The 72,089-nt window shown below is 43.2% G+C and overlaps 3 protein-coding genes across 4 annotated transcripts in view; 2 read left to right on the top strand and 1 right to left on the bottom strand.

The window, feature by feature from the left end:
- The first annotated feature begins 12,927 nt into the window (after positions 1-12,927).
- On the top strand, positions 12,928-47,752 carry LOC311137099 (phosphatidylinositol 3,4,5-trisphosphate 5-phosphatase 1-like). Its single transcript, XM_084171432.1, has 27 exons — positions 12,928-13,168; positions 14,248-14,311; positions 18,615-18,750; positions 24,082-24,247; positions 24,516-24,656; positions 30,905-30,995; positions 31,728-31,805; positions 32,172-32,249; positions 32,465-32,588; positions 32,794-32,897; positions 35,044-35,146; positions 35,375-35,571; positions 37,553-37,670; positions 38,387-38,483; positions 38,942-39,080; positions 39,688-39,796; positions 40,857-40,945; positions 41,864-41,945; positions 42,064-42,153; positions 42,337-42,447; positions 44,120-44,199; positions 44,324-44,411; positions 45,330-45,476; positions 45,567-45,633; positions 45,731-45,973; positions 46,405-46,868; positions 47,303-47,752. Exons 1-27 carry the CDS (start codon positions 13,026-13,028, stop codon positions 47,350-47,352), a joined length of 3,399 nt encoding a protein of 1,132 aa, XP_084027558.1. The 5' UTR covers positions 12,928-13,025; the 3' UTR covers positions 47,353-47,752.
- A 408-nt stretch (positions 47,753-48,160) lies between these two features.
- LOC311136772 (U6 snRNA-associated Sm-like protein LSm2) lies at positions 48,161-57,114 on the top strand. Its single transcript, XM_084171042.1, has 5 exons — positions 48,161-48,213; positions 48,642-48,709; positions 51,870-51,900; positions 51,990-52,049; positions 56,404-57,114. The coding sequence occupies exons 1-5, from the start codon at positions 48,211-48,213 to the stop codon at positions 56,527-56,529; spliced, it is 288 nt and encodes a 95-aa protein (XP_084027168.1). The 5' UTR covers positions 48,161-48,210; the 3' UTR covers positions 56,530-57,114.
- A 13,399-nt stretch (positions 57,115-70,513) lies between these two features.
- Positions 70,514-72,089, bottom strand: part of LOC311137150 (B-cell lymphoma 6 protein homolog) — a 12,692-nt gene continuing 11,116 nt past the window's right edge. For both annotated transcript variants that reach the window (XM_084171502.1, XM_084171503.1), the window contains exon 9: positions 70,514-71,991. In XM_084171502.1, the coding sequence (XP_084027628.1) occupies positions 71,848-71,991 (144 nt within the window). In that variant the 3' untranslated portion in view covers positions 70,514-71,847. The remainder of the gene's footprint in view (positions 71,992-72,089) is intronic.

Genomic DNA, 72,089 nt, shown 5'->3' with positions numbered 1-72,089 from the left:
TTCCAGCGAAGTTCCGCCACCAGATCACAGTCGGGGTCACCAATTGTTAGAAATTGCGTAATTCAAATCTGGTATTGGAATAAGAATCAAGAGATCTTCAATCCAAGCTTAATTTATTATATGCAAAATGTATGTATGATAAGTATGAAGGTTTGTATACGGGCTCACTGAAATACCACGCAGGGCAGACAGAGAACTAGAATTATTGTTTACAGATTCTTTCTCAAATACTCTGACAGAAAGCCTCTACCTCTTCTGTTGGCCAACCAGAGCAAAGGACTGAGTGTGGTCCAGACTCCATTCAGCCAATCCGTTGGCGCAGGGGTTGGTCCCAACTCCTCGGCATTTCATTTGTTGCCAGGCATAGTTGCTATGATAATAACCTGCGGAGTCAGCACCCAAAAGACACCATTCCACTGTACTCCATGTTCAAGGACAGTTTCACAGACATCAAAGAGAGAGTGTTCGTATCTGTAAGAAATACAAGTCTTATCTGTCCTACCCCTAACGTTCCTTACATGAATAACAGCCTGTTATGTGAAACAATCCATATCAGTACAGTGCTCCTCATTAATGCATTCCTTCCAAGCTATTCATCACATACAGATCCAATTATGAGAAAAATAAAACCCAACAGTAACAACATGCTTGTTGTAGACTACAAGCAAGCAAACGGGAACACCAGCTGTCTGATACTGACTGATGGAAGGCTGGCTGGCCCAGCTGTCTGATACTGACTGATGGAAGGCTGGCTGGCCCAGCTGTCTGGTACAGACTGATGGAAGGCTGGCTGGCCCAGCTGTCTGATACTGACTGATGGAAGGCTGGCTGGCCCAGCTGTCTGATACTGACTGATGGAAGGCTGGCTGGCCCAGCTGTCTGGTACAGACTGATGGAAGGCTGGCTGGCCCAGCTGTCTGATACTGACTGATGGAAGGCTGGCTGGCCCAGCTGTCTGATACTGACTGATGGAAGGCTGGCTGGCCCAGCTGTCTGGTACTGACTGATGGAAGGCTGGCTGGCCCAGCGGCCGCTTGAGAACATCATCATCATCATCATCTTCTTCTTCTTCTTCTTCTCTAGAATTTGGTTGGCGGATCACGTCCAACTTTTAGGTGCGTACACCGCCACCTACTGTACTGGTGTGTGAGGCCATTCGCGGCCTACCTACATAAAATTATTGTTAAGGTAATACAAAATTGGGGGAAAGGAAAATTGCCCTGACAACTATTATCCCGCTATAACAGAAACACCACCCCATTCCACTATTTAACTCTATCTAATCCTACTGCGGACCAACGGTCTGAGAACACAGAACACTACCACCCCATTCCACTATTTAACTCTATCTAATCCTACTGCGGACCAACGGTCTGAGAAGACAGAACACTACCACCCCATTCCACTATTTAACTCTATCTAATCCTACTGCGGACCAACGGTCTGAGAACACAGAACACTACCACCCCATTCCACTATTTAACTCTATCTAATCCTACTGCAGACCAACGGTCTGAGAAGACAGAACACTACCACCCCATTCCACTATTTAACTCTATCTAATCCTACTGCGGACCAACGGTCTGAGAAGACAGAACACTACCACCCCATTCCACTATTTAACTCTATCTAATCCTACTGCGGACCAACGGTCTGAGAAGACAGAACACTACCACCCCATTCCACTATTTAACTCTATCTAATCCTACTGCGGACCAACGGTCTGAGAAGACAGAACACTACCACCCCATTCCACTATTTAACTCTATCTAATCCTACTGCGGACCAACGGTCTGAGAAGACAGAACACTACCACCCCATTCCACTATTTAACTCTATCTAATCCTACTGCGGACCAACAGTCTGAGAAGACAGAACACTACCACCCCATTCCACTATTTAACTCTATCTAATCCTACTGCGGACCAACGGTCTGAGAAGACAGAACACTACCACCCCATTCCACTATTTAACTCTATCTAATCCTACTGCAGACCAACGGTCTGAGAAGACAGAACACTACCACCCCATTCCACTATTTAACTCTATCTAATCCTACTGCGGACCAACGGTCTGAGAAGACAGAACACTACCACCCCATTCCACTATTTAACTCTATCTAATCCTACTGCGGACCAACGGTCTGAGAAGACAGAACACTACCACCCCATTCCACTATTTAACTCTATCTAATCCTACTGCGGACCAACAGTCTGAGAAGACAGAACACTACCACCCCATTCCACTATTTAACTCTATCTAATCCTACTGCGGACCAACGGTCTGAGAAGACAGAACACTACCACCCCATTCCACTATTTAACTCTATCTAATCCTACTGCAGACCAACGGTCTGAGAAGACAGAACACTACCACCCCATTCCACTATTTAACTCTATCTAATCCTACTGCGGACCAACGGTCTGAGAAGACAGAACACTACCACCCCATTCCACTATTTAACTCTATCTAATCCTACTGCGGACCAACGGTCTGAGAAGACAGAACACTACCACCCCATTCCACTATTTAACTCTATCTAATCCTACTGCAGACCAACGGTCTGAGAAGACAGAACACTACCACTCAACACCCCCCTGCAACTGTTCTGCAGTAAATCCTCGCAATCCCAAGTACTTCTCTGCCGCTGCCACCACAACCTCTATTTTCTGTGACTTCTGATCCATTTCTGATGCCCTCCTGCACACTTCTCACATCTAGGAATTTCCCTTCTACATACTGCTGCAACATGGCCATAAACTTGACACCTAAAACACCTTAGTGTTTTAGGAACAAACGCTCTCACGGAATAACTTACACTTCCTTCCTAAATGTACCTTGTTGTTGTTGGGTAAAGACTCTACATCAAAACTCAACAGGACAGACAATGTCTTCTCCGTTTCCCTACGCTCTCCACCGGATCTGCGTTGCACCAAACGGCGGGTACGCTTGAGAACTCTCAGATAGAGCACGTTAGCCTGGGTTTGTTTACATGATGTCTTGCCTGGGTTTGTTTACATGATGTCTTGCCTGGGTTTGTTTACATGATGTCTTGCCTGGGTTTGTTTTGTCGCCCTGACAGTTTGATATTTTATAATCACAAATGACGTAAATGAGACTTACTGAGTCTGGCTTGAATGTTCCGGACCGGTCGGTAGCTAGCTAGCTAGCACTCACTTACGTGGCTGCTAGCACCGTCATGAAACGGGGAATGAGGGAAGCCCTACAATATTGCGTGTTTCTAAGTAGTGAGAACGCTCGGGAGCAGGCGATGTTGACAAGTCATCTTTAGACATGTTGTACTTTTCTTAAATTTAGTTTTGTAATTGACTAAAACAAGCAGACAACAAGAAAATTGAGTTTGAAAAAGGTTACGTTTTTGCTGTGAGCCAATGGGGTAACCAAGGTGACCATGGGTTGTTTTCCCCCAAGGCAGGCGCTGCCACAACGTTCTATTTAATACCGACTGGGACTATGGCACTTTTTAATGGAAGTACTGGCCATAGGCCAACAATGGGAATTCCAAACCACCTGTTGTATAATACAATCTTATTCTCACTAATTAGAAAGTGTATTCAATGTTTCTGTCACCCCAACAGAATATTAAAATAATTTGTAATAAACAAATGTATGTATGTACTGTATATATTTTTCACATGTAATAATTCCTTAACATTCCGTGGTAATCCTGAACCAAACATGGAGCCATTCATAAAAAATTATATTGCAACCTTTTATTCAATATTTAATGCAAACCTATGTTTTGGCATTGACGTTATCAGTATTTTGTTCCTTTGCATGCACAGATCACAGCAGCTCGGAGTAGGACGAGCTGATTAAAACAACACTTTAAATCAGACAAAACAGTGATCAACGCTAAACACACTGTTGTTATTGGGAGTGATTTCAATCTGAAGTGTCAAATACCTACATGTTCTGACTTGAGTTTGAAAGTCAGTTTGTTTGCAAGCTGTTGTTTCAATACATCGTAATTGCTCTGCAGGCACAGATAATTATATTGTAAGATATTGCAATACTGCAGTAAGGGATACTATGGGCGTAAAATATTTCCCCCCATTTTTCAAGTGTTAGATGAAGTAAAAGTACACAGACTGTGCTAACTGTTATCACCAGTTTTCCCTTTTCATATTTATTCACTAATACTGTATCTTTACTTTGGGTGTGACGAGTACTGAGGACACGAAGAGGCAGGACGCAGACGCAGGAATCAACAAGGTAAAGGTTTTACTTAACACTGAGCAAGAGAACAACAAAGAGCGAGGACACGACAAGACACTAACAATCACACACAACACAACACTGAACTGTCCAGGGCTATATAGGGGTGGTGATGAGATGATGAGGTGCAGGTGCGCTGGAGGTGATCAGGGTGCGTTGGGTTTCCATTCCGGTGTTGCCGAGGTGGTGGTGCGCTCAGACCGGTGGCTCAGTAGACCGGCGAATCAGAGCGCCGGAGGGGAGCAACGGGAGGAGACGTGACATTGGGATTGTAAATTAATAAATTGTTACAAATCCATTGTATTTTCATCTCCTATAGTAGTATATGTCCCCTATAGTAGTATATGTCCCCTATAGTGCTATATGTGTCCTATAGTGCTATATGTCCCCTATAGTAGTATATGTATCCTATAGTAGTATATGTCCCCTATAGTAGTATATGTCCCCTATAGTAGTATATGTCTCCTATAGTAGTATATGTCCCCTATAGTAGTATATGTCCCCTATAGTAGTATATGTCCCCTATAGTAGTATATTACATTTACATTTACATTTACGTCATTTAGCAGACGCTCTTATCCAGAGCGACTTACATTATTAATTTTTTTCATACCCCCTGTGGGAATCGAACCCACAACCCTGGCGTTGCAAACGCCATGCTCTATCAACTGAGCTACATCCCTGCCGGCCATTCCCTCCCCTACCCTGGACGACGCTGGGCCAATTGCGCGCCGCCCCATGGGTCTCCCGGTCACGGCCGGCTACGACAGAGCCTAGATTCGAAGCAGGATCTCTAGTGGCACAGCTAGCACTGCGATGCAGTGCCTTAGACCACTGCGTATATGTCTCCTATAGTAGTATATGTCCCCTATAGTAGTATATGTCCCCTATATTAGTATATGTCCCCTATAGTAGTATATGTCCCCATAGTAGTATATGTCCCCTATAGTAGTATATGTCCCCATAGTAGTATATGTCCCCTATAGTAGTATATGTCCCCTATAGTAGTATATGTCCCCATAGTAGTATATATCCCCTATAGTAGTATATGTCCCCCATAGTAGTATATGTCCCCTATAGTAGTATATGTCCCCTATAGTAGTATATGTCCCCTATAGTAGTATATGTCTCCTATAGTAGTATATGTCCCCTATAGTAGTATATGTCCCCTATATTAGTATATGTCCCCTATAGTAGTATATGTCCCCATAGTAGTATATGTCCCCTATAGTAGTATATGTCCCCATAGTAGTATATGTCCCCTATAGTAGTATATGTCCCCTATAGTAGTATATGTCCCCATAGTAGTATATATCCCCTATAGTAGTATATGTCCCCCATAGTAGTATATGTCCCCTATAGTAGTATATGTCCCCTATAGTAGTATATGCCCCCTATAGTGCTATATGTCTCCTATAGTGCTATATGTCCCCGTAGTAGTATATGTCCCCGCAGTAGTATATGTCCCCATAGTAGTATATGTCCCCTATAGTAGTATATGTCTCCTATAGTAGTATATGTCCCCATAGTAGTATATGTCCCCTATAGTAGTATATGTCCCCTATAGTAGTATATGTCCCCTATAGTAGTATATGTCCCCTATAGTAGTATATGTCCCCTATAGTAGTATATGTCCCCATAGTAGTATATATCCCCTATAGTAGTATATGTCCCCTATAGTAGTATATGTCCCCTATAGTAGTATATGTCTCCTATAGTAGTATATGCCCCCTATAGTGCTATATGTCTCCTATAGTGCTATATGTCCCCTATAGTAGTATATGTCTCCTATAGTAGTATATGTCCCCTATAGTAGTATGTGTCTCCTATAGTAGTATATGTCCCCTATAGTAGTATATGTCCCCTATCGCAATATATGTCCCCTATAGTGCTATATGTCCCCGTAGTAGTATATGTCCCCATAGTAGTATATGTCCCCTATAGTAGTATATGTCTCCTATAGTAGTATATGTCCCCATAGTAGTATATGTCCCCTATAGTAGTATATGTCCCCTATAGTAGTATATGTCTCCTATAGTAGTATATGTCCCCTATAGTAGTATATGTCCCCTATAGTAGTATATGTCCCCATAGTAGTATATATCCCCTATAGTAGTATATGTCCCCTATAGTAGTATATGTCTCCTATAGTAGTATATGCCCCCTATAGTGCTATATGTCTCCTATAGTAGTATATGTCCCCTATAGTAGTATATGTCTCATATAGTAGTATATGTCCCCTATAGTAGTATGTGTCTCCTATAGTAGTATATGTCCCCTATAGTAGTATATGTCCCCTATCGCAATATATGTCCCCTATAGTAGTATATGTCTCCTATAGTAGTATATGTCTCCTATAGTAGTATATGTCCCCTATAGTAGTATATGTCCCCTATCGCAATATATGTCCCCTATAGTAGTATATATCCCCTATAGTAGTATATGTCCCCTATAGTGCTATATGTCTCCTATAGTGCTATATGTCCCCTATAGTAGTATATGTCTCCTATAGTAGTATATGTCCCCTATAGTAGTATGTGTCTCCTATAGTAGTATATGTCCCCTATAGTAGTATATGTCCCCTATCGCAATATATGTCCCCTATAGTGCTATATGTCCCCGTAGTAGTATATGTCCCCATAGTAGTATATGTCCCCTATAGTAGTATATGTCTCCTATAGTAGTATATGTCCCCATAGTAGTATATGTCCCCTATAGTAGTATATGTCCCCTATAGTAGTATATGTCTCCTATAGTAGTATATGTCCCCTATAGTAGTATATGTCCCCTATAGTAGTATATGTCCCCATAGTAGTATATATCCCCTATAGTAGTATATGTCCCCTATAGTAGTATATGTCTCCTATAGTAGTATATGCCCCCTATAGTGCTATATGTCTCCTATAGTAGTATATGTCCCCTATAGTAGTATATGTCTCATATAGTAGTATATGTCCCCTATAGTAGTATGTGTCTCCTATAGTAGTATATGTCCCCTATAGTAGTATATGTCCCCTATCGCAATATATGTCCCCTATAGTAGTATATGTCTCCTATAGTAGTATATGTCTCCTATAGTAGTATATGTCCCCTATAGTAGTATATGTCCCCTATCGCAATATATGTCCCCTATAGTAGTATATGTCCCCTATAGTAGTATATGTCCCCTATAGTGCTATATGTCTCCTATAGTGCTAAATGTCCCCTATAGTAGTATATGTCCCCTATAGTAGTATGTGTCTCCTATAGTAGTATATGTCCCCTATAGTAGTATATGTCCCCTATCGCAATATATGTCCCCTATAGTAGTATATGTCTCCTATAGTAGTATATGTCTCCTATAGTAGTATATGTCCCCTATAGTAGTATATGTCCCCTATCGCAATATATGTCCCCTATAGTAGTATATGTCCCCTATAGTAGTATATGTCCCCTATAGTGCTATATGTCTCCTATAGTGATATATGTCCCCTATAGTAGTATATGTCCCCTGTAGTAGTATATGTCCCCATAGTAGTATATGTCCCCTATAGTAGTATATGTCCCCTATAGTAGTATATGTCTCCTATAGTAGTATATGTCCCCTATAGTGCTATATGTCTCCTATAGTGCTATATGTCCCCTATAGTAGTATATGTCTCCTATAGTAGTATATGTCCCCTATAGTAGTATATGTCTCATATAGTAGTATATGTCCCCTATAGTAGTATATGTCTCCTATAGTAGTATATGTCCCCTATAGTAGTATATGTCTCCTATAGTAGTATATGTCCCCTATAGTAGTATATGTCTCATATAGTAGCATATGTCCCCTATAGTAGTATATGTCCCCTATAGTAGTATATGTCTCCTATAGTAGTATATGTCTCCTATAGTAGTATATGTCCCCTATAGTAGTTTATGTCCCCTATCGCAATATATGTCCCCTATAGTAGTATATGTCCCCTATAGTAGTATATGTCCCCTATAGTAGTATATGTCTCCTATAGTAGTATATGTCCCCTATAGTAGTATATGTCTCCTATAGTAGTATATGTCCCCTATTTAGTATATGTCCCCTATAGTAGTATATGTCTCCTATAGTAGTATATGTCCCCTATAGTAGTATATGTCTCCTATAGTAGTATATGTCCCCTATAGTAGTATATGTCCCCTATAGTAGTATATGTCTCCTATAGTAGTATATGTCTCCTATAGTAGTATATGTCTCCTATAGTAGTATATGTCCCCTATTGTAGTATATGTCTCCTATAGTAGTATATGTCTCCTATAGTAGTATATGTCCCCTATCGCAATATATGTCCCCTATAGTAGTATACAGTGGGGGGGGAAAGTATTTAGTCAGCCACCAATTGTGCAAGTTCTCCCACTTAAAAAGATGAGAGAGGCCTGTAATATTCATCATAGGTACACGTCAACTATGACAGACAAATTGAGATTTTTTTCTCTCCAGAAAATCACATTGTAGGATTTTTAATGAATTTATTTGCAAATTATGGTGGAAAATAAGTATTTGGTCACCTACAAACAAGCAAGATTTCTGGCTCTCACAGACCTGTAACTTCTTCTTTAAGAGGCTCCTCTGTCCTCCACTCGTTACCTGTATTAATGGCACCTGTTTGAACTTGTTATCAGTATAAAAGACACCTGTCCACAACCTCAAACAGTCACACTCCAAACTCCACTATGGCCAAGACCAAAGAGCTGTCAAAGGACACCAGAAACAAAATTGTAGACCTGCACCAGGCTGGGAAGACTGAATCTGCAATAGGTAAGCAGCTTGGTTTGAAGAAATCAACTGTGGGAGCAATTATTAGGAAATGGAGGACATACAAGACCACTGATAATCTCCCTCGATCTGGGGCTCCACGCAAGATCTCACCCCGTGGGGTCAAAATGATCACAAGAACGGTGAGCAAAAATCCCAGAACCACACGGGGGGACCTAGTGAATGACCTGCAGAGAGCTGGGACCAAAGTAACAAAGCCTACCATCAGTAACACACTTCGCCGCCAGGGACTCAAATCCTGCAGTGCAAGACGTGTCCCCCTGCTTAAGCCAGTACATGTCCAGGCCCGTCTGAAGTTTGCTAGAGTGCATTTGGATGATCTAGAAGAGGATTGGGAGAATGTCATATGGTCAGATGAAACCAAAATATAACTTTTTGGTAAAAACTCAACTCGTCGTGTTTGGAGGACAAAGAATGCTGAGTTGCATCCAAAGAACACCATACCTACTGTGAAGCATGGGGGTGGAAACATCATGCTTTGGGGCTGTTTTTCTGCAAAGGGACCAGGACGACTGATCCGTGTAAAGGAAAGAATGAATGGGGCCATGTATCGTGACATTTTGAGTGAAAACCTCCTTCCATCAGCAAGGGCATTGAAGATGAAACGTGGCTGGGTCTTTCAGCATGACAATGATCCCAAACACACCGCCCGGGCAACGAAGGAGTGGCTTCGTAAGAAGCATTTCAAGGTCCTGGAGTGGCCTAGACAGTCTCCAGATCTCAACCCCATAGAAAATCTTTGGAGGGAGTTGAAAGTCCGTGTTGCCCAGCGACAGCCCCAAAACATCACTGCTCTAGAGGAGATCTGCATGGAGGAATGGGCCAAAATACCAGCAACAGTGTGTGAAAACCTTGTGAAGACTTACAGAAAACGTTTGACCTGTGTCATTGCCAACAAAGGGTATATAACAAAGTATTGAGAAACTTTTGTTATTGACCAAATACTTATTTTCCACCATAATTTGCAAATAAATTCATTAAAAATCCTACAATGTGATTTTCTGGAGAAAATAAATCTCATTTTGTCTGTCATAGTTGACGTGTACATATGATGAAAATTACAGGCCTCTCTCATCTTTTTAAGTGGGAGAACTTGCACAATTGGTGGCTGACTAAATACTTTTTCCCCCCACTGTATGTCCCCTATAGTAGTATATGTCCCCTATATTAGTATATGTCTCCTATAGTAGTATATGTCCCCTATAGTGCTATATGTCCCCTATAGTAGTGTATGTCCCCTATAGTAGTATATGTCCCCTATAGTAGTATATGTTCCCTATAGTAGTATATGTCCCCTATAGTAGTATATGTCTCCTATAGTAGTATATGTCCCCTTTAGTAGTATATGTCTCCTATAGTAGTATATGTCCCCTATAGTAGTATATGTCCCCTATAGTAGTATATGTCCCCTATAGTAGTATATGTCCCCTATAGTAGTATATGTCCCCTATAGTAGTATATGTATCCTATAGTAGTATATGTATCCTATAGTAGTATATGTCCCCTATAGTAGTATATGTCCCCTATAGTAGTATATGTCCCCTATAGTAGTATATGTCCCCTATAGTAGTATATGTCCCCTATAGTAGTATATGTCTCCTATAGTAGTATATGTCCCCTATAGTAGTATATGTCCCCTATAGTAGTATATGTCCCCTATAGTAGTATATGTCCCCTATAGTAGTATATGTCCCCTATAGTAGTATATGTCCCCTATAGTAGTATATGTCCCCTATAGTAGTATATGTCCCCTATAGTAGTATACGTCCCCTATAGTAGTATATGTCCCCTATAGTAGTATATGTGCCCTATAGTAGTATATGTCTTCTATAGTAGTATATGTCCCCTATAGTAGTATATGTCTCCTATAGTGCTATATGTCCCCTATAGTAGTATATGTCTCCTATAGTGCTATATGTCCCCTATAGTAGTATATGTCCCCTATAGTAGTATATGTCCCCTATAGTAGTATATGTCCCCTATAGTACTATATGTCCCCTATAGTAGTATATGTCCCCTATAGTAGTATATGTCCCCTATAGTAGTATATGTATCCTATAGTAGTATATGTCCCCTATAGTAGTATATGTCCCCTATAGTAGTATATGTCCCCTATAGTGCTATATGTCCCATATAGTAGTATATGTCCCCTATAGTAGTATATGTCCCCTATAGTAGTATATGTCCCCTATAGTAGTATATGTCCCCTATAGTAGTATATGTCCCCTATAGGAGTATATGTCCCCTATAGTAGTATATGTCCCCTATAGTAGTATATGTCCCTTATAGTAGTATATGTCCCCTATAGTAGTATATGTCCCCTATAGTAGTATATGTCCCCTATAGTAGTATATGTCCCCTATAGTAGTATACGTCCCCTATAGTAGTATATGTCCCCTATAGTAGTATATGTGCCCTATAGTAGTATATGTCTTCTATAGTAGTATATGTCCCCTATAGTAGTATATGTCTCCTATAGTGCTATATGTCCCCTATAGTAGTATATGTCTCCTATAGTGCTATATGTCCCCTATAGTAGTATATGTCCCCTATAGTAGTATATGTCCCCTATAGTAGTATATGTCCCCTATAGTAGTATATGTCCCCTATAGTAGTATATGTCCCCTATAGTAGTATATGTCCTCTATAGTAGTATATGTCCCCTATAGTAGTATATGTCCCCTATAGTAGTATATGTATCCTATAGTAGTATATGTCCCCTATAGTAGTATATGTCCCCTATAGTAGTATATGTCCCCTATAGTAGTATATGTCCCCTATAGTAGTATATGTCCCCTATAGTGCTATATGTCCCATATAGTAGTATATGTCCCCTATAGTAGTATATGTCCCCTATAGTAGTATATGTCCCCTATAGTAGTATATGTCTCCTATAGTAGTATATGTCCCCTATAGTAGTATATGTCCCCTATAGTAGTATATGTCCCCTATAGTAGTATATGTCCCCTATAGTAGTATACGTCCCCTATAGTAGTACATGTCCCCTATAGTAAATATACACCACCAGCTCCTTTCAGTAGAAATAAATAAAGGCATGCATCCATCCATGTGTATGTAGTAACCAGTAGGCTTTCTCTGCTGAATAAGTCTACTAACCGGGGGCTAGGCCTAGCACTTAGGCCTTTAGTCTGTTTCACAGCCACCTGCACTGTTTGAGTAGAGTACTAGAATCCTACTCAGAGGTTTTTATTGGGTTTCCTGAATCTATTCAAAGCAGCATCTCTTCTCTTCATTAGCCTAATGCTAACAGCGCTGATACAGTGTCAGATATGATGACAAAGGTCATAAACCCTACACACACATGAAACCCTCTCATGACTATTTCCCTTTTCAGACCAGGGTTATGTCCCAAATGGCGCCCTGTTAACTATGTAGTGCACTAACATTGACCAGGCCCCATAGGGCTTAGGGTGCCATTTGGGATGCATGCCAGCAGAGTCCGCCAGATAAAACATGTATCTTCTATCCTATCACAGGACACATCCGACAGTCAGTCCAACATGACAGTGGTGGAAAGATAGTTTTAGCCTTGGTTAATTATTCCCACTGTGTGACAGGGATCTGTGACCAGCAGTCGTGTGCGTGTGTGTGTGTGTGTGCGTGCATGCGTGCGTGCGTGCGTGCGTGCGTGTGCGTGTGTGTGTGCGTGTGTGTGTGTGTGTGGTGTTAGTGGTTCAGCTCTCTCTCTCTCTCTCTCTAACTTCTCAAATGAGGAAGTTCACAGCCGTGTTTGTAGCAGCTTCCTTTTTACAGCTTTCGCCCCACTAACAGGAAGAGAGAGAGAGATAGAGAGAAAGAAAGAGACAGAGAGAGAGAGCAAGAGAGAGAGAGAGCAACAGAGAAGACTGTGAGAAACATGTCTGTGGCTGAGTGTTTTCAGTAGAGAACAGAACTCTGTCTGTAGCTAGCTGAGTGTTTTCAGTAGAGAACAGAACTCTGTCTGTAGCTAGCTGAGTGTTTTCAGTAGAGAACCAGGATGTCTACGTCGTACCAGCCATGGCACCATGGCAATATCACCCGTTCTAAGGCTGAGGATCTGCTCTCCAAAGCAGCCAGGGATGGGAGCTTCCTCCTCCGGGACAGTGAGTCCATACAGGGTGCCTATGCCCTCTGTGTTCTGTAAGTAAAACGTCCATTCTGACTACTTTTTGAATATATATATATATATATCTGGGTAAAACTGACAGTTTAACAGTCCCAAATTCTGTTGGAAAGATCAAATTGAGGAAGGAGGATTATGTTGAGAACTCATCCCTAATACCTCTTTGTATGCAAGTAACATTTGAAAGTAGCTTAGACTACGCCAACTGACTACTCTCTTTTGCAGAGAGAGACAGATAAGGAAATAATTGACAGTTAAACGTGTACTGAGCTACAATGCTGTTGTACAGATCAAAATTGAGGAAGGAAGATCATGTTGAAGTCTTTGATCGAAGTAGCTCGGAGTAGGAAGAGCTGATTTAAAAACAAAGACTTTAAAATCAGACAAAACAATGATCAACGCTAAACACACTGTTGTTATTGGGGAGTGATTTTCAATCTGAAGTGTCAAATACCTACATGTATTTCGGATACATATTCTCCTGCAGCGCGGTATAGAACCTAACTCTGCCTACTGACAGCGTTTGGCATGTAAAGCAGAACAATGTGATGTTGACTTTCTGTTTCCTTACACCGTGACATAAATCATGGCAACAAGTACATCTTGGTGGAATTGAAAATGTCTTTGCTCAAGACTTTGATCAACCAGAGAAAACTGGCTAGAATAATGTCGTTGTTGTTGTTGCATGCAGTTTTAGACGTGACTAAATCTATAGCAGGAATTCTATATGATGTAGACCTATTTTGAAATTACACCTGCTTACCTGCAGCGGCCAACTCATCTGCACACACTGTCATGCTGCAAAGCTGGGTAGACTCCACTGTGCAACTCACACCACACATCTCTGTGTCACTGTCAGCTTTTATTAGAATAATCGCTAAACAAATACATGAATGGTCATGTGCTGTTTACCGTTGGACACAAAGTAATCTATCATTACTGCACCTGTCACACCCTGCTGTGAAATGTCAGTTACTTTAAACCAGAAACCCCAGACCCAACCTCCCCAGACCCAGACCGCTTCTCAAGACCCAGACCACCAGATCAAGACATCTCTGTAAACTGTATGATAATAACCCATCTCTCCTATTTCCAGGTACCAGAACTGTGTGTATACCTACAGGATCCTACCCAATGAGGAGAGGAAACTCTCTGTCCAGGTCAGTCAGACGGCTCAACAATATCTATTCTTACCAAAATGCACCCTGTTTTGAGTGTGGATCTCCCCTACACAGCATTTAATCTTATTATTTTGATCTTCACAACACAAGTCCTGGGCGTTATACCACCAATTTTGGCTGGTAAAGTCCACTTTCAGGTGTTGGGTGTTAAGGGGTATTTTAAGAGCCATTTCTCAATTTCTCATGCATCAGACAACTTCTGCTTTTGTTTTCAATGCCTTCAGAAATTAAGAAAGGCCATGTGTGGTGAGAGGAGTTTTGGCATGTAGCATTTTATTGTGGATATTGTGCAACATATTACGGTTATGCATTGCACCAAGTCTACTTGTATAGTTTGCATGGTGTTTGGACCTTCCAGGGGCTACAATGTGAGCTCTCTGTATAATTAGACACTTGCTATTAACTGTGACTTGCTTGCTGTGGCTGTGAATGTGTTACAATGCTCATGTCCTTTATTCAATAAAGGGGGGTGTACAGTCTATTCAATAAAGGGGGTGTACAGTCTATTCAATAAAGGGGGGAGTACAGTCTATTCAATAAAGGGGGTGTACAGTCTATTCAATAAAGGGGGAGTACAGTCTATTCAATAAAGGGGGTGTACAGTCTATTCAATAAAGGGGGTGTACAGTCTATTCAATAAAGGGGGTGTACAGTCTATTCAATAAAGGGGGTGTACAGTCTATTCAATAAAGGGGGAGTACAGTCTATTCAATAAAGGGGGAGTACAGTCTATTCAATAAAGGGGGAGTACAGTCTATTCAATAAAGGGGGAGTACAGTCTATTCAATAAAGGGGGAGTACAGTCTATTCAATAAAGGGGGTGTACAGTCTATTCAATAAAGGGGGTGTACAGTCTATTCAATAAAGGGGGGAGTACAGTCTATTCAATAAAGGGGGAGTAGTCTATTCAATAAAGGGGGAGTACAGTCTATTCAATAAAGGGGGAGTACAGTCTATTCAATAAAGGGGGGAGTACAGTCTATTCAATAAAGGGGGTGTACAGTCTATTCAATAAAGGGGGGAGTACAGTCTATTCAATAAAGGGGGTGTACAGTCTATTCAATAAAGGGGGGAGTACAGTCTATTCAATAAGGGGGGGGGGGTACAGTCTATTCAATAAAGGGGGAGTACAGTCTATTCAATAAAGGGGGAGTACAGTCTATTCAATAAAGGGGGAGTACAGTCTATTCAATAAAGGGGGAGTACAGTCTATTCAATAAAGGGGGTGTACAGTCTATTCAATAAAGGGGGAGTACAGTCTATTCAATAAAGGGGGTGTACAGTCTATTCAATAAAGGGGGTGTACAGTCTATTCAATAAAGGGGGTGTACAGTCTATTCAATAAAGGGGGTGTACAGTCTATTCAATAAAGGGGGGGGGTACAGTCTATTCAATAAAGGGGGTGTACAGTCTATTCAATAAAGGGGGTGTACAGTCTATTCAATAAAGGGGGTGTACAGTCTATTCAATAAAGGGGGTGTACAGTCTATTCAATAAAGGGGGTGTACAGTCTATTCAATAAAGGGGGAGTACAGTCTATTCAATAAAGGGGGGTGTACAGTCTATTCAATAAAGGGGGAGTACAGTCTATTCAATAAAGGGGGAGTACAGTCTATTCAATAAAGGGGGTGTACAGTCTATTCAATAAAGGGGGAGTACAGTCTATTCAATAAAGGGGGTGTACAGTCTATTCAATAAAGGGGGGAGTACAGTCTATTCAATAAAGGGGGTGTACAGTCTATTCAATAAAGGGGGTGTACAGTCTATTCAATAAAGGGGGTGTACAGTCTATTCAATAAAGGGGGGGGGGGGGGTACAGTCTATTCAATAAACAGTGTGTACAGTACAACAGGTTTCACTTCAGCTGTAGGCCCGCCCTCTCTGCTCTCTCTGCCACCCAGAGGCTGAGGTTGAAATTTAAATACATTTGGTTATTGTACATGCCCTTATGACTGTGGCAGTCAGAATATTCCAAACCTAGAGAAACATACTACAGTGCACAGTTGATGAATTAGATAGATTTTAATTGATCTATTGTAGCTGGAAAGCACGAAAGTCATCCCTGCTGATTAACAAGTTCTTGAGTTTTAGCTTTCCCTATACACAGAAATGAACGGTACTGCAGTTCCTACAGGCTACTCTGCTAATGCTGATCAAAAGTTGATTCCTCTTTCAGTTGCAGGAGGTGTTAAATGATCCCCTAGCGTGGGCGTATGAAAAGCCACAAGGTTAATCTCGTGGTGCTTAACAGAAAATAGCGGAAACTTCACACAGACAAAAAACATCCACAGTGGCAGTGAAAGGGGGGCAAAAAAAACAGGTGACTTGGTAGTTGATACGCCCTTGGATGTAGTCCTTTATAACAGTATGTAAGCTGTATGATTGTTGTAGAAGGAAAACCTGTAATTCATACAACATGACCTAAAGTCTCTGAAAACATGCCATAACATGCCATAATTTAATTTAAAATTTATAATAAAGCCCTCTCAGATCCTACTCTCGCATTGCTACACTGATCTATACCTGCACCAGAAAGATCTATGCCAGCACCAGAAAGATCTATACCAGCACCAGAAAGATCTATACCTGCACCAGAAAGATCTATGCCTGCACCAGAAAGATCTATACCAGCACCAGAAAGATCTATACCTGCACCAGAAAGATCTATGCCAGCACCAGAAAGATCTATACCTGCACCAGAAAGATCTATACCAGCACCAGAAAGATCTATGCCAGCACCAGAAAGATCTATACCAGCACCAGAAAGATCTATGCCAGCACCAGAAAGATCTATGCCAGCACCAGAAAGATCTATGCCAGCACCAGAAAGATCTACACCTGCACCAGAAAGATCTATGCCAGCACCAGAAAGATCTATACCTGCACCAGAAAGATCTATGCCAGCACCAGAAAGATCTATACCAGCACCAGAAAGATCTATACCTGCACCAGAAAGATCTATACCTGCACCAGAAAGATCTATACCAGCACCAGAAAGATCTATGCCAGCACCAGAAAGATCTATACCAGCACCAGAAAGATCTATGCCAGCACCAGAAAGATCTATGCCAGCACCAGAAAGATCTACACCTGCACCAGAAAGATCTATGCCAGCACCAGAAAGATCTATACCAGCACCAGAAAGATATATGCCAGCACCAGAAAGATCTACACCTGCACCAGAAAGATCTATACCTGCACCAGAAAGATCTATACCAGCACCAGAAAGATCTATACCAGCACCAGAAAGATCTATACCAGCACCAGAAAGATCTATGCCAGCACCAGAAAGATCTATGCCAGCACCAGAAAGATCTATGCCAGCACCAGAAAGATCTACACCTGCACCAGAAAGATCTATGCCAGCACCAGAAAGATCTATACCAGCACCAGAAAGATCTATGCCAGCACCATGAAGATCTATACCAGCACCAGAAAGATCTATACCTGCACCAGAAAGATCTATACCAGCACCAGAAAGATCTATACCTGCACCAGAAAGATCTGTGCCAGCACCATGAAGATCTATACCAGCACCATAAATCAAGCACCAAGTAGAGGCTACTAGCCTGTGTCTTGCTGTGGTGCTCTGTAGTGTACTAGACTCAGAAGTGTACTAGCCTGTGATGAGATCTTAGAGAATACAGTGTATCAGGAGCATGGCTTGATGGTGCATACTTTAAAACCCACCTGAGTGCCTGGACTTTGGATTCTTCAAACCATTTTACATTTACATTTACATTTTAGTCATTTAGCAGACGCTCTTATCCAGAGCGACCATTTAACACTCTTTTGTTTGATTTGCTTTTTCCTGTTTTTCTAATCTGTTCTAACCTGTGACTGATGTTCTGCTCTCTAGAGTTCTAACCTGTGACTGATGTTCTGCTCTCTAGAGTTCTAACCTGTGACTGATGTTCTGCACTCTAGAGTTCTAACCTGTGACTGATGTTCTGCTCTCTAGAGTTCTAACCTGTGACTGATGTTCTGCTCTCTAGAGTTCTAACCTGTGACTGATGTTCTGCTCTCTAGAGTTCTAACCTGTGACTGATGTTCTGCTCTCTAGAGTTCTAACCTGTGACTGATGTTCTGCTCTCTAGAGTTCTAACCTGTGACTGATGTTCTGCTCTCTAGAGTTCTAACCTGTGACTGATGTTCTGCTCTCTAGAGTTCTAACCTGTGACTGATGTTCTGCTCTCTAGAGTTCTAACCTGTGACTGATGTTGTTACTAGACTCAGTAGTTTGGGCTACTAACCAGTGTTTGTTGTTTCTCTGTGTCTCCAGGCCTCTGAGGGGGTCCCTATCCGGTTCTTCTGTGTGCTGGCTGACCTGGTGGAGACGTACTACAGTCCCAACATGGGTCTGGCTACACACCTGCAGTTCCCTGTTCAGAAGGAGGAGGAGCCAGAGGAGGAGCCAGGTCAGATAATAACCCACTGATTATCTCTCTGCGTTTCTAAGGGTACCCTATCAGACCTGGTCAAAAGTCTAGGGTGCCATTTGGGACCCTGCCATTCTCTCGTATTATGTTTTGCTACAGCTGAGCTAACCCAAGGTGGGTTGGTGGTACCAGATCTGAGCTAACCCAAGGTAGGTTGGTGGTACCAGATCTGACCTAACCCAAGGTAGGTTGGTGGTACCAGATCTGACCTAACCCAAGGTAGGTTGGTGGTACCAGATCTGACCTAACCCAAGGTAGGTTGGTGGTACCAGATCTGACCTAACCCAAGGTAGGTTGGTGGTACCAGATCTGACCTAACCCAAGGTAGGTTGGTGGTACCAGATCTGACCTAACCCAAGGTAGGTTGGTGGTACCAGATCTGACCTAACCCAAGGTAGGTTGGTGGTACCAGATCTGACCTAACCCAAGGTAGGTTGGTGGTACCAGATCTGACCTAACCCAAGGTAGGTTGGTGGTACCAGATCTGACCTAACCCAAGGTAGGTTGGTGGTACCAGATCTGACCTAACCCAAGGTAGGTTGGTGGTACCAGATCTGACCTAACCCAAGGTAGGTTGGTGGTACCAGATCTGACCTAACCCAAGGTAGGTTGGTGGTACCAGATCTGACCTAACCCAAGGTAGGTTGGTGGTACCAGATCTGACCTAACCCAAGGTAGGTTGGTGGTACCAGATCTGACCTAACCCAAGGTGGGTTGGTGGTACCAGATCTGACCTAACCCAAGGTAGGTTGGTGGTACCAGATCTGACCTAACCCAAGGTAGGTTGGTGGTACCAGATCTGACCTAACCCAAGGTAGGTTGGTGGTACCAGATCTGACCTAACCCAAGGTAGGTTGGTGGTACCAGATCTGACCTAACCCAAGGTAGGTTGGTGGTACCAGATCTGACCTAACCCAAGGTAGGTTGGTGGTACCAGATCTGACCTAACCCAAGGTAGGTTGGTGGTACCAGATCTGACCTAACCCAAGGTAGGTTGGTGGTACCAGATCTGAGCTAACCCAAGGTAGGTTGGTGGTACCAGATCTGACCTAACCCAAGGTAGGTTGGTGGTACCAGATCTGTTTATGTTGTATAGCCAATTTCTATGGTTGACCCAAGTAAGTTGGTGACCATAGGAAGTTGGCTATACAGCGCGAAGAGATCTGAGATCCGGAAATAACCCAGGGGATCTCTCTGGCCTATCCAAAAAGGTACAGTGTATTTTATCTGCCACAGGACCAGTGCTTGAAGTGCTCATATTAGGGCTGTCAAAAATAGCGCGTTAACGACGTTAATTAGTTGTTTGCTGTTAATTACGTCAATTTTTTTAACGCATTTCACGCATGCGCAGTGTGACAAATTATTCAGGTCAGGAAAGTGGTTGGGAGCTAGAGGCGAGATGGAGCAAGGTGAGCAAAGTGGGCCTATTGACGGATTCAAATATAAAAAGAATGATGATGGTACAGTTAACAAGTACAAGGTTATTTGCAAGATTTGTAAGAAGGAGTTTCAATTTCACCGGAGCTGTTCAAGCTTGAAGTAACATGTCAACGCCAAACATGCGTTTGCTGGGCCGTCAGATTCAGCAAGTGGTTTGCGCCAGACCACGCTGAATGTTTGCAGGCAATTAACAAAATCAACCTCAGATAATTTGACCAACACAATAGCAAAATGGATTGCAAAGGATTGTAGACCCATTAGCATTGTAGAAGACTCAGGTTTCCTTGATGTTTTGCAAGTGGCGTCTCAAGACTCATTCTATAAGCCACCGTCAAGAGCCACAGTTATGAAGAAAATCCACGAGCTCTATGAAAACGAAAAAGAAAAAAGGAAAGAGGTCTTGGCTCAAGTAAATCATATCTTTATTTATCTTTTGGTATGCATTTCTGAAAAAAAATGGTTAGGATTCAGGTGTAATTGCAAATAGTGATTAATCAAGATTAATCCACTGAAAATTCTGATTAATTTGATTAAAAATTTTAATCATTTGACAGCCCTAGCTCATATTTTTTATATCATTATTAGAGGTTTCAAGTTTCAAAGTATATACAGGCTCAGTGCCACTACCATAATTACAGTGTGCAGGGTTACTGGAGTAATTGAGGTACAGGGTTGGGTAGGTTACATTCTAAATGTGATCAGTTAGTTACTAGTTACCTGTCCACAATTGTAAATCAATCAGATACATTTGTATGACTTTCCCCTTAAGAGGCATTAGAAGAAGACTAAAAGGATCCATCAAACGCATTTGGTGTGTCATCATAGTGGTCTCTGATTGGTGGTCATCATTTGGTGTGTTACCATAGTGGTCTCTGATTGGTGGTCATCATTTGGTGTGTCATCATAGTGGTCTCTGATTGGTGGTCATCATTTGGTGTGTCATCATAGTGGTCTCTGATTGGTGGTCATCATTTGGTGTGTCATCATAGTGGTCTCTGATTGGTGGTCATCATTTGTTGTGTCATCATAGTGGTCTCTGATTGGTGGTCATCATTTGGTGTGTCATCATAGTGGTCTCTGATTGGTGGTCATCATTTGGTGTGTCATCATAGTGGTCTCTGATTGGTGGTCATCATTTGGTGTGTCATCATAGTGGTCTCTGATTGGTGGTCATCATTTGTTGTGTCATCATAGTGGTCTCTGATTGGTGGTCATCATTTGTTGTGTCATCATAGTGGTCTCTGATTGGTGGTCATCATTTGTTGTGTCATCATAGTGGTCTCTGACTGCTGTTCAGACTCGCTCAGGTGGAACAAACTTAAACTTGCGCCTTTTTTCGATGCTGAATTGAATGTCATTGAGAAAACATCCTCTCTAAATGTAAAAGTAATCCAATAAGTAATCATCTAGTTTTTATCTGTAATCTGATGACAATACGTTTGCTGATAATGTAACTGATTACAGTTAGTTGTTTTGTAATCAGATTACATGTAATCAAATACTCATTAACCCGGTTAAAGTAGATATACTACAAGACCAACAGTATGTGGACACCTGCTCGTCGAACATCTCATTCCAAAATCCTGGGCATTAATATGGAGTTGGTCCCCCCCTTTGCTGCTATAACAGCCTCCACACTTCTGGGAAGGCTTTCCACTAGATGTTGGAACATTGCTGCGGGGGACTTGCTTCCATTCAGCCACAAGAGCGTTAGTGAGGTCGGGCACTGATGTTGGGCGATTAGGTCTGGCTCGCAGTCGGCGTTCCAATTCATCCCAAAGGTGTTCGATGGGGTTGAGGTCAGGGCTCTGTGCAGGCCGGTCAAGTTCTTCCACACAGATCTCGACAAACCATTTCTATATGGACCTCGCTATGTGCACGAATGCCATCTAGAATGTCATTGTATGCTGTAGTGTTAAGATTTCCCTTCACTGGAACTAAGGAGCCCGAACCATGAAAAACAGCCCAAGACCATTATTCCTCCTCCACCAAACTTTACAGTTGGCTCTATGCATTGGGTCAGGTAGCGTTCTCCTGGCATCTGCCAAACCCAGATTCGTCCGTCGGACTGCCAGATGGTGAAGCGTGATTCATCACTCCAGAGAACACGCTTCCACTGCTCCAGAGTCCAATGGCGGCGAGCTTTACACCACTCCAGCCGACGCTTGGCATTGGGTATTGGGATCTTAGGCTTGTGTGTGGCTGCTCTGCCATGGAAACACATTTCATGAAGCTCCCGACGAACAGTTCTTGTGCTGACGTTGCTTCCAGAGGCAGTTTGGAACTCGGTAGTGAGTGTTGCAACTGAGGACAGACGATTTTTACGCGCTACACGCTTCAGCACTTGGCAGCCCCATTCTGTGAGTTTGTGTGGCCTACCACTTCGCAGCTGAGCCGTTGTTACTCCACTTCCACTTCACAGTAACAGCACTTACAGTTGACCGGGGCAGCTCTAGCAGGGCAGAAATTTGACGAACTGACTTGTTGGAAAGGTGGCATCCTATGACGTTGCCACGTTGAAAGTCACTGAGCTCTTCAGTAAGGCCATTCTACTGCTAATGTTTGTCTATGGAGATTGCATGGCGGTGTGCTTGATGTTATACACCTGTCAGCAACGGGTGTGGCTGAAATATCTGAATCCACTAATTTGATTCCATATGTGTTATTTCATAGTTTTGATGTCTTCACTATTATTCTACAATGTAAAAATTTTAAAAATAAAAACCCTTGAATGAGTAGGTGTGTCCAAACTTTTGACTGGTTGTGTATACACATGTAAACAGGAGTACTGGAGTCATTGACATAGATATATACATGTAAACAGGAGTACTGGAGTCATTGAGGTAGATATATACATGTAAACAGGAGTACTGGAGTCATTGAGGTAGATATATACATGTAAACAGGAGTACTGGAGTCATTGAGGTAGATATATACATGTAAACAGGAGTACTGGAGTCATTGACATAGATATATACATGTAAACAGGAGTACTGGAGTCATTGTGGTAGATATATACATGTAAACAGGAGTACTGGAGTCATTGAGGTAGATATATACATGTAAACAGGAGTACTGGAGTCATTGAGGTAGATATATACATGTAAACAGGAGTACTGGAGTCATTGAGGTAGATATATACATGTAAACAGGGGTACTGGAGTCATTGAGGTAGATATATACATGTAAACAGGAGTACTGGAGTCATTGAGGTAGATATATACATGTAAACAGGAGTACTGGAGTCATTGAGGTAGATATATACATGTAAACAGGGGTACTGGAGTCATTGAGGTAGATATATACATGTAAACAGGAGTACTGGAGTCATTGACATAGATATATACATGTAAACAGGAGTACTGGAGTCATTGTGGTAGATATATACATGTAAACAGGAGTACTGGAGTCATTGAGGTAGATATATACATGTAAACAGGAGTACTGGAGTCATTGAGGTAGGTATATACATGTAAACAGGGGTACTGGAGTCATTGAGGTAGATATATACATGTAAACAGGAGTACTGGAGTCATTGAGGTAGATATATACATGTAAACAGGGGTACTGGAGTCATTGAGGTAGATATATACATGTAAACAGGGGTACTGGAGTCATTGAGGTAGATATATACATGTAAACAGGGGTACTGGAGTCATTGAGGTAGATATATACATGTAAACAGGAGTACTGGAGTCATTGAGGTAGATATATACATGTAAACAGGAATAAAAGTGACTGAAGATGCTGGTACTAGTATTAGTAATGTGAGGAAAAATGTTACTGGCCAAATTCAAGTACTACACAGGGTATGATTCTGATGATTTAATTATGTCTAACAGTTTAACTGTTGTGGTTGTTCATCTCCAGATCCAGTTAAATACCCTCCTCAACTACCACCCAGGAACTTCTCAGGAGGGCTGTCAGCCAATGACAGTAAAGAGACCCATGGTGGGGAGTCCCAGGGTTCAGAGCTGGCCTGTGCTTCCCTGATAGACACATACCGACAGAGGCTGCAACATGTGGACATGTCTAAGTATGCCTCGGTCTGGGCCCACAAAGCGTCTCAGAGTGCCGATCTAGGATCAGGTCCCACCTGTCCATGTCATCTTATTCATTATGATAAGGCAAAACTGATCCCAGATCAACACTCTTTTGAGACACCGAGACACTTCTCATTCTACTATGAGCTGCAAAATGCTGCTCAAGTGTCTCCGGTAGTATTGTGTTTACCCAGCTGCCAATCTTTTAGTCAGGGACCAACAAACTAATCACACTGACTGATAATTCATTGTGTCTTCCAGCCTGCCGGAAGAGCACCAACAATCCATCCAGGAATACTTCCACACCTCACTGTGTCTCGATGCTGAGCAAGCCCAGAATGGGAATCTCAACCTCCCCCATCTGAAGAAGCTCACTATGGGAATCTGCAAACAATTAAACAGGTACCGGTAGACTTACAGACGATAGCTAGCTACAGGGGTGTCCCAAATTGTTGCCACCCTTGCTGTGGTGGCCGCTGATTGGCTGAATATACCCCCAGGTGGTTAGAGAAGCATGACAGAAATATGATGCCAAGTTTTTATTGCCACCCTTGATAAAGATTAGCAATGATGACTGTATAAAATAAATAATTCAAATACTGGGCTACATTGTATGCAAAAAGAAAAAAGGGGAAATTATAATATTTTATCCTAATATAATTGTACTAATACAATTGTACTAATATAATTGCTCAGAAAAATAGATTTTGTTTAACAAGTAAAAGAAAAATTCTCAAAATTATTGACAGCCCTAAATATTCTTATAAATAAAGTCATCAAAAGTGTAGTATTTGGTCACATATTTCTAGCACACGATGACTACTTTACCAATAACAGGGCAGGTTAGCATGTCTTGGGGGTATGGCGCAGTGGTCTAAGGCACTGCGGTGCTAACTGTGCCACTAGAGATCCTGGTTCAAATCCAGGCTCTGTCGCCGCCGGCCGCGACCGGGAGACTCATGGGCGGCGCACAATTGGCCCAGCGTCGTCCAGGGTAGGGGAGGGAATGGCCGGTAGGGATGTAGCTCAGTTGATAGAGCATGGTGTTTGCAACGCCAGGGTTGTGGGTTCGATTCCCACGGGGGGCCAGTATAAAAAAAAAAAATGTATTCACTAACTGTAAGTCGCTCTGGATAAGAGCGTCTGCTAAATGACTAAAAATGTAAATGTAAAAATGTAAATGTAAAGCTAACCTCTCACCATTACCAATAACAGGGAGGTTAGCATGTCTTGGGGGTATGGTCTAACCTCTCACCATTACCAATAACAGGAAGGTTAGCATGTCTTGGGGGTATGAGCTAACCTCTCACCATTACCAATAACCGGGCAGGTTAGCATGTCTTGGGGGTATGAGCTAACCTCTCACCATTACCAATAACAGGGCAGGTTAGCATGTCTTGGGGGTATGAGCTAACCTCTCACCATTACCAATAACAGGGGAGGTTAGCATGTCTTGGGGGTATGAGCTAACCTCTCACCATTACCAATAACAGGGGAGGTTAGCATGTCTTGGGGGTATGAGCTAACCTCTCACCATTACCAATAACAGGGCAGGTTAGCATGTCTTGGGGGTATGAGCTAACCTCTCACCATTACCAATAACAGGGCAGGTTAGCATGTCTTGGGGGTATGAGCTAACCTCTCACCATTACCAATAACAGGGCAGGTTAGCATGTCTTGGGGGTATGAGCTAACCTCTCACCATTACCAATAACAGGGCAGGTTAGCATGTCTTGGGGGTATGGTCTTTGACCCTCTAACTTTTTCACTCATCAATATTCATGATTCATTCAGAATTATCCGTAATCATGGTAGCATCCACATTCATATTTAGAAACATATTATATTCTTACTTACAATAAAAGTGACTCCAAAATGACACAATACATTATTTACCGTTAATTTCTATTGGGCACAATATAATCTGAAACACAAACAAAACTAACAGCAAATGCTTCCAACAAGTTTGTAGATTCACAAGCTTGATGTAGTCATTGAGTGCTAAGAATATGGGACCAAATAATAAACTTTTGACTACTTTATTTATACAGTGAGTATCTTTAGGTGTGTCAATAATTTTGACCCCTACTTTTTTTTAAAATAAGTATTACTTGTTAAGTTATTATGCCCCCTGTGATGTGTCAGTGTGTAGCGGTAGGACGGAGTCAGGCGCAGGACACAGAACTTAGTCAACAACGTACTTTACTTGTCACAAGTAAATAAACATATCTTCCACGCAGGGAAGAAAATACAGACTCACATGTCAATGACAACAAAACAACGAACAATCACGCACAACACCATGAGGCAATTGGACCTCAGAAACCTACCCACATCCTGGTTGACTCTCTCCACCTGCCCATTACTCTCGGGGTGAAACCCTGAGGTCAGGCTGATCGAGACCCCCAGACCTTCCATGAACGCCCTCCAGACCCTTGATGTGAACTGGGAACCCCGATCAGACACTATATCCTCAGGTACCCCGTAGTGCCGGAAGACGTGAGTAAACAGGGCCTCCGCAGTCTGTAGGGCCGTAGGGAGACCGGGCAAAGGAATGAGACGGCAGGACTTAGAAAACCGATCCACAACGACTAAGATCGTGGTATTCCCTTATGACGGGGGGAGGTCCGTAACGAAATCCACCGATAGGTGTGACCACGGCCGTTGTACAGACCAGGTTCCCAGATCTCACCCCGTGGGGTCAAAATGATCACAAGAACGGTGAGCAAAAATCCCAGAACCACACGGGGGGACCTAGTGAATGACCTGCAGAGAGCTGGGACCAAAGTAACAAAGCCAACCATCAGTAACACACTACGCCGCCAGGGACTCAAATCCTGCAGTGCCAGACGTGTCCCCCTGCTTAAGCCAGTACATGTCCAGGCCCGTCTGAAGTTTGCTAGAGTGCATTTGGATGATCCAGAAGAGGATTGGGAGAATGTCATATGGTCAGATGAAACCAAAATATAACTTTTTGGTAAAAACTCAACTCGTCGTGTTTGGAGGACAAAGAATGCTGAGTTGCATCCAAAGAACACCATACCTACTGTGAAGCATGGGGGTGGAAACATCATGCTTTGGTGCTGTTTTTCTGCAAAGGGACCAGGACGACTGATCCGTGTAAAGGAAAGAATGAATGGGGCCATGTATCGTGAGATTTTGAGTGAAAACCTCCTTCCATCAGCAAGGGCATTGAAGATGAAACGTGGCTGGGTCTTTCAGCATGACAATGATCCCAAACACACCGCCCGGGCAACGAAGGAGTGGCTTCGTAAGAAGCATTTCAAGGTCCTGGAGTGGCCTAGCCAGTCTCCAGATCTCAACCCCATAGAAAATCTTTGGAGGGAGTTGAAAGTCCGTGTTGCCCAGCGACAGCCCCAAAACATCACTGCTCTAGAGGAGATCTGCATGGAGGAATGGGCCAAAATACCAGCAACAGTGTGTGAAAACCTTGTGAAGACTTACAGAAAACGTTTGACCTGTGTCATTGCCAACAAAGGGTATATAACAAAGTATTGAGAAACTTTTGTTATTGACCAAATACTTATTTTCCACCATAATTTGCAAATAAATTCATTAAAAATCCTACAATGTGATTTTCTGGATTTTTTTTTCTCATTTTGTCTGTCATAGTTGACGTGTACCTATGATGGAAATTACAGGCCTCTCTCATCTTTTTAAGTGGGAGAACTTGCACAATTGGTGGCTGACTAAATAATTTTTTCCCCCACTGTATATGAGAATATCACTACACTCTGTCCGTGCATGTCCCTGAAAATCTCATCGACAAAGGATTGGAAGACTGAGGGAGCATTCATCAACCCGTACGGCATGACGAGGTACTCATAGTGCCCAGAGGTGGTACTAAATGCCGTCTTCCGCTCATCCCCTTCCCGGATACGCACCAGGATGTGCGCGCTCCTGAGATCCAATTTGGTGAAGAAGCGCACCCCGTGCCATGACTCCGTCATACTAGCAATGAGAGGTAGTGGATAACTGTACTTCACCGTTATCTGATTTAGACCTCGATAGTCAATGCACGGGCGTAAACCTCCATCCTTCTTCTTCACAAAAAAAAGAAACTTGAGGACGCAGGGGAAGTGGAAGGCCGAATGTATCCCTGTCCCAGAGATTCGGAGACATATGTTTCCATAGCCGCCGTCTCTTCCATAGCCCCCTGTCGATGGGGTTGTAATTAAGTCGCCTTCCTTATACTGAAGGCGAGAGCCAAATCGGCATATTCGGGAGGAAGGTGCATAGTGGAGACATGGTTTGGACTCTCCACAGTAGTTGCACCTACGGAAACACCTACACACCTCCCCGAGCACTGACGGGACCATCCTTTGAGAGCCCTCTGTTGCCACGAAATATTGGGGTTATGAGAGGCTAACCAGGGAATCCCCAACACTACTGGAAACGCAAGAGAATCGATCAGGAAGAGACGAATTCTCTCCTCATGACCCTCCTGCGTTTTCATCCAGAGTGGAGCTGTGACCTCCCTAATCAGGCCTGACCCTAAAGGGCGACTATCTAAGGCATGTACAGGGAAGGGAACATCAACAGGCACAATATGGATCCCTAATCTATGTGCAAATAGACGGTCCATAAAATTCCCAGCTGCGCCTGAATCTACGAGCGCCTTATGCGGGGAAAACTCCGGAAATTCTATGTGAACACACATGTGCGCAACAGGGAGGTCTGGGTGAGTCGGGTGCCTACTCACCTGGGATGGTCCACCAGTGCTCTGCCTGCTGCCTCGACTCCCTGAGGACCCTTTCCAGCACCGACCAGCAGTGTGTCCTCTGCGGCCACAGTTGGTGCAGAAAACAGCCCCCCCTTCCGGTCACCCTTAGATCGGCACCTCCGAGCTCCATCGGTGTAAATCAAATCAAATCAAATTTTATTGGCCACATGCACTGAATACAACAGGTGCAGACATTACAGTGAAATGTAATAGGGTCGGAAGTGCTGGGGAATGGACTGGACGGACCCTCATCCGGACGTCCGCGGGTGGCCAACAGGTTATCCAGTCGTATCGATAAATCCACCAGCTGGTCCAGGTTAAGGGTGGTGTCCCTGCAGGCCAGCTCCCGACGAACGTCCTCCCGTAGGCTGCATGGGTAATGGTCGATCAGGGCCCTCTCATTCCATGCCGCGCTGGCTGCCAAGGTCCTGAAGTCCAGTGCGCTCCTCTTCCCCTGTCTGAGGTGGAACAACCGTTCCCCCGCCGCTCCCTCCTCCGGTGGATGATCAAATACCGCCCGGAAACGGCGGGTGAAATCTTCATAGCGCACCGATGCCGCGTCTATTCCTCCCCACTCAGCGCAGGCCCACTCGAGCGCTTTCCCCGACAGACATGCGATGAGGGCGGACACGCTCTCGTATCCCGAGGGAGCCGGGTGGATGGTTGCCAGGTAGAGCTCCACCTGGAGCAGAAACCCCCTGGCACCCGGCAGCTGTTCCGTCATATGCCCTCGGGAGCGAGAGCCGAATCCCACTGGATCCAGGTGGTGAAGGGGTGGACAGGGGTGTGGAGTGAATAGTAGTGGAAGGAGGTGTAGAAATCCCCCCCCCCCCCCCCTCCCCCCACCCCCCCACCCTTTCCCATCGCTCCATAGTCTGTACCACTCGATCCATGGCTGTGCCAAGAGTCTGTAGCATGGTCGAGTGCTGCTGGATGCGTTCCTCCACTGATCCTGGAGGAATGGATGTACCTGCTGACTCCATAATGGTGCGTGATTCTGTCATGCATCAGTGTGTAGCGGTAGGACGGAGTCAGGCGCAGGACACAGAACTTAGTCAACGACGTACTTTACTTGTCACAAGTAAATAAACATATCTTCCACGTAGGGAAGAAAATACAGACTCACATGTCAATGACAACACAACAACGAACAATCACGCACAACACCATGAGGGAACCAGAGGGTAAAATAGGGAAACAAATCATCGTAATTGGAACCAGGTGTGTGCAAAATAGACAAAACAAGTAGAACACAGAAACATAGATCGGCGGCAGCTAGTACTCCGGTGACGACGAACGCCGAAGCCTGCCCAAGCAAGGAGGAGGGGCAGCCTCGGCTGAATTCGTGACACCCCCAGCCTATGGAATAGCCTGCCAGAGAATCTGAGGGGGGCCGAAACTGTGGACATATTTAAAAGAGATCTTAAAACACATATTTTTAGCTTTGCTTTTCCTCAGGGTGTTTTTAGTCATTCAGTTTCTCATTCTTTTGTTTTTTATCTTATGTTTGTTGTGTAGTAAATATATATATATCTATTTTTTCCCTGTAAAGCACATTTTGTTGCTTTCTATGTCTGAAATGTGCTGTATAAATAAAGCTTGATTTTTGGGAGCATACAATATAGCTCAGTATTTGAATTATTTATTTTATACATTCATTATTGCTCATCTTTATCAAGGGTGGCAATAATTCCGGACCCCACTCACTCAGCATTCACCGTTAACAGTAGGGTTGGGGTCAATTCCATTTCGATTGAGTCAATTCATGGAAATAAACTTAATAGGAATGGAATTGATTGACTCCAACCCTGGTAAACAACAACATTTGATTAACCCTAACCCTTGTGGGATGAATGAAGTATTTTGAGTTGAATTAACGTTTTCTGGTGCTCCTGTGTTGTGTCAGCGAGATCTCCCGTACCCTGCCCACTCTGGAGGTCATTCAGAGGCTTCTGGACCAGCAGCTTTCCCCAGGGTTCGGCCGACTGAGAAGTCAGGTTGGTTGTTATTATGATTAACTTATATTAGCCATCATTTTAACATCAACATTCAGTAAGGAGATGGGACAGTATGAGCTGCATTCGAGATCTTATTATTTTTGCATCAGTATTCAATAAGGAAACGGGTCGGTATGAGGATCCATTCTAGACTAGAGGGTATTTTGTCTTTCTGTAAAATGAGTGACAATGCTGCGTGATTGTAGGTATATGGATGCTACATGGTTGCAGGTGGCTATTATTAACCCTTTATCAGACACTTCTGTTTAGTTTTACTGTCATCTCTGGTCTAGTGTACGGTATTTATATAATCTCTGGTCTAGTGTACGGTATTTATATAATCTCTGGTCTAGTGTACAGTATATATATCATCTCTGGTCTAGTGTACAGTATTTATATAATCTCTGGTCTAGTGTACAGTATTTATATAATCTCTGGTCTAGTGTACAGTATTTATATCATCTCTGGTCTAGTGTACAGTAGTTATATCATCTCTGGTCTAGTGTACAGTATTTATATCATCTCTGGTCTAGTGTACAGTATTTATATCATCTCTGGTCTAGTGTACAGTATATATGTGCACGCACCCTACGAATAGAATGTCATGTTTCCAATTTGTTGCTTTCAAATCCTTTGTGTTTCTAATGATATGCCCTGTGTGATGCGCTGAAGTCTGCCTCTGCGCTATTCTTGGTTTTATGTTGAATTCACGTTTCTGCTTTTAATTTCTAGGTGTCAGCAGATTCAGGTCAAGCTGTGTCATTCAGGCTGGAACAAATCACCAAGCTGCTCTACTCCGTCGAGGAGAAGGTAATGTCCTAACGCTATTCTAAACTTAGGACCTGTCCCAAAATGGCACCCTATTCCCTACGTAGTGCACTACTTTCGATCAGGGCCCCATAGAGCTCTGGTCAAAAGTAGTGCACTATATAGGGAATAGGGTGCCATTTTGGGACGTAAACTTATTCTGAAACTAGAGCTTGTTCATTTTATATTTCAATCAATCATTAAACTGACCCCCCCTGGTGTAGATGATCTCTCGTATGTTGTGACGTCGTTCCTGTTACACTTTGACAAACCAAACCAGGACAGAAACACTTCACTTAAAGGAGTAGTGCTTCCTTCACTTAAAGGAGTAGTGCTTCCTTTTGACATTACTGGAAGTTCCCTTTTCAGGCCAAAGCTGCTGTGTTTGAGTCGGTGGGATATGAAGGAGGCCACAGGAGGTCTCTGATACCACCTATTACATTCGAGGTAAGTGAACTAATACGATACTGCAGCCAATAGCCAACTACCATTGTGTTTCACGATAACAATGTCACCCATCATACTGTATTACCAAAGGCATAGCGGATAACAAAACTTGCCCGAAACAAAAATAATTTATCTCTATTATCATTGGGGTAAACTGCAAATTGTCTTTGCATGGTTTAATTGCAATTCCTTTAATTGCAAATTCTTCTTTGCAGGTTAAATCAGAGTTGCTCGGTCTCACAACCAAGATGTTCCTCAAGGTGGATGTGGAAAGTGGGAAGATATACTTCAAGAAATACAAAGACGGGCCAGAAGACAAATACTTTGTACACAATAAAAGTAAGTACTCTATTCCTCCTATAATCGGAAAAGAGCGTTTCTATCTTGCAATCAAGCAATCAAGAAGCAACTCAAATTGCGTGCAAGTTTCATCGTGTAACGGCAGCCCTGGTTAAAATGTAGTGCCATATAAAGGGAATAGGGTGTCATTTGGGAAGCAATCTAAGACTCTAGTTGATGTAGCCCTAATCTATGTAATGTGTAGTCTTACAGCTGGTGAAGTCCCAGAAAGTTGCCAAGCTGGTGGTCGTGGTGGAGACGGAGAAGGAGAAGACTCTGAGGAAAGAGTTTGTCTTCGACGACACAAAGGTAAAAACCTCTGAGGAAGAATACAGCGCCTTCAGAAAGTATTCATACCCCTTGACCTATTCCACATTTTGCTGTTTTACAGCCTGAATTTGAAATGGATTCAATAGATTTTAGAATTGTTTGCAAATTTATTAAAAATTAAACACAGAAATATCTCATTTACATAAGCGATTACAGCTGAGAGTTTTTCTGGGTAAGTCTGTAAGAGCTTTCCACACCTGGATTCTGCAACACTTGCCCATTATTATTTTCAAAATTCTTCAAGCTCGGTTGTTGATCTTTGCTAGACAGCCATTTTCAGGTCTTGCCATAGATTTTCAAGTAGATTTAAGTCAAAACTGTAACTCGGCCACTCAGGAACATTCACTGTCTTCTTGGGAAGCAACTCCAGTGTAGATTTGGCCTTGTGTTTTAGGTTATTGTCCTGCTGAAAGGTGAATTCATCTCCCAGTGTCTGGTGGAAAGCAGACTGAACCAGGTTTTCCTCTAGGATTTTGCTTATACTTACAGTAGCTCCATTCCGTTTCTTTTTAACCTGAAAAACTCCCCAGTCCTTAACGATTACAAGCATACCCATAACATGATGCAGCCACCACTATGCTTGAAAATATGGAGAGTGGTACTCAGTGATGTGTTGTGTTGGATTTTCCCCAAACATAACGCTTTGTATTCAGGACAAAAAGTTCATTTCTTTGCCACATTTTTTGCAGTATTACTTTAGTGCCTTGTTGCAAACAGGATGCATGTTTTGGAATATTTTTTATTCCGTACAGGCTTCTGTCGTGTCGCGTCGGCTGCCGGTGGCTATTGCTGTCAAACAAAGAAGTCCGCTTAAGCTGTACCTTGATTAGAAGTCTTTATTCATTATCACAAGCTTACAGCATAAGTTTACAGACTCGCGAGGTCTGGAGAGCAGTGTCCTCCAATTCTAATGGCTGCTCTGACTTCTTCTCCGTTCAGCCCCTACTTATAAACAATGCAAACAGATGGGTGGCTCCCTCTTCTGGCCAATCACCAGTCTCCCCTGTCTACAACACTCTTCCTGTCTGTTGTATGTGGCGTTACACTAAAACATTCCCTCTTGATACTAAAATCAACATTCTTTCAGTTCCACTTAAAAACATTTAACAACAGCATAATCCCAATACACGACACTTCCTTCTTTTCACTCTGTAATTTAGGTTAGTGTTGTGGACTAACTACAATGTTGCTGATCCATCCTCAGTTTTAAAGTCACCATTGGCCTCATGGTGAAATCCCTGAGCGGTTTCCTTCTTCTACGGCAACTGAGTTAGGAAGGACGCCTGTATCTTTGTAGTGACTGGGTGTATTGATACACCATCCAAAGTGTAATTAATAACTTCACCATGCTCAAAGGGATATTCAATGTCTGCTTTTTTTTATTTTTACCCATCTACCAATAGGTGCCCTTCTTTGCGAGGCATTGGAAAACCTCCCTGGTCTTTGTGGTTGAATCTGTGTTTGAAACACTATTATTACACACAGAGTCCATACAACTTAAATAATAATAATATAATAATAGTAATATGCCATTTAGCAGACGCTTTTATCCAAAGCGACTTAGTCATGCGTGCATACATTTTTACGTATGGGTGGTCCCGGGGATCGAACCCACTACCTTGGCGTTACAAGCGCCATGCTCTACCAGCTGAGCTACAGAGGACCACGAAGGGGTTGAATACTTATTGACTCAAGACATTTCAGCTTTTCATTTTTAATGTCGAAAGACATCATTCCACTTTGACATTATGGGGCATTGTGTGTTAGTGTCATAGTGACCCAAAAAATCACAATTTAATCCATATTAAATTCAGGCTGTAACACAACAAAATGTGGAAAAAGTCAAGCGCGCTTTACATGTACCACCAAGCTATCATTTCATGTTAACTGTGTGGTCATCTTTCTGATGTGTGTGTGTGTGTGTGTGTGTGTGTGTGTGTGTGTGTGTGTGTGTGTGTGTGTGTGTGTGTGTGTGTGTGTGTGTGTGTGTGTGTGTGTGTGTGTGTGTGTCTGTCTGGGGTGTGTGTGTGTGTGTGTGTGTGTGTGTCTGGGGTGTGTGTGTGTGTGTGTGTGTGTGTGTGCGTGCGTGTGTGTGTGTGTGTGTGCGTGTGCGTGTGTGTGTTAGAAAAGAGAGGGATTTTGCCAACTCCTTCAGCAGATGAAGAACAAACACTCAGACAAGCCTGAGCCAGACATGATCACTGTGTTCGTTGGCACCTGGAATATGGGTAAAATGGCTACCTTCAATGTTTACATTAACTAAAATACATAGAATAATGTACCTAGTGCATCAATTTGTTGATAATAAATACTTTATTGATCAATATCGATATTGCTACTTCAGCTCAGTCTATAATTATTTTGCTCAAGAACTCAACAGCTAATTACGCATTGCCCAATTGGGACAATTTAAACAATTTATTGATTGATAATTACCTCTCCCCCCCCCCCCCCAGGTAATGCCAGTCCCCCCCACAGCATAGCATCCTGGTTCCAGTGTAAGGGTCAGGGCAAGACCAGGGATGACACGGCCGACCACATCCCTCATGACATCTATGTGATCGGGACTCAGGAAGATCCCCTGGGGGAGAAGGAGTGGATGGACACACTGAAGAGTGCTCTGAGAGGAACCACCAACATCAGCTTCAAACAAGTCAGTGATTATCTCAACACTCAGGGCCAGTTTCCCGGATACATATTAAGCCTAGTCCTTGGACTACAAAGCACTTTCAATTGAGATTTTCCATTGCGTTTGCTAGACTTAATCTGAGGTACTAGGCTTAACCTGAGTTCGGGAAACCACCCCTTAAAATATAGTTACTTGTAACTTCTGATTTCTACACTGGTATGAGGCAGGCTACACATTACCACTAATCTCCTCCACCAGCCGGCTCTATACAGTGGGGGAAAAAAGTATTTAGTCAGCCACCAATTGTGCAAGTTCTCCCACTTAAAAAGATGAGAGAGACCTGTAATTTTCATCATAGGTACACGTCAACTATGACAGACAAAATGAGAAAAAATTATCCAGAAAATCACATTGTAGGATTTTTAATGAATTTATTTGCAAATTATGGTGGAAAATAAGTATTTGGTCAATAACAAAAGTTTCTCAATACTTTGTTATATACCCTTTGTTGGCAATGACACAGGTCAAACGTTTTCTGTAAGTCTTCACAAGGTTTTCACACACTGTTGCTGGTATTTTGGCCCATTCCTCCATGCAGATCTCCTCTAGAGCAGTGATGTTTTGGGGCTGTCGCTGGGCAACACAGACTTTCAACTCCCTCCAAAGATTTTCTATGGGGTTGAGATCTGGAGACTGGCTAGGCCACTCCAGGACCTTGAAATGCTTCTTACGAAGCCACTCCTTCGTTGCCCGGGCGGTGTGTTTGGATCATTGTCATGCTGAAAGACCCAGCCACGTTTCATCTTCAATGCCCTTGCTGATGGAAGGAGGTTTTCACTCAAAATCTCACGATACATGGCCCCATTCATTCTTTCCTTTACACGGATAAGTCGTCCTGGTCCCTTTGCAGAAAAACAGCCCCAAAGCATGATGTTTCCACCCCCATGCTTCACAGTAGGTATGGTGTTCTTTGGATGCAACTCAGCATTCTTTGTCCTCCAAACACGACGAGTTGAGTTTTTACCATAAAGTTCTATTTTGGTTTCATCTGACCATATGACATTCTCCCAATCCTCTTCTGGATCATCCAAATGCACTCTAGCAAACTTCAGACGGGCCTGGACATGTACTGGCTTAAGCAGGGGGACACGTCTTGCACTGCAGGATTTGAGTCCCTGGTGGCGTAGTGTGTTACTGATGGTAGGCTTTGTTACTTTGGTCCCAGCTCTCTGCAGGTCATTCACTAGGTCCCCCCGTGTGGTTCTGGGATTTTTGCTCACCGTTCTTGTGATAATTTTGACCCCACGGGGTGAGATCTTGCGTGGAGCCCCAGATCGAGGGAGATTATCAGTGGTCTTGTATGTCTTCCATTTCCTAATAATTGCTCCCACAGTTGATTTATTCAAACCAAGCTGCTTACCTATTGCAGATTCAGTCTTCCCAGCCTGGTGCAGGTCTACAATTTTGTTTCTGGTGTCCTTTGACAGCTCTTTGGTCTTGGCCATAGTGGAGTTTGGAGTGTGACTGTTTGAGGTTGTGGACAGGTGTCTTTTATACTGATAACAAGTTCAAACAGGTGCCATTAATACAGGTAACGAGTGGAAGACAGAGGAGCCTCTTAAAGAAGAAGTTACAGGTCTGTGAGAGCCAGAAATCTTGCTTGTTTGTAGGTGACCAAATACTTATTTTCCACCATAATTTGCAAATAAATTCATAAAAAATCCTACAATGTGATTTTCTGGATAATTTTTTCTCAATTTGTCTGTCATAGTTGACGTGTACCTATGATGAAAATTACAGGCCTCTCTCATCTTTTTAAGTGGGAGAACTTGCACAATTGGTGGCTGACTAAATACTTTTTTCCCCCACTGTATGTGGTTGCAATTAAGCCTGGGGACATTACATTAAAACAAGTGCCAGTGACTGTCAGATTGTAATAGAATTCACCATAAGGAATGATTAATGTGTGTTTTATTGTAATTATTCTGCGTTATATTTTGTTCAGATAGCCATCCAAACCCTATGGAACATCCGCATCGTTGTGCTAGCCAAGCCAGAGCACGAAAACAGAATCTCACACATCTTTTCAGACAGCGTCAAGACAGGGATCGCCAACGCACTGGGTAAGTCCCATCAGCTCACTGCAGACCCATCAACTCACTGCAGAACCATCAACTCACTGCAGAACCATCAGCTCACTGCAGTCCCATCAGCTCACTGCAGACCCATCAACTCACTGCAGAACCATCAACTCACTGCAGAACCATCAACTCACTGCAGAACCATCAGCTCACTGCAGAACCATCAGCTTACTGCAGACCCATCAACTCACTGCAGACCCATCAACACACTGCAGACCCATCAACTTACTGCAAAACCATCAGCTCACTGCAAAACCATGAGCTCACTGCAGACCCATCAACTCAATGCAGAACCATCAACTCACTGCAGAACCATCAACTCAATGCAGAACCATCAACTCACTGCAGAACCATCAACTCAATGCAGAACCATCAACTCACTGCAGAACCATCAACTCAATGCAGAACCATCAACTCACTGCAGAACCATCAACTCAATGCAGACCCATCAACTCACTGCAGACCCATCAACTCACTGCAGACTCTTTGGGCCAGTTTCCCGGACACAGATGAAGGCTAGTCCTGGACTAAAAAGCATGGTGAATGGAGATTCTCCATTGAAATTGTTTTTTAGTCCAAGACTAGCCTTAATCTGTGTCCGGGAAACTGTCCCTCTTTAATAACAACCTAGACGATGAAATGCACAACTAGTAGAGAGGCCCAACGTTACATCCAGGTGCTTTTTGTTTATCTTCCAGGAAATAAGGGAGCAGTGGGTGTGTCCTTCATGTTCAACGGTACTTCCTTTGGCTTTGTCAACAGTCACCTGACTTCGGGGAGCGAGAAGAAGATCAGGTGAGCTACAGGGATTTAAAATGGCTGACAAATTACGTAAATCAGAATGTAACACTCCTTTAGCATTTTAAATTGTTCTGACCCCTAGAAACCAGTTTGCATTGAAAGCTAAATGAAGTGAAATCAAAAAGTGTATTGATTCCACTGACTCAATATCAGTACATTTAGCATCTCCTCAAAATGCCACTAAACTCTCACAAGGTTTTTTTGTTTGTTTATGCTCCAGTATTGTTTAGGATGTCTGTTGTTATTTGTGGCTTGTCTGCTCTATTTCTTGAGCAGCCTTTAACTGTTTCTGTTCATTTCTGTTTGATTAAAAAAAAAAAGGAACACAAAGATATGAGTCTGCATATTGCAGAAAATAGCTAAATGTGAGAAAAGAAGATTCCACATCTCTTCATATCTCAACTACTTGAAAGCAAGACATTTTATTTTCTCAACATTTGTTCTCTTGCCAGACGCAACCAAAATTACGTCAGCATCCTACGCTTCTTGAATCTTGGAGATAAGAAACTGAACCCATTTGACATCACACATCGATTCACTCATCTGTTCTGGCTTGGGGATCTGAATTATCGAATTGAATTGCCATCCACAGTAAGTTGAACTAGTTTGGCAGTTAACATTGGATGTGGAGATTGTAAAAAACGACTGGGACTCTAACCCGGGTCCAGCGACTGTCAACTCAACCTTAACCGTTATGCTAAGAGATCTGAACTTTTTGAAGAGTTTGTGTTGGGTTAAGGTCGCTACACTATCAACAACTATCAACTGCTTTATCAACAACTCTCAGCCACTGCTAGTCTGAATTTGTATTAATGTGCTTATTGAATGTGTTGTTACATACCAAGCAAGTAAGCATAAGCAAGCAAGCTGTTACTCGACACACACTTGTGTAAAGGACACGGCGGCCCACCTGTCCGGTGCATGAAAGTTGTAGTTGCATCCCAAATGGCACCCTATTCCCTATGTAATGCACTACTTTTGACCAGAGGAGTGCACTACTTTTTTTTTTTTTACCAAGGGCCCCGGTCTACAGTAGTTCACTATATAGGGATTAGGGTGCCATTTGGAACAGGGCCAGCATGCAGTTCCTGTTCCCTATTTTTCTAGCAGCAGTAAGGATAAATGGAGACTGTGCTGGGCTGCTGACATCACTGTGCAGGAAGAGAGAGCAGCTACTTTGCATTGTGTTCCCTTACAGGAAGCGGAGAACATTGTGACCAAGATCAAACAGCAACAGTACCAGGAACTGCTGTGTAAAGACCAGCTCAACATTGAGAGGGGAGAAGAGAAGGTCTTCCTACACTATGGTGAGACATGGCCACTAGCAACATGCATTCTGTCACAGCTAACTATGCCTAAAGCAAATTCAACTTCACTAGGGCTATATGATGTGTATGAAAAAATGTGAGGATAAATTGATGGTCATTGATAAGTGATTTTGATTAAAGTAATGCATTTCCATGCCAAAGCCTACAGTATGTTAGCCTTGGTAAACTATAGACTAACTAGCCCCAGAGCCATGACTAACTAGCCCTACCAGAGAGTAAACTATAGGCTAACTAGCCCTACCAGAGAGTAAACTATAGGCTAACTAGCCCTACCAGAGAGTAAACTATAGGCTAACTAACCCTACCAGAGAGTCAACTATAGGCTAACTAACCCTACCAGAGAGTAAACTATAGGCTAACTAGCCCTACCAGAGAGTAAACTATAGGCTAACTAACCCTACCAGAGAGTAAACTATAGGCTAACTAGCCCTACCAGAGAGTAAACTATAGGCTAACTAGCCCTACCAGAGAGTAAACTATAGGCTAACTAACCCTACCAGAGAGTAAACTATAGGCTAACTAGCCCCAGAGCCATGACTCTATGCTAGCTAGCCCCAGAGCCATGACACTAGCTAGCCCTACCAGAGAGTCAACTATAGGCACAACTAGCCATTGAGTGAACACATCTATGTTTGCCTCTGAAAACTATAGGCTAACTAGCCCTACCAGAGAGTATTTATGCTCTGAAGTGCTCATGCTTTTGTCATGGAAATGTTATTGTGCCAAATTTTGCCTGCTTGAAGTTGAGTTCACCACAACATGTAACAAGACGTAGAGAAAGTTGAATTCACCACAACATGTAACAAGATGTAGACGGAAGCAAAACTGTTACATAGAGATAGTTGAGTTCACCACAACATGTAACAACGTGTAGAGAATGTGTGACTGTATGAAGATTGTGTACACTCTTTTGTCTATATTCTGTCTGTATATTGTTAATTATAAGACGATGTCAGCACCACTTCCTGGTACATGTAAATGTAATTGGCAAATAATGGTGATTCTGACATCTTTCTCTTTTTATTTAATCTCATCACAGACGAGGAGGAGATCACATTCGCGCCCACGTATCGTTTCGAGAGAGACACACGCGAGAGATACGCCTACACCAAGGCCAAAGCCACGGGGGTAGGTTTTAACTCTGTATGTTTCCTGAGATGCTGTGTCCCTGTATGACCCTCATACAGTAGAGGAAATAAGCAAATATCTGAGCGCACAAGTCCACAGCTTCGCTGTTTATTATTTTACCTAGGGGCAGCAGGTGGCTTAGTGGTTAAGAGCGTTGTGCCAGTAACCGTAAAGGTCGCTGGTTCTAATCCCCGAGCCGACTAGGTGAAAAATCTGTCGATGTGCCCTTGAGCAAGGCACTTAACCCTAATTGCTCATGTAAGTCGCTCTGTATAAGAGCTTCTGCTAAATGTCTAGAATGTTCTCAGCCACTAAACAATGGCAACGTCCCAAATGGCATCCTATTCAGGGGCTCTGGTCTAAAGTAGTGCACTATATAGGGAATAGGGTGCCATTCTCTGGTCTAAAGTAGTGCACTATATAGGGAATAGGGTGCCATTCTCTGGTCTAAAGTAGTGCACTATATAGGGAATAGGGTGCCATTCTCTGGTCTAAAGTAGTGCACTATATAGGGAATAGGGTGCCATTGGACTCTGGTCTAAAGTAGTGCACTATATAGGGAATAGGGTGCCATTCTCTGGTCTAAAGTAGTGCACTATATAGGGAATAGGGTGCCATTCTCTGGTCTAAAGTAGTGCACTATATAGGGAATAGGGTGCCATTCTCTGGTCTAAAGTAGTGCACTATATAGGGAATAGGGTGCCATTCTCTGGTCTAAAGTAGTGCACTATATAGGGAATAGGGTGCCATTCTCTGGTCTAAAGTAGTGCACTATATAGGGGAAAAGGGTGCCATTTGGGATGCACACAGGGTCTCTGAAACCACTTTTTGAAAGATGGTCTTGGTCTTAGGTAGGCCTGCCATCAAACCAATGCTGATTTTCCGAAAGACAGAAATATTAATCTTTCTCCCTCACAGACTAAATATAATCTACCATCATGGTGTGATCGTGTTCTGCGGAAGTCCTACCCACTGGTGCATGTGTTCTGTCAGTCATACGGTGAGACTAATGCAATGATGATTGATTAATTGATTAATTAATTGCAATAACCAACAAAATATGTCTAATTTTAGCTAATGTTAATACCAATTATATAATTTCTCAACCTCTCTTGTAGGGTGCACCAATGACATCATGACCAGTGACCACTCTCCAGTTTTCTCCACGTTTGAAGTCGGAGTGGCATCACAGTTCGTCTCCAAGCATGGTACGGTTTCTAACTTCAATTAAGACAACTACACCATACTGGCTGTGTGACTGATGCATGAGTGTCTGACATCACTGACATTAAATGAAAAGTATTTTACAAAATGATCTGCCCTCAGAAGAAGAAGTTCTAGTGTTTTCCGACAACTGCATTTCCAAATTGTCTTTCTATCTTTCTTTCCAGATCCCAACAGTGTGTCTCAGGGTGGGATCAAGTTCATGAACTGTGTTGCCACCCTCATGACAAAGTCCAAGACCAAGTTCTTCATCGAATACCACTCCAGCTGCTTGGAGAGTAAGAATAGGCTACTTCCTTATTCGATCTGTGACCACAGTGGTCAGTGGATCATAGGATAACACTAAAAACATATCAAGTGCTCCAACTGAACTGTAGCCTCCACACTAGCCTGAGTGGTATACTACGAAGCAAGCTGGATCTACTCAGGCTTTTCTAAAGCTAGCCAGCTTAAGTTAGCTTCACATTCCAGATCAGGCTTCATCCATACTACGATGGTGGATAATGCTCGTCCGTCTGCCGCTAACTCTAGCAGGCTTATAACTGCGTGTTGTTGCACATGACTAGTTGAACGCCGGACCAAAGACAGTACAGTATGAAGATAGGCTAAAACTGCTTCTCCAATAGAAATCCCCTGATCACACTTTGTAGGCGATGTCATGGCGACGTTGGCTAGCTATGCTCATTCACAGAAACACGTCATCGGGTCTTTCGGTCATCTCGCGCCGAACTGCGCATGTGCAGGCCGTCAAAATAAAAGGCGCTCATTTTTTGATGAAAATGACAACGTGTCAGTTTGTCACGCTCACGACGTTGGAGTCATAACAAGTTCCACACTTAAGACATTGGCTCGAATCTAGGTTGTGCCTTTTAGATTTCAAGAAAATTAACAACTAAGGAAGAATATTTCACTTCTCTCATTGACTTCTCAAACCCCAAACCCCGGCCTGTTTGATCTGTTTCGCAAGCGTTTGCGGAAGTCTCGCGATGTTGCGCCTCTGGGTTTAGAAACTCTTGTGGCCGAGCTCTTCATTGAGACAGTGCTGAAACATCAATTCATGGGCAAGTCAGTGCCACATTTTAATTTGTGCCGAAATCAAAATGAAAGAAAAGTTATCTTGCAAATTCAGCAGGCTGTGGTGTGGAATAGGCTCTTAGATGTGTCGTCTTTATTTTATGACTTATTGTTAATGCCGTCTTTGGTGTTGCTTATCAATGCACAACCACCCTTTTCCCACTCCTATCTGTGGAACAGCTTGTTGTGTTGTGGCCATAGACATATAATCCATAGAAGGGTTTTGGAACCTCTTACCCTGGCAATTTGACTGTTAAACTCATAGGTACACTAGCAATGGCTGCCAGTCTATGGATTATATGTCTATGGTTGGTTGCGGCTGTCAGTTTGCCTTTTCACAAATTTCTAAATACAATTGTGCGAAGAATGTACAGTTTGGAGAGCAAATGCTGTCATTACTAAATGTGTCATGTGATAGGTATTTTAACGTTAATATTTTTATTACACACAAAACATTTCATTAATAAAATATTTAATCAGTCGTCTTCCTCAAATGACGGGGATGATGACTCAATCTTTTGTGAGAGGGAGGAAATCTGATTTCATTGGTCCTCAACTCACAGCTCAGACATTTCATTCAGGGTAAATGGAGTCAGCACTGAGTAAACCTGCCCCGGAGCAGGTTAGTTCTGAAGGATATGTTGCCATAGACATTTACCTGGCTAAAAGGTGAGCCACTATCGTATGACCGGTTAACCCGAGTTGAACTCAGAGTTGACCAAAGTTACCTCGCTAACTCCTCCAACCCGGTATGTACCCCTCTGGTCACAGATCTGTTTGTCTTGCCATCTCCTATTGGTCATTGTCATGCCAAACTGGAATCGGCTATAGCGCACAAACAGATCTGGGACCAGGCTAACTGCATCCTGTCCACAGAATTCGTCAAGAGCTCGGAAGGAGAGAACCAAGATCACTCTGATGGGAACATCAAGGTTCGGTTTGGAAACCAAGTTGAGGTAAGTTTGACAGTGAAGCTTCTTTCAAATACAATACATACAATACTAGGCTAATTGTCTTTACAATATGGTCGTATTTGACTCAATAGAGTTGTTGAGTGTCTGACCTCTTGTCTTTTTAAAGCTCGTCCCCATCATCTCAGACCCAGAGTATCTGTTGGATCAACACATCCTCCTGTGTGTCAAGTCCACAGACTGTGACGAATCCTATGGTGAGAAAGTAGGACAACTGTGGTCTGTTTGGATAGACTTGTTTTGAGAATGACACAGACCACATTTGGGCTGGTGTAAATACTAGTCTAGGTCTATGACTCATGATCATCTAGCTCTAATTTCCTTATATGAACTGTAACTCAGTAAAATCGTTGAAATTGTTGCATGTTGTGTTTATATTTTTGTTCAGTATAGTTCTGTCATCATCTAGCTGTCAAAGAGTAAAAGACAGCTTCTTCTAATCCTCCCCTCCCCTTCTCTCCTCCTCCTCCTCTTCTCTCCTCCTCCTCTTCTCTCTCCTCCTCTCCTCCTCTTCTCTCCTCTTCCTCTTCTCTCCTCCTCCTCTTCTCTCCTTCTCTTCTCTCCTCCTCCTCTTCTCTCTCCTCCTCTCCTCCTCTTCTCTCCTCTTCCTCTTCTCTCCTCCTCTTCTCTCTCCTCCTCTTCTCTCCTCCTCTCCTCTCCCCCTCTTCTCTCCTCCTCTCTCCTCCTCCTCCTCTTCTCTCCACCTCTTCTCTCCTCTTCTCTCCTCCTCCTCTCTCCTGTTCTCTCCTCTCCTCCTCCTCTTCTCTCCTCCTCTCCCCCTCTTCCCTCCTCCTCTTCTCTCCTCCTCCTCCTCTTCTCTCATCTTCTCTCCTCCTCCTCTCTCCTGTTCTCTCCACCTCTTCTCTCCTCTTCTCTCCTCCTCTTCTCTCCTCCTCTCCTCTCCCCCTCTTCTCTCCTCCTCTCTCCTCCTCCTCCTCTTCTCTCCACCTCTTCTCTCCTCTTCTCTCCTCCTCCTCTCTCCTGTTCTCTCCTCTTCTCTCCTCCTCCTCTCTCCTGTTCTCTCCTCCTCTTCTCTCGTTCTCTTCTCTCCTCCTCCTCCTCCTCCTCTCCTCCTCCTTCTCCTCCTGCTCCCTGACATGGTGTCATCCCTACAGGAGAGGGCTGTGTGGCTCTGCGAGCGGCAGAGTCCTCCTACACAGAGTTCCACGTGACGCTGACGCACCATGGGGAGCGGACAGGCACCCTGACGGGGGGTGTCCAGCTACGCACCTCTGGGGGCAAACAGACCGAGAAGTTATACGGTGAGGCTGAGAACCAATGCCATACTGCACCACTGATGTCCCAACAAACATAATGTATTCTCTTGTTGCTAAACACTCCTCCTTTTTCAGATTTCATCAAAGTGGAAAGGGATGATTCTGGTGCCCCAAAAGGAAAAGGTCTCGATCACAACAACAAGTGAGAACTCTCTCTTCACTCATGACTATTTTACAAGCTTGTGATCTCCGTTAAAATTGTGAGATGAGGACATGTGGTTATTCCTCCTGTTCAATAGGTTCGCTCTTCCCCATCCTACTGATATCACCAACCCTAGTTACATGGGGGTGGGCTACAAGTCTGGAGGTGTGACAGACAGGGGCTGGAGCTACAGCATGCAGCCCAGATCAGGCTCCGGAGGTGGGGGTGGTGTCGTTGGGCATGGGGGCAAGGACCAGACCCATGGAAACATCTTTCCCAAAAAGACTGGCTACGACCACAGCGCTGTGCGAAGCCCCACTGGAAAGGCATCAGATAATGTGTACGTTTCTCTTGCACTAGCCTAGCTCTAAGAGAAAAAAATATGTACGAGTTTATAGTTTTAAAAATTCTTAGAGGCCGGTTTCCCGAACACAGATTGAACTCCTTTGAAATATATTTTCAGTCGAGGGCTAGTCTTAATCTGTGTCTGGGAGAACAACCCTTGGTAAATTGGTGGAAGGGAATTTGTTGAGGTGGTTTGACCTCTAATATGGGGACTGACATTATTTAGGCCTACTTGAAGTGGAACTGAAATGGGACTGAACTGAACAATATTACTGCTATTTTCTCACAGAGTAGACAATGTACTGAGAGTGAAGAGATTGATTGATACCCCATTGTGAGTCTGTGAAGCTGAACTCTGAATGACCTGCTTCTGCGTGTGTGTGTGTGTGTTCGCATGTCTGTCTGTCTGTCTGTCCTGTCTTCCAGAGGTGAGGACGGGAAGCCAGCGGAGATGTTTGACAACCCTCTGTACGGCTCCATGGGGAAGTCTGGAGGAGGAGCTAAAGACCCACCAGACCCTCAGTGCTCCAAGGACCACCTGACCCCTCCAGACCCCATCTTCTCCTTCCCCAAACCCTCTGACCAGGACCCTGACCGCCCCCCGGTCCCCACCCCGCGTAACCGCTCTTACACCTGTTCTGAGACCAAGCCCCTGTGTTCACCCCCCACCACCTCCCTCCACCCCCAGTCCTACACCAAGAACCCTGTGAAGCCATCGCGCTCCGAAGGTGGCATGGTACTAACGGCCAATAGGCCGCCTCTGCCCATGAAGTCCCGCCCAGGCCAGGCGGACGCCACGCCCACTAAGCCTAGAGACTACAGAGACAGCTCGGAGCTGCCCAGCAAACTCCGCCCACCTTCAAGGCCCATCCAGCCCCTCCCCAAAGGAGGTAAGACTCCAGTAACTTTCCCACTCAAGTCCAGAGGCAAGTAGCCTCTATTCAAATATCAGGCAAGTAGCCTCTGTTCAAATATCAGGCAAGTAGCCTCTGTTCAAATATCAGGCAAGTAGCCTCTGTTCAAATATCAGGCAAGTAGCCTCTGTTCAAATATCAGGCAAGTAGCCTCTGTTCAAATATCAGGCAAGTAGCCTCTGTTCAAATATCAGGCAAGTAGCCTCTGTTCAAATATCAGGCAAGTAGCCTCCGTTCACATATCAGGCAAGTTGCGTATAGCTTCTGTTATGTTTTTAAACTAAGCATACCACAGAGGAAGAGGTTCTGTACATTCATTAAACTATGTACATAGTCAACACAACAGGCTGACGAAAAGCAGCATGGTCTTTGTCTGTAATTGAAAACATTTCTCTTCCCCTTTTCCCCAGCGCTTCAGGAGACAACTCAACCCTCGAAGATGGGCCGTTCAGTGAAATGACTGTCTGCTTTGGCTGAAAAGCCATGTTGGAAATTAGATGTTGAATGGGGGCTAGTGGCAGATGACAACTCACTCCAGCTTATCACCCCTGCCCGGTCACTCCACTGCTCGTCTTCCTGACTCTCCAAACTAGTCTTTCCTTTTCCATAGGCTATAGTACTGGATCTCCATAAGACATTTTATGAATTGTCTTCATGTCTCCTCTCGTGGATTTGTAGAGTCCTCCTATAAGAAGTATCATTGTTCATTTTTGCACAAACGCTGACCACCAGAAGAACTCTTTTAAGAGTATAGGAATCATTTTGAAGACTTGCTTGCAACCATCTGAACGTTTCTTCCTTGTATCTGCTGTTTGACAAAGAGCAGTCAAATCAATACTATTAAACTAACAGGAATCAGACTCACCTGCCTCTCCATTTCTTTTGTCCTATTAATTTTTCTCATCTGCTTTGAACCTTCCTATCTGTATTACAGACAGTTACATTCAGTTTACAACAGCCCAGTGTCCAACTATCCTTTATATATTTAAATGCTACCACCCGCTGGTATGTTGACAGTATTGCATGAGTGTGAATACATTTTGAAGCAAGTGGCCAACGTCATTGGATTGGAAAACTTTTAGCAACTGCATAGAAGATATACAAAGTATATTAATTAGCCTACTTACTCTACTCTGTCCATGAATTCATAACATAATAAAAAATAAAATAAATATAGCGTAAAATAAGATTTTATGAATGAAAATGTGAGCGCCCATTACAAATGTTTCTTCCACAATCATGACGTATTTTAAAATCGACCAATTGGTACATATGACGTCATCAACCTGAGACGAGGCAGCAGCGCTGAAAATTGAAAATGGTGAGAATATTTCGTGCTTTTGTTTGCTGTATTTTAATCGTTTTCTCTCGTTTTTGAAACGTTACAAAGCGTGTTGATAGTTATCAGCAACTCACATAGTTAAAACTGCATCTATATACAAATCAAACATGTTGTAGGAACGGTTTGAGGCCAGTGCGTGTGCTAGCATGTCTGAAGAATGAGCATGTCGTTGATTTTGCGTTTATCAACTAGCAAACTTTTGAGCTTAGTTAGTTAGGTAGTAACTAGTTACTTAGCTATAAAGAATTGTTGCCTGGAAATCCAGAAGTTACGGTCTCCTAGCTAGCGCAAGGAATGTTAGGCTACTAGCCAGCTAGTTAAGTCACTTAGCTAACTAATGTTAGCGATCTAGCAATTATTCATAACGCTGTAGCTAGCTAAGGTTAAATATATCTTCTGTATTGCAGCTTTTCTACTCCTTTTTCAAGTCCCTGGTGGGGAAGGACGTGGTGGTGGAGCTCAAAAATGACTTGAGGTTTGTATTATTGGCGTTCATAGCTAGCTAACGTTAGTGCATAAAGGTGGCGGAATTCAGATATTATGTTTTATAACAATAATGCATTTAACTTTTATAGCGCTTTTCATTAGACAAAATCTTAAAGCTCTTGAGCAAAATAAACAAGTAGTAATTAAAAACATTAATATAGGCTACAATAGTAGCTAGGTGAAGTCTGAGAGCTTCTTGCAGCCGCGGTGGTCATGAGAGGATCTGGAAGCTCATAGCTAGATGTTTTAGCACATCGTTGTAAACCTGCCCCGTAATAATAAACCAATAAATCAGCACGATCTACTTTTTCGTGTTTTTCTAATTTTTGGCATCTTGGAGCAAAAATTGGGATCATGTATACTGTGCTAATGAAGATACAAAAAAGAATAAGAGGAGTTTAGCAAACGAGTAAATGGTGTTAAGTGCATGCATTGAGGTATAAAATAACTGACGTGGATTCATTACGGAAACCGCTTAGGAACCAAACGGAAGCAAACGAGTTTATTTTTGGACAAATTCAGGTAGGTCCCTCCCCTTCTCGTTCCGTTTGCTTCAGTTTAAGAAACGTTTTGCAACTGAATCAGCTAATTTTCAAATACAGAGATCCATGGACCATCTATAGTACCCCACAGTGGAGGTGTCATAATACCCATAAAACCTAGAGGTCAAACAGGGAACTGGTTCCAGTCGTTTTTCCAGCAGTCATTTTTCCCATAGGGCATTTTAAAAACACTTACGGGCTGTGTTTCGTGTAGGCTTACCCTGGCGTGACATTTTGCTAACCATGTAAATCTCTCTCCGACAAGGTGACTTTTATCAATATATTCGGCTCTATTTACTCTCAGATTCGAAAATGCTAATTAGCATCAAAGTAGCCATCATGCAAAACTACAAATCCCTGCAAGCTCCTGTACGTCATCTCTAGCAGACACCTTTGCACAAGACAGTTCACAAAATTGTCCATTTAATGAAATTTAGCCAATGTATTCATTACTACATTTAGCGTCTGCTAAATGATGTAAATGTACATTTAGCTAATATTAGGTAGTTACTCCAGAGATTCTTATCTTTGCCTCGATTTGCTGTCTCGTCCAGATCATGACATTTGTAGTTCTTTAGGATAGCCACATTAGCAGCTAATTAGCATTTCATTATGGGAGTGGGTAAATACAGGCAAATATATTAAAAGTCACCTTGTCCGAGAGAGATTTACACTGTTATCAAAACGTCACTCCAGGGTAAGCCTACACGAAACACAGACGTTATTTTAAGTGTTTCTAAAATCCCCTATGGGGAAAAATGAATGGTGGAAAAACGATTGGAACCATTTCACTGTTTGACCGCTAGGTTTTATGGGATTAATTGACTCATACTGTGGTACTCAATATCCGGGTTGCATCTGGTTTACGAGGCCCAACTTCACATGCAGCACTAACACTCAAGTGTGCACAGGGAGAATCGCGGGCAGCAACGACGTAATCTGAACCAGTAAAAGAGACGAATATGACACTCTCCTTTCTTCCCTGAAAGCTACCGTTCACCAGCTCTGCGAGCGTCAAGTGAAAATACGCCTGCCCTGCCTGTATCTATCGTCTTAATGCTGTTACGCTCGTTATGTATTTCCAAAACATTTCTACGACCACCTCCGGTGCCTCTTCCGGTACAAAACAATACATTGAACATTTTTCAGTTGGTTGTAAAAATGTATTTTGACATTTTGTGGAAGTACATACTGGTCATAAAGGCAGTAAATGACGATCGTTGCAGTCAGGGCATATTTGGTGAGTAGCAAACAGAGCTGGAGAACGGTAGCTTTCTGGGCAGAAAGGAGATCTCGTCATATTCATCGTCTCCTTTGCCCAGATACCGGTTCACACGTCATTCCAAAAGCATGGCAGTATATAGGTTCATATCATCGGCTGTGAGTGATGTTTTGTGCACAAAGGTGATGACTAATGTGTCTTAGTAATTTTCTAATCGGACTTCCCTATGGGGGCCATCTATGGAAATGGTCTTTCTGGGCTGGACGTCAGTTAAACTGCGGTACCGAAAGCAAGACTGTAGGAGCAGTCAAAACCGTGCTTCCAGACCTGAACCCTGGCCCCTAGTGGTTTCCACTAGTTGCCACAGTCAAAATTGGCTATACAAAAGTTTTTAATTTAAGATTAGCAGTGTGTTTTTAAGTTTAAAATCACATTTTTAAGAAGATAAATCGTAGAAATAGGTGGGGTTTATGGCTGTTTCTCTGGAAATAGCTGGTCTAACACTACAACAAAACGGAGACCCCCTTGTACATAGCCGGCAGATCCGACACCTCCCGCTTGCTTACAGCTGCACTACAGGGTCGGACAGGCAGTTTGCTTAAATTATCGTCACGCCTGCTCTGCGGTGTCCCACCCTGCGGTGCAGCTGGAAGCAAGCGGGAGGTGTCGGATCTGCTGGCTAACTTGTACACTTTCCTTCATCTGAGGGTTGTTTTTGTAAAGGAGGGTAACAGTCTTTGGGTAAAGCAGTTTTGTCTGCTAGGGCAGACAACAGCCTGTACAATTTTCATGGAAATTCATTTTGTAAGATAAGCATACAAAATACACAATCAATACGCAATAATACATGCAATACAAAAAAAAAAAAAAACACTTGAAAGTGAGCACACACACACCCTGTCAGCCCATGTCACATGGCTTTAGGAGCACGTGTGCTCCTAATGAGAAGAAATAGGCGCAGGCAAAGACATTTAGGAGCACAATGAAAGGTATTTAAAGCTCGAATCTTTCATTTTTCTAGGCGCTCCTAAATTACAATTCCAGGTCGCACAGAAACAATATTTAGGCGTAAAGTCGGATAGAGAATGTAATGACAGGCTTGATGGAAACAGAAAATTTTTCGGTAAACTTCCCAAAATGTCGACAAAACAAAAAATAGCCTGGTTACCTTTTGGAATGAAGTTCGCCCAGCTTCTGTTCATACAGAAGGGCAGCAGCTCAACGTTTTGATCTAGGTGGCGGGTGGATGTCCTCGTCTCTTTCCCGTCTGTCATCGAGTCCCCGAAGCACCCTGCACTGCAAACCAAAACAATTGAAAGCTTGAGATGACAGATGTTGATTTTTTGCAAGTTACACATATTTTGTCTATTTTTTTTTTTTTTCAGCATCTGTGGGACACTTCACTCTGTTGATCAGGTAAGAGTAGAAGACGACCCAAACCGTTAGCGTTCGTCCGTTTTTTAAAAATGGGCTCTTAAGTTGTTGTGCTTGCTCTTGTCTTACAGTACCTGAACATTAAACTGACAGACATCAGCGTCACTGATCCAGAGAAGTATCCACATATGGTGAGTTGTGCTGTCCATACATCGGCCAATCTAGAGCTGGTTTCCCAGACATACTGTATTTAGCCCTATTTACAGTGCATTCGGAAAGTATTCAGACCCCTTGACTTTTTCCACATTTTGTTACGTTACAGCCTTATTCTAAAATTGATAAAATTTTGTTTTTTCTTTATCAATCTACACACATACATTTTACATTTTAGTCATTTAGCAGACGCTCTTATCCAGAGCGACTTACAGTTAGTGAGTGCATACATTTTTCATACTGGCCCCCCGTGGGAATCGAACCCACAACCCTGGCGTTGCAAGCGCCATGCTCTACCAACTGAGCTACAGGGGACCCCATAATGACAAAGCAAAAACAGGTTTTTAGATTTTTTGCAAATGTATTCAAAAATAAAAACGGAAATACATTTACATAAATATTCAGACCTTCACTCAGTACTTTGTTGAAGCACCTTTGGCAGCCATTACAGCCTCGAGTCTTCTTGGGTATGACGCTACAAGCTTGACACACCTGTATTTGGGGAGTTTCTCCCATTCTTCTCTGCAGATCCTCCCAAGCTCTGTCAGGTTGGATGGGGAGCGTCGCTGCACAGCTTTTTTCAGGTCTCTCCAGAGATGTTTGATCAGGTTCAAGTCCAGGCTCTGGCTGGGCCACTAAAGGACATTCAGAGACTTGTCCCGAAGCCACTCCTGTGTTGTCTTGGCTGTGTGCTTAGGGTCGTTGTCCTGTTGGAAGGTGAACTTCTCCCCAGTCTGAGGTCCTGAGCGCTCTGGAGCAGGTTTTCATCAAGGATCTCTCTGTACTTTGCTCCGCTCATCTTTCCCTCGATCCTAACTAGTCTCCCAGTCCCTGCCGTTGAAAAACGTCCCCACAGCATGATGCTGCCACCACCATGCTTCACCGTAGGGATGGTGCCAGGTTTCCTCCAGACGTGACGCTTGGCATTCAGTCCAAATAGTTCAATCTTGTTCATCAGACCAGAGAATCTTGTTTCTCACGGTCTGAGAGTCCTGTAGGTGCCTTTTGGGAAACTCCAAGCGGGCTGTCATGTGCCTTTCACTGAAGAGTGGCTTCCGTCTGGCCACTCTACCATAAAGGCCTGATTGGTGGAGTGCTGCAGAGATTGTCCTTCTGGAAGGTTCTCCCATCTCCACAGAGGAACCATCAGGTTCTTGGTCACCTCCCTGACCAAGGCCCTTCTCCCCCGATTGCTCAGTTTGGCCGGACGGCCAGCTCTAGGAAGAGTCTTGGTGGTTCCGAACTTCCATTTTAAGAATGATGGAGGCCACTGTGTTCTTGGGGACCTTCAATGCTGCAGACATTTTTTGGTACCCTTCCCCAGATCTGTGCCTCGACACAATCCTGTCTCTGAGCTCTACGGACAATTCCTTCGACTTCATGGCTTGGTTTTTGCTCTGACTTGGTATTTTCAATTTTTTTTAAATTAGCAAAAAAATTTAGCCTGTTTTTGCTTTGTCATTATGGGGTATTGTGTGTAGATTGATGAGGAACATTTTTAATTTAATCAATTTTGCTACGGGGCGGTAGTCATTTATGGAAGGTTACCTTCGCATTCTTGGGCACAGGGACTATGGTGGTCTGCTTGAAATGTGGGTTTTACAGACTCAGACTACAGACTGGGTCAGTCCAGTACTACACTTAATCTGTGTCTGGGGAAACCAATTCCTTCCTTCACAACCCCGTCTCAGAAGGCCAATGCCTTCCTTCACAACCCCGTCTCAGAAGGCCAATGCCTTCCTTCACAACCCCGTCTCAGAAGGCCAATGCCTTCCTTCACCACCCCGTCTCAGAAGGCCAATGCCTTCCTTCACAACCCCGTCTCAGAAGGCCAATGCCTTCCTTCACAACCCCGTCTCAGAAGGCCAATGCCTTCCTTCACAACCCCGTCTCAGAAGGCCAATGCCTTCCTTCACAACCCCGTCTCAGAAGGCCAATGCCTTCCTTCACAACCCCGTCTCAGAAGGCCAATGCCTTCCTTCACCACCCCGTCTCAGAAGGCCAATGCCTTCCTTCACAACCCCGTCTCAGAAGGCCAATGCCTTCCTTCACAACCCCGTCTCAGAAGGCCAATGCCTTCCTTCACAACCCCGTCTCAGAAGGCCAATGCCTTCCTTCACCACCCCGTCTCAGAAGGCCAATGCCTTCCTTCACCACACCGTCTCAGAAGGCCAATGCCTTCCTTCACAACCCCGTCTCAGAAGGCCAATGCCTTCCTTCACCACACCGTCTCAGAAGGCCAATGCCTTCCTTCACCACACCGTCTCAGAAGGCCAATGCCTTCCTTCACCAACCCCGTCTCAGAAGGCCAATGCCTTCCTTCACCACACCGTCTCAGAAGGCCAATGCCTTCCTTCACAACCCCGTCTCAGAAGGCCAATGCCTTCCTTCACCACACCGTCTCAGAAGGCCAATGCCTTCCTTCACCACCCCGTCTCAGAAGGCCAATGCCTTCCTTCACAACCCCGTCTCAGAAGGCCAATGCCTTCCTTCACCACACCGTCTCAGAAGGCCAATGCCTTCCTTCACCACCCCGTCTCAGAAGGCCAATGCCTTCCTTCACAACCCCGTCTCAGAAGGCCAATGCCTTCCTTCACCACCCCGTCTCAGAAGGCCAATGCCTTCCTTCACCACCCCGTCTCAGAAGGCCAATGCCTTCCTTCACAACCCCGTCTCAGAAGGCCAATGCCTTCCTTCACAACCCCGTCTCAGAAGGCCAATGCCTTCCTTCACAACCCCGTCTCAGAAGGCCAATGCCTTCCTTCACAACCCCGTCTCAGAAGGCCAATGCCTTCCTTCACAACCCCGTCTCAGAAGGCCAATGCCTTCCTTCACAACCCCGTCTCAGAAGGCCAATGCCTTCCTTCACCACCCCGTCTCAGAAGGCCAATGCCTTCCTTCACAACCCCGTCTCAGAAGGCCAATGCCTTCCTTCACAACCCCGTCTCAGAAGGCCAATGCCTTCCTTCACAACCCCGTCTCAGAAGGCCAATGCCTTCCTTCACAACCCCGTCTCAGAAGGCCAATGCCTTCCTTCACAACCCCGTCTCAGAAGGCCAATGCCTTCCTTCACAACCCCGTCTCAGAAGGCCAATGCCTTCCTTCACCACACCGTCTCAGAAGGCCAATGCCTTCCTTCACCACACCGTCTCAGAAGGCCAATGCCTTCCTTCACCAACCCCGTCTCAGAAGGCCAATGCCTTCCTTCACCACACCGTCTCAGAAGGCCAATGCCTTCCTTCACAACCCCGTCTCAGAAGGCCAATGCCTTCCTTCACCACACCGTCTCAGAAGGCCAATGCCTTCCTTCACCACACCGTCTCAGAAGGCCAATGCCTTCCTTCACAACCCCGTCTCAGAAGGCCAATGCCTTCCTTCACAACCCCGTCTCAGAAGGCCAATGCCTTCCTTCACCACCCCGTCTCAGAAGGCCAATGCCTTCCTTCACCACCCCGTCTCAGAAGGCCAATGCCTTCCTTCACAACCCCGTCTCAGAAGGCCAATGCCTTCCTTCACAACCCCGTCTCAGAAGGCCAATGCCTTCCTTCACAACCCCGTCTCAGAAGGCCAATGCCTTCCTTCACAACCCCGTCTCAGAAGGCCAATGCCTTCCTTCACAACCCCGTCTCAGAAGGCCAATGCCTTCCTTCACAACCCCGTCTCAGAAGGCCAATGCCTTCCTTCACAACCCCGTCTCAGAAGGCCAATGCCTTCCTTCACAACCCCGTCTCAGAAGGCCAATGCCTTCCTTCACCAACCCCGTCTCAGAAGGCCAATGCCTTCCTTCACCACCCCGTCTCAGAAGGCCAATGCCTTCCTTCACCACCCCGTCTCAGAAGGCCAATGCCTTCCTTCACCACCCCGTCTCAGAAGGCCAATGCCTTCCTTCACAACCCCGTCTCAGAAGGCCAATGCCTTCCTTCACAACCCCGTCTCAGAAGGCCAATGCCTTCCTTCACCACCCCGTCTCAGAAGGCCAATGCCTTCCTTCACAACCCCGTCTCAGAAGGCCAATGCCTTCCTTCACAACCCCGTCTCAGAAGGCCAATGCCTTCCTTCACAACCCCGTCTCAGAAGGCCAATGCCTTCCTTCACAACCCCGTCTCAGAAGGCCAATGCCTTCCTTCACAACCCCGTCTCAGAAGGCCAATGCCTTCCTTCACCACCCCGTCTCAGAAGGCCAATGCCTTCCTTCACAACCCCGTCTCAGGATCTTCAGAATGCTGTGAAATAAATCAATAGGGGGTGTTTTCCTGTTTTTGTTCTCTAAAGTGATAAATTCAGCCCGTTGTTTTTCCTAATGCTACCTGTTCTGTTACCTTGTGTCGACAGTTATCAGTGAAGAACTGTTTCATTCGAGGCTCCGTGGTGCGATACGTCCAGCTTCCTGCAGATGAGGTTGACACTCAGCTGCTACAGGATGCTGCGCGAAAGGAGGCTCTGCAACAGAAGCAGTGATGCTTTAACACGTGACATCACGGGTGGGAGGGAGGGAGGGAGGTATTGGAACATTAACAAATATGTTTAGTTGGGTGTAACAATCATTCGGGTATCAAAAAGTTTCTAAATATTTGCGGGTATCAAAATAATTTAATCTGTGTTTGCATAGTATAACTGTTGCCCCTGAAATGCATTCCTTAATGTCTAGCCTTTGTTGCAGTGCTTAGTGTCACCTACCTCAAATGCCAACCGAGGTCTCACAGCACTTGATACCCTTCTGTTTTGGTTTTTGTAAACATTTGGGCGAGCTTCCAGCACTTCCATTTCTCTATTCAATACAGCACCACTCTCTGTGTTTGACTGATCCAGATTCCGCACGTGTTATCTTCTTATATTTTTTTGAGAAACGTTGTGCAAAAATGTGTATATATTCTCCTTCTGAATGTGCCCATCATGAATGAAGGCTATTTTTACTGTTCTTCAGCTCAGATTGAGAATATTCTCTGCCCTTTTTCTTTGTAAAACCAGTTTTGAGCTTGTATGACTCGATGTTATTTAGATCAGCTTTTTGATGTGGTGTACATAAACCTTGTTTCAATCCTTTTCTTATTGTCCAATCATTTGAATGTTTGTATACAGTACGGCTACAGTGGGGGAAAAAAGTATTTAGTCAGCCACCAATTGTGCAAGTTCTCCCACTTAAAAAGATGAGAGAGGCCTGTAATTTTCATCATAGGTACACGTCAACTATGACAGACAAATTGAGAAGAAAAAAATCCAGAAAATCACATTGTAGGATTTTTAATGAATTTATTTGCAAATTATGGTGGAAAATAGAAAATAGCATTGTATCTGGTCAAACACCATTTTTTCCAATAGTTTACTAAGGGTCGGTAACAGGCTGATTGGTCGACTATTTGAGCCAGTAAAGGGGGCTTTACTATTCTTAGGTAGCGGAATTAAATAATTAATAATAATTAATACTTTTGCTTTCCTCCAGGCCTGAGGGCACACACTTTTTTTGTATGCGTAGATTGAAAATATGGCAAATAGGAGTGGCAATATAATAATAATAATATGCCATTTAGCAGACGCTTATATCCAAAGCGACTTACAGTCATGTGTGCATAAATTTTTACGTATGGGTGGTCCCCGGGGATCAATGCTCTATCAATTGAGCTACAGAGGACCACACAGTTTTAGTCCGCTATTGGCCCCGGTAATCTTCCATCCAAGTTGTCAGACCCCCGGTGTCATTGTTGATAGATAAAACATTTGACACCTCTTACACTCACGTTTCGGAAATCAAAATTACAACGTTTGTCTTTCATAATTTGGTCAGTTATACTTGGATGTGTAGTGTCGGCATTAAGTTTTTGCTAATCTTGCCGATGGAAAAAAATTATTGAAGGAGTTGGCAATATCAGTGGGTTTTGTGATGAATGTGCCATCTGATTCAACGAATGATGGAGCTGAGTTTGCCTTTTTACCAAAAATGACCTTTAAGTTTAAATGTCATTTAAGGGGCTCCAAAGCTTTTTACTATCATTCTTTATGTCATTTATCTTTGTTTCATAGTGTAGTTTCTTCTTATTTTTATTCAGTTTAGTCACATGATTTCTCAGTATGTTTGCCAATCGGTTGTGCAGTCAAGACTTATTTGCCATTCCTTTTGCCTCATCCCTCTCAACCATAAATTTTTTTTCAATTCCTGCTCAATCCACAGGGATTTAACAGTTTTTACAGTCATTGTCTTAATGGGTGTATGCTTATTAGTAACTGGAATAAGCAATTTCATAAATCTGTCAACTGCAGTGTCTGGTTGCTCCTCATTACACACCACAGACCAGCAAATATTTACATTGGAATCACTACAAAACGTATTGTATGACCTCTTATACACTATATTAGGCCCAGCCTTTGGAACTTTGGTTTTCCTAGATATGGCTACTATATTGTGATCACTACATCCAATGGATTTGGATACTGCTTTAAAGCAAATTTTCTGCAGCATTAGTAAGATGTGATCAATACATGTTGATGATTTCATTCCTGTGCTGTTTGTAACTACCCTGGTAGGTTGACTGATAACCTGAGCCAGGTTGCAGGCACTGGTTACTGTTCAAAGCTTTCTCTTGAGTGGGCAGCTTGATGAAAGCCAGTCAATATTTAGGTCACCCAGAAAGTATACCTCTCCATTGATATCACATACATTATTAAGCATTTCACATGTTATCCAGATACTGACTGTTAGCACTTGGTGGTCTATAGCAGCTTCCCACCAGAATGGGCTTTAGGTGAGGCAGATGAACCTGTAGCCATATTACTTCAACAGTATTTAACATGAGATCCTCTCTCAGCTTTACAGGAATGTGGTTCTGAATATAAACAGCAACACCTCCACCGTTGGCATTTCTGTCTTTTCTGTAAATGTTATAACCTTGTATTGCTACCCACTGTATCATCAAAGGTATTATCTAAGTGAGTTTCAGACATGGTCAGAATATGAATGTCATCTGTTACTATCAAGTTGTTGATTTCATGAACCTTGTTTCTTATGCTGCATATGTTAATGTGGGCTATTACAACCCATATGAATGCCCTATGACAGTAAACAGCAGTTAGAATACATTCGGAAAGTATTCAGACCCCTTGACTTTTTCCACATTTTGTTACGTTACAGCCTTATTCTAAAATTGATGAAATCATTTTTTTCCCTCATCAATCTACACACAATACCCCATAATGACGAAGGTTTTAGATATTTTTGCAAATGTATAAAAAAAAAAGTTATTATTTACATAAGTATTCAGACCCTTTAATATGAGACTCGAAATTGAGCTCAGGTGAATGCTGTTTCCATTGATCATCCTTGAGATGTTTCTACAACTTAATTTCGAGTCCATCTGTGGTAAATTCAATTGATTGGACATGATTTGGAAAGGCTATATAAGGTCCCACAGTTGACAGTGCATGTCAATGCAAAAACCAAGCCATGAGGTCGAAGGAATTGTCCGTAGAGCTCCGAGACAGGATTGTGTCGAGGAACAGATCTGGGGAAGGGTACCAAAACATTTCTGAGCATTGAAGGTCCCCAAGAACACAGTGGCCTCCATCATTCTTACATGGAGGAAGTTAGGAACCACCAAGACTCTTCCTAGAGCTGGCCGCCCGGCCAAACTGTCGGGGAAGAAGGGCCTTGGTCAGGGAGGTGACCAAGAACCCGATGGTCACTCTGACAGAGCTCCAGAGTTCCTCTGTGGAGATGGGAGAACCTTCCAGAAGGAAAGTCATCTCTGCAGCACTCCACCAATCAGGCCTTTATGGTAGAGTGGCCAGACGGAAGCCACTCCTCAGTAAAAGGCACATGACAGCCTGCTTGGAGTAGCCAAAAGGCACCCAAAGAACTCTCAGACCATGAGAAACAAGATTCTCTGGTCTGATGAAACCAAGATTGAACCCTTTGGCCTGAATGCCAAGCGTCACGTCTGGAGGAAACCTGGCACCATCCCTACGGTGAAGTATGGTGGTGGCAGCATCATGCTGTGGTGATGTTTTTCAGCAGCAGGGACTGGGAGACTAGTCAGGATCGAGGGAAAGATGAACGGAGCAAAGTACAGAGAGAACCTTGATGAAAACCTGCTCCAGAGCTCTCAGGACCTCAGACTGGGGCGAAGGTTCACCTTCCAACAGGACAACGACCCTAAGCACACAGCCAAGACAACGCAGGAGTGGCTTCGGGACAGGTCTCTGAATGTCCTTGAGTGGCACAGCCAGAGCCCGGACTTGAACCCGATCAAACATCTCTGGAGAGACATGAAAATAGCTGTGCAGCGACGCTCCCCATCCAACCTGACAGAGCTTGAGAGGATTTGCTGAGAAGAATGGGAGAAACTCCCAAAATACAGGTGTGCCAAGCTTGTAGCGTCATTCTCAAGAAGACATGAGGCTGTAATCGCTGCCAAAGGTGCTTCAACAAAGTACTGAGGAAAGGGTCTGAATACTTATTTAAATGTGATATTTCATTATTTATTTTGTATACATTTGCACAAAAAAAAAAAAAAAAAAAAGATTGCTTTGTCATTATGGGGTATTGTGCGTAGATTGAGGGGAAAAAAACGATTTAATCAATTTTGGAATAAGGCTGTAACGTAACAAAATGTGGAAAAAGTCAAGGGGTCTGAATACTTTACGAATGCACTGTATATAGGCCAGTACTGATGTCTTGAACAAGCAGAATTCTGCAGACGGGGAAATGGAATTGGGCCCTGGTCTGCTGATTAGTTGAGGAACATGAGGTCAGCTCAACTGTGATCAGCCAGGTGTAGATAATTTGACTAGATGGCAATTGCCACACAAACTCATGTGTAACATGTTCTGAAGGTGAACATCTTATCAGCAGAATAGTGTGGTCATCCCTGTGAGACATTCATGGAAGACTTCACTTCAACAACATCCCAGTAGATGAAGATGGAAGTTATTATGGTAAATTGACTACTTACATTGGAACAAATAGTCTATTTATACATGTATGTTAAATACTGTGGGATATTGAGTATGCTTTCAAAACTAACAGCAGTTTCAAGCAGCAAACCGAACCCCCTGGAGTCGATTGACGCACCCGCGCTTCAGTCTAATTAGCATGATGCAACAATTCCCATAAAAATCTAGTCTCTTAAACCGACCCTAGGCAAAAGCAGTGGCCATGTTTGAGAGGATGAAAACCGCAATGTATCATGGGTAAATTGTGATTGAGTGACTGATCTACAAATAATGAGTGGTTATTTATGATCCTGATGTGTAGATGTGTCAGTCGGCAGTCGCCTGCAGTAGTTTTGATGCTCTCCCACGCGGCCATTAATCTGGTTTCAATGATGGACTCATTTGGCATAGAGGAACTACAGTACCAGTCAAAAGTTTTAGAACACCTACTCATTCCAAGGTTTTTCTTAATTTTTTTACTATTTTCTACATTGTAGAATAATAGCAAAGACATCAAAACTATGAAATAACACAAATGGAATCATCTAGTAACCAAAAAAAGAGTTAAACAAATCAAACTATATTTTATATTTGAGATTCTTTATATTTTAGATTCTTCAAAAGTAGTCACCCTTTGCCTCGATGACAGCTTTGCTCACTCTTGGCATTCTCTCAACAGCTTCGTTCAGATTCCCTGTTAATTTCAACATCAGACGAGGAGTACTCTGATAATGAGGTGTCTTTCATTTAATGTAATCTAACTTGAGGGAGAAACTTCAATGAAACTGGAGGGACCCTAGGTCAGCACCCACAGCAACAAAAATATAAACGGAACATGCAAGAATTTCTAACATTTTACTGAGTTACAGTTCATATAAGGTAATTAATTAGGCCCTAATCAATGTATTTCACATGACTGGGAATACAGATATGCATCTGTTGGTCACAGATACCTTTAAAATAAAGGTAGGGGCGTGGATCAGAGAACCAGTCATTATCTGGTGTGACCACCATTTGCCTCATGCAGAGCGACACATCTCCTTCGCATAGAGTTGATCAGGCTGTTGATTGTGTCCTGTGGAATGTTGTCCCACTCCTCTTCAATGGCTGTGTGAAGTTGCTGGATATTGGCGGGCACTAGAACACGCTGTCGTACACATTGATCCAGAGCATCCCAAACATGCTCAATCGGTGACGTCTGGTGAGTATGCAGGCCATGGAAGAACAGGGACATTTTCAGCTTCCAGGAATTGTGTACAGATCCTTGCGACATGGGGCTGTGCATTATCATGCTGAAACATGAGGTGATGGCGGTGGATGAATGGCACGACAATGGGCCTTAGGATCTCTTCACGGTATCTCTGGGCATTTCAAATTGCCATCGATAAAATGCAATTGTGTTCGTTGTCCGTAGCTAATGCCTGCCCATACCATAACCCCATCGCCACCATGGGGCACTCTGTTCTCAACACTGACATCAGCAAACTGCTCGGCCACACGACGCCAGACACGCTGTCTGCCATCTGCCTGGTACATTTGAAACCGGGATTCATCCGTGAAGAGCACATTTCTCCAGCAGGCCAGTGGCCATCGAAGGTGAGCATTTGCCAACTGATAACCGTTACGATGCTGGACTGCAGTCTGGTCAAGACCCTGGTGAGGACGACGAGCACGCAGATGAGCTTCCCTGAGACGGTTTCTGACAGTTTGTGCAGAAATTCTTCGGTTGTGCAAACCCACAGTTTCATCACCTCTCCAGGTGGCTGGTCTCAGACGATCCCGCAGGAGAAGAAGCAGAATGTGGCGGTCCTGAGCTGGCGTGGTTTCACGTGGTCTGCAGTTGTGAGGCAGGTTAGACATACTTCCACATTTTCTAAAACAACGTTGGAGGCGGCTTATGGTAGAGAAATTAACATTAAATTATCTGGCAACAGCTCTGGTGGATATTCCTGCAGTCAGCATGCCAATTGCATGCTCCCTCAACTTGAGACATCTGTGGCATTGTGTAGTGTGACAAAACTGCACATTTTAGAATGGCCTTTTATTGTCCCCATCACAAGGTGCACCTGTGTAATGATCATGCCGTTTAATCAGCTTCTTGATATGCCACACCTGTCAGGTGGCTGGATTATCTTGGTAAAGGAGAAATGTTCACTAACAGGGATGTAAACAAATTTGTGCGCAACATTTGAGAGAAATAAGCATTTTGTGTGTATGGAACATTTCTGGGATCTTTTATTTCAGCTCATGAAACATGGGACCAACACTTTACATGTTGCGATTATATTTTTGTTCAGTGTATTTTCAGGTACAGTGGGGAAAAAAGTATTTAGTCAGCCACCAATTGTGCAAGTTCTCCCACTTAAAAAGATGAGAGAGGCCTGTAATTTTCATCATAGGTACACGTCAACTATGACAGTAAAAATGAGAAAAAAAAATCCAGAGAATCACATTGTAGGATTTTTAATGAATTTATTTGCAAATTATGGTGGAAAATAAGTATTTGGTCAATAACAAAAGTTTCTCAATACTTTGTTATATACCCTTTGTTGGCAATGACACGGGTCAAATGTTTTCTGTAAGTCTTCACAAGGTTTTCACACACTGTTGCTGGTATTTTGGCCCATTCCTCCATGCAGATCTCCTCTAGAGCAGTGATGTTTTGGGGCTGTCGCTGGGCAAGACGGACTTTCAACTCCCTCCAAAGATTTTCTATGGGGTTGAGATCTGGAGACTGGCTAGGCCACTTCAGGACCTTGAAATGCTTCTTACGAAGCCACTCCTTCGTTGCCCGGGCGGTGTGTTTGGGATCATTGTCATGCTGAAAGACCCAGCCACGTTTCATCTTCAATGCCCTTGCTGATGGAAGGAGGTTTTCACTCAAAATCTCACGATACATGGCCCCATTCATTCTTTCCTTTACACAGATCAGTCGTCCTGGTCCCTTTGCAGAAAAACAGCCCCAAAGCATGATGTTTCCACCCCCATGCTTCACAGTAGGTATGGTGTTCTTTGGATGCAACTCAGCATTCTTTGTCCTCCAAACACGACGAGTTGAGTTTTTACCAAAAAGTTCTATTTTGGTTTCATCTGACCATATGACATTCTCCCAATCCTCTTCTGGATCATCCAAATGCACTCTAGCAAACTACAGATGGGCCTGGACATGTACTGGCTTAAGCAGGGGGACACGTCTGGCACTGCAGGATTTGAGTCCCTGGCGGCGTAGTGTGTTACTGATGGTAGGCTTTGTTACTTTGGTCCCAGCTCTCTGCAGGTCATTCACTAGGTCCCCCCGTGTGGTTCTGGGATTTTTGCTCACCGTTCTTGTGATCATTTTGACCCCACGGGGTGAGATCTTGCGTGGAGCCCCAGATCGAGGGAGATTATCAGTGGTCTTGTATGTCTTCCATTTCCTAATAATTGCTCCCACAGTTGATTTCTTCAAACCAAGCTGCTTACCTATTGCAGATTCAGTCTTCCCAGCCTGGTGCAGGTCTACCATTTTGTTTCTGGTGTCCTTTGACAGCTCTTTGGTCTTGGCCATAGTGGAGTTTGGAGTGTGACTGTTTGAGGTTGTGGACAGGTGTCTTTTATACTGATAACAAGTTCAAACAGGTGCCATTAATACAGGTAACGAGTGGAGGACAGAGGAGCCTCTTAAAGAAGAAGTTACAGGTCTGTGAGAGCCAGAACTCTTACTTGTTTGTAGGTGACCAAATACTTATTTTCCACCATAATTTGCAAATAAATTCATTAAAAATCCTACAATGTGATTTTCTGGAAAAAAAATCTCAATTTGTCTGTCACAATTGATGTGTACCTATGATGAAAATTACAGGCCTCTCTCATCTTTTTAAGTGGGAGAACTTGCACAATTGGTGGCTGACTAAATACTTTTTTCCCCCACTGTATCAACCAAGAAAGAGATGCACTGGAGACTTGGACCAGAGGACCATAATATGACTATTCCCTACACTGGAGACTTGGACCATAATATGACTATTCCCTACACTGGAGACTTGGACCATAATATGACTATTCCCTACACTGGAGACTTGGACCATAATATGACTATTCCCTACACTGGAGACTTGGACCAGAGAACCATAATATTACTATTCCCTGTGACTTCAATGATACTCTTCTGTATGACTTTGATCTGGCCTGTGATGATACCCAGAAAGAGATATGATGAAGTCTACAAAAAATTGCATTTCACACAGGTCTTGTAATATGGACAGACCCTCTGTTGGCTGATTGGTGTATGTGGCTGTTTTTGTTTTTAAATACATGTTATTGATGAAGTCCCCTGTAGCTCAGTTGGTAGAGCATGGCGCTTGCAACGCCAGGGTTGTGGGTTCGTTTCCCACGGGGGGGCCAGTATGAAAAATGTATGCACTCATTAACTGTAAGTTGCTCTGGATAAGAGCGTCTGCTAAAATGACTAAAATGTAAATGTCAGGTCTGCTAAATATTTTGTAAGAATTAACCTAAATTAATAAACATTTATCCAGATTACTATTTTAGACTTTAATTCAATATTATTGATCCAGACAGTAAATATGCATATTCACATTGTGATCCTTCTCTTTGGGACACTCCCTGCAATTTACCCCCTTTGGTTATAATTTAAGACATTGTCCAGATTACATTTTTGTAGAACTTTACAATAACCAAATCAAACTTTGTTTTTGAGATGGTAGTGTTGAACTACATGATGGTCAGAGTTACTGGTCATCTTTGAAGAATTATATGTCGTGGAAATTCACAACTAAGGACTCAAACTCAATGTAAATGAATCAATCTTTATTATCACGGCCGGAGAGGTTCACAAACTCAATCCAAGCTTGATGAAAACTCTGAAAAGGGCATTCCCTCTCAGTCCTTTATATACTGCTACACAAACAAGTCATACAGCGCCGTGCAAAAGTATTCATCCCCCTTGGCATTTTTCCTATTTTGTTGCATTACAACCTGTAATTTAAATGGATTTTGGGGGGGGGGATTTCATGTAATGGACATACACAAAATAGTCCAAATTGGTGAAGTGAAATGAAAAAAATAACTTGTTTCAAAAGATTATACAAAATAAATAACGGAAAGGTGGTGCGTGCATATGTATTCACCCCTTTTGCTATGAAGCCCCTAAATAAGATCTGGTGCAACCAATTACCTTCAGAAGTCACATAATTAGTTAAATAAAGTCCACCTGTGTGCAATCTAAGTGTCACATGATCTGTCACATGATCTCAGTATATATACACCTGTTCTGAAAGGCCCCAGAGTCTGCAACACCACTAAGCAAGGGGCACCACCAAGCAAGCGGCAACATGACCAAGGAGCTCTCCAAACAGGTCAGGGACAAAGTTGTGGAGAAGTACAGATCAGGGTTGGGTTATAAAAAAATATCCGAAACTTTGAACATCGCACGGAGCACTATTAAATCCATTATTAAAAAATGGAAAGAATATGGCACCACAACAAACCTGCAAAAAGAGGGCCGCCCACCAAAACTCACAGACCAGGCAAAGATGGCATTAATCAGAGAGGCAACAAAGAGACCAAAGATAACCTTGAAGGAGCTGCAAAGCTCCACAGCGGAGATTGGAGTATCTGTCCATAGTACCACTTTAACCCGTACACTCCACAGCGCTGGGCTTTACGGAAGAGTGGCCAGAAAAAAAGCCATTGCTTAAAGAAAAAAATAAGCAAACACGTTTGGTGTTCGCCAAAAGCCATGTGGCTCCCCAAACATATAGAAGAAGGTACTCTGGTCAGATGAGACTAAAATTGAGCTTTTTGGCCATCAAGGAAAACACTATGTCTGGTGCAAACCCAACACCTCTCAACACCCAGAGAACATATATTTCATCGGCAGGGACTGGGAAACTGGTCAGAATTGAAGGAATGATGGATGGCGCTAAATACAGGGAAATTCTTGAGGGAAACCTGTTTCAGTCTTCCAGAGATTTGAGACTAGGACAGAGGTTTACCTTCGAGCAGGACAATGACCCTAAGCATACTGCTAAAGCAACACTCGAGTGGTTTAAGGGGAAACATTTAAATGTCTTGGAATGGCCTATTCAAAGCCCAGACCTCAATCCAATTGAGAATCTGTGGTATGACTTAAAGATTGCTGTACACCAGCGGAACCCATCTAACTTGAAGGAGCTGGAGCAGTTTTGCCTTGAAGAATGGGCAAAAATCCCAGTGGCTAGATGTGCCAAGCTTATATAGACATACCCCAAGAGACTTGCAGCTGTAATTCCTGCAAAAGGTGGCTCTACAAAGTATTGACTTTGATGGGGTGAATAGTTATGCACGCTTAAGTTTTCAGTTTTTTTTTCTTATTTCTTGTTTGTTTCACACACAAAAATATTTTGCATCTTCAAAGTGGTAGGCATGTTGTGTAAATCAAATGATACAACCCCCCAAAAAAAATCAATTTTAATTCCAGGTTGTAAGGCAACAAAATTGGAAAAATGCCAAGGGGGGTGAATACTTTCGCAAGCCACTGTATAAGCATGATTTACATGATTCATTATTAACGTTGGTTCCTGCATGTGACTGACGAGGATCTTCTCTCAAAGCTGAGACCTTGAAACTGAGATACTCCTCTTGGATCCCAGAGCAATGTTCTGGGCGAATTGCCGAATTGCTTATACAGTGATAGTGAGGATTCCTCCCATGTACAATCAATCAGTGTGTACAATCAATCAGTCACTCACATGAACCCAACAGAGTTGGTTATTAGAAAAGCAGCATTTATGCTTAACATACGATAACAAACATACGATCTGTGTACGATCTGATACACATAAACATAAAATGTTCCCTCACAGATATTTGACCTTATGTTAAACGTTTATGGACTACATTATATACTGAACATAAACATACAGTGAGGGAAAAAAGTATTTGATCCCCTGCTGATTTTGTACGTTTGCCCACTGACAAAGAAATGATCAGTCTATAATTTTAATGGTAGGTTTATTTGAACAGTGAGAGACAGAATAACAACAAAAAAATCCAGAAAATCGCATGTCAAAAATGTTATAAATTGATTTGCATTTTAATGAGGGAAATAAGTATTTGACCCCCTCTCAATCAGAAAGATTTCTGGCTCCCAGGTGTCTTTTATACAGGTAACGAGCTGAGATTAGGAGCACACTCTTAAAGGGAGTGCTCCTAATCTCAGTTTGTTAACTGTATAAAAGACACCTGTCTACAGAAGCAATCAATCAATCAGATTCCAAACTCTCCACCATGGCCAAGACCAAAGAGCTCTCCAAGGATGTCAGGGTCAAGATTGTAGACCTACACAAGGCTGGAATGGGCTACAAGACCATCGCTAAGCAGCTTGGTGAGAAGGTGACAACAGTTGGTGCGATTATTCGCAAATGGAAGAAACACAAAAGAACTGTCAATCTCCCTCGGCCTGGGGCTCCATGCAAGATCTCACCTCGTGGAGTTGCAATGATCATGAGAATGGTGAGGAATCAGCCCAGAACTACACGGGAGGATCTTGTCAATGATCTCAATGCAGCTGGGACCATAGTCACTAATAAAACAATTGGTAACACACTACGCCGTGAAGGACTGAAATCCTGCAGTGCCCGCAAGGTCCCCCCCGCTCAAGAAAGCACATATACAGGACCGTCTGAAGTTTGCCAATGAACATCTGAATGATTCAGAGAACTGGGTGAAAGTGTTGTGGTCAGATGAGACCAAAATCGAGCTCTTTGGCATCAACTCAACTCGCCGTGTTTGGAGGAGGAGGAATGCTGCCTATGACCCCAAGAACAGCATCCCCACCGTCAAACATGGAGGTGGAAACATTATGCTTTGGCGGTGTTTTTCTGCTAAGGGGACAGGACAACTTCACCGCATCAAAGGGACGATGGACGGGGCCATGTACCGTCAAATATTGGGTGAGAACCTCCTTCCCTCAGCCAGGGCATTGAAAATGGGTTGTGGATGGGTATTCCAGCATGACAATGACCCAAAACACATGGCCAAGGCAACAAAGGAGTGGCTCAAGAAGAAGCACATTAAGGTCCTGGAGTGGCCTAGCCAGTCTCCAGACCTTAATCCAATAGAAAATCTGTGGAGGGAGCTGAAGGTTCGAGTTGCCAAACGTCAGCCTCAAAACCTTAATGACTTGGAGAAGATCTGCAAAGAGGAGTGGAACAAAATCCCTCCTGAGATGTGTGCAAACCTGGTGGCCAACTACAAGAAACGTCTGACCTCTGTGATTGCCAACAAGGGTTTTGCCACCAAGTACTAAGTCATGTTTTGCAGAGGGGTTAAATACTTATTTCCCTCATTAAAATGCAAATCAATTTATAACATTTTTGACATGCGTTTTTCTGGATTTGTTGTTGTTATTCTTTCTCTCACTGTTCAAATAAACCTACCATTAAAATTATAGACGGATCATGTCTTTGTTAGTGGGCAAACGTACAAAATCAGCAGGGGATCAAATACTTTTTTCCCTCACTGTAAGTGCAACATGTAAAGTGTATGTCCCATGCACACAAATGTGTTTACCTCCCTGTTAGTGAGTATTTCTACTTTGCCAAGATAATCCATCCACCTGACAGGTGTAACATATCAAGAAGCTGATTAAACAGCATAATCATTATACAGGTGCACCTTGTGCTGGGGACAATAAAAGGCCACTAAAATGTGCAGTTTTGTCACACAACTCAATGCCACAGATGTCTCAAGTTTTGAGGGAGCGTGCAATTGGCATGCTGACTGCAGGAATGTCCACCAGAGCTGTTGCTAGATAATTTAATGTTAATTTCTCTACCAGAAGCCGCCTCCAACGTCATTTTAGAGAATTTGGCAGTACGTCCAAACGGCCTCACAACCGCAGACCATGTGTATGGCGTCGTGTAGGCGAGCAGTTTGCTGATGTCAACGTTGTGAACAGAGTGCCCCATGGTGGCGATGGAGTTATGGTATGGGCAGGCATAAGTTACAGACAATGAACACAATTGCATTTTATCGATGGCAATTTGAATGCACAGAGATACCTGGACGAAATCCTGAGGCCCATTTTTTAAAAGTTATCTGTGACCAGATGCATATCTGTATTCCCAGTCATGTGAAACCACAGATTAGGACCTAATGAATTTATTTCAATTTACCTATTTCCTCATATGAACTGTAACTCTTTGAACTGTAATTGTTGCATGTTGTGTTTATATTTTTGTTCAGTATATTTGTCTCCGTTTCAATTCAACACATGAAACCTTGGCAGCTAAGGGGTTTCACATGAAATACGTTTCCATGGTGTGGTTTCCATACGGTACGATGGTGTGAAAACCCCCAAAGTAATGTGTCTGGCGATTGACAGGATGCCTTGTTATCTGCTTCTTTGTAAAATAATTATTCTCTCCCACATTAGAGAATAGTAATGACAAATAAAATGGGTTTCTGGTAACAAAAGGATTACACCCCTCTAGAGATGGATGCTAGTCTTGTTAAATAAATACAATTCACTCGTGAATTATTACATAGAAATCCAATACCTTTAATTTTACATTCACACATCTAGAATTGTACAATAAGTTGAATGCAGTTAAAAAAAAAAAAAGCCCAATCCCAAAACAAGTCCTGAAGATTTACAGCTCGAGCAATGATGAATTTGCATGTCGTAAGGTGAAAAGTATTAAAAAATATATACACACACACAAGAAAAACTAGGACTAGTGCTGTCCTTGAGTTGTACCTTTTAATAAACAGAACTGGGCTGAATGGAAAGGAATTCAGTCGCTATAGAAAAGGCACCTTTAGTACACAGTACAAACATCTGGACACTTATACACCTTTTAGCTTCTAGTACAATGACAACTGGAAACCTTCACGTAACGAAAAACATCACATCTATACAAATACATTTTGAAGCAAAATATCTTCTTGGTCATACCAAAGCAGTACCTTGAAATGCATATTTTAACATTTAGTTCTAGATTGGCTCTGCCAGCAGAGGGCAACCCAGTGGATATAGCTAATTAATTACACAGTAAGTCACAATATTTACGTATGCAGTCGCCCGCTTCATTGATTGTTAACTATTGGCGACAGTAGTAACGTACGTACACCTCATCATGCATAATTTTGTCCACTTCTTAGAGCAGCGGTCATTTCTTGAAGTTCAGAAAAAAATTATTTTAAAAATGTTTAGACAAGTTTTCCTTTCACATGAAAAAGGGGGCAAGTCTACATTGTGTAACATCTAAATAGAAAAAGTATAGAAAATTCGATCTCTATACAGCCAGAAATACCATTTACCTTAAAATATACTCCCACCCTTGAATCGAAATGTCAATACTTTCAGAAAAGTAATTTGATATAAAATACTGTATCCTTAACTGAATTTTTTTTATGTAACATTCCTTTTTCCTCAACAAAATAAAAGCTTTTTTATATATCTCCAAAAAGGTATAAACAAACACAATTATATCTATATGTTTTTTTTATATAGAAAACAATAAAAAGTGACCAAGATACCATAGGTGGTTCTACGTTCACATGTTAGAGGAAACCCGTTTAGAAATGGCAATACACTGCCATATTCCAGGATCATCATCTGATACAACACAGTGTGGCACAGGTTATGGTACTGGTTACTGGCCATGGTTAAGATTTGCCCCCCCCCCCCCCCTCCCCTCCCTGTCTGTTGGTCTATCGGCCTGATCCAGTTCAGCATGCCTTGGTCAGGTCGGTTGATCCATCTGCCTGATCCAGTTCAGCATGCCTTGATCAGGTCGGTTGATCTATCTGCCTGATCCAGTTCAGCATGCCTTGGTCAGGTCGGTTGATCCATCTGCCTGATCCAGTTCAGCATGCCTTGGTCAGGTCGGTTGGCAGCTCTGTAGTGGACATGCGGTACTGGATCTTGGTGTTGGTAATCGCTCCGTGTTTCTGTCTAAGGTGCAATCGAAGCTGACTCTTGTGGCGAAAGTGCAAGTTGCATTTCTCGCACTGAAAAATAAGGGGGAAAAAATGGCTCGGTTTTCTGTCCATGAATTCTTTCTGGTTTAATAGCAGACACATCTGGATTTCAGTATATATATATATAT

The sequence above is a fragment of the Coregonus lavaretus genome, assembly GCF_964263955.1.
Source record: "Coregonus lavaretus genome assembly, chromosome: 11".
Lineage (NCBI taxonomy): Eukaryota > Metazoa > Chordata > Actinopteri > Salmoniformes > Salmonidae > Coregonus > Coregonus lavaretus.
This window is presented reverse-complemented; position numbering and strand designations above follow the sequence as displayed.

Bases quoted from the DNA above. Each gene is read 5' to 3' on its own strand.
- LOC311137099 (XM_084171432.1), top strand. From the start codon at position 13,026: ATGTCTACGTCGTACCAGCCATGGCACCATGGCAATATCACCCGTTCT. The intron at 45,974-46,404 runs GTACGTTTCTCT...CCTGTCTTCCAG, and splicing joins GGAAAGGCATCAGATAATGT to AGGTGAGGACGGGAAGCCAG. The intron at 46,869-47,302 runs GTAAGACTCCAG...CCTTTTCCCCAG, and splicing joins CCAGCCCCTCCCCAAAGGAG to CGCTTCAGGAGACAACTCAA.
- LOC311136772 (XM_084171042.1), top strand. The intron at 51,901-51,989 runs GTAAGAGTAGAA...CTTGTCTTACAG, and splicing joins CACTTCACTCTGTTGATCAG to TACCTGAACATTAAACTGAC. The intron at 52,050-56,403 runs GTGAGTTGTGCT...TTGTGTCGACAG, and splicing joins CAGAGAAGTATCCACATATG to TTATCAGTGAAGAACTGTTT.